This window comes from Somniosus microcephalus, chromosome 11 (assembly GCF_052327205.1).
Source record: "Somniosus microcephalus isolate GS21.2 chromosome 11, FLI_Smic_1.0, whole genome shotgun sequence".
NCBI classification, from domain to species: Eukaryota; Metazoa; Chordata; class Chondrichthyes; order Squaliformes; family Somniosidae; genus Somniosus; species Somniosus microcephalus.
This window is the reverse complement of record NC_140997.1, coordinates 185866377-185938465: the sequence shown is the minus strand read 5'-3', so window position 1 is coordinate 185938465 and position 72089 is coordinate 185866377. Positions and strand designations below refer to the sequence as shown.

The 72089-nt window shown below is 42.0% G+C and overlaps 2 protein-coding genes across 3 annotated transcripts in view; one reads left to right on the top strand and one right to left on the bottom strand.

The window, feature by feature from the left end:
• Positions 1–27725, top strand: part of atxn7 (ataxin 7) — a 135733-nt gene extending 108008 nt beyond the window's left edge. For both annotated transcript variants that reach the window (XM_086001497.1, XM_086001500.1), the window contains 8 exons: positions 12429–12672; positions 14910–15181; positions 16614–16696; positions 17360–17625; positions 19973–20168; positions 21106–21227; positions 22291–23278; positions 24381–27725. In XM_086001497.1, coding sequence (XP_085857623.1) covers positions 12429–12672; positions 14910–15181; positions 16614–16696; positions 17360–17625; positions 19973–20168; positions 21106–21227; positions 22291–23278; positions 24381–24398 — 2189 coding nt within the window. In that variant the 3' untranslated portion in view covers positions 24399–27725. The remainder of the gene's footprint in view (positions 1–12428; positions 12673–14909; positions 15182–16613; positions 16697–17359; positions 17626–19972; positions 20169–21105; positions 21228–22290; positions 23279–24380) is intronic.
• A 5562-nt stretch (positions 27726–33287) lies between these two features.
• psmd6 (proteasome 26S subunit, non-ATPase 6) lies at positions 33288–60615 on the bottom strand. Its single transcript, XM_086001501.1, has 8 exons — positions 60338–60615; positions 58264–58469; positions 52761–52906; positions 50306–50525; positions 40600–40708; positions 40109–40277; positions 36611–36688; positions 33288–33728 (listed from the first exon to the last, which is right to left on the bottom strand). The coding sequence occupies exons 1-8, from the start codon at positions 60480–60482 to the stop codon at positions 33632–33634; spliced, it is 1170 nt and encodes a 389-aa protein (XP_085857627.1). The 5' UTR covers positions 60483–60615; the 3' UTR covers positions 33288–33631.
• Between the last annotated feature and the right edge of the window lie 11474 nt (positions 60616–72089).

Here is a 72089-nt window from a genome sequence, read left to right as displayed (position 1 = left end):
CACGCCAGTTCAGTATCAAAGTAGAAGCAAATAGAAATTAATAAAGCGGCTCCTCTGATCGGCCTCTGCTCTTTTACGCTGGGCCGTAGGCTGCAGTTGCAGTTTCTTGTGTAGCTTTCAATGAAAGGAGTTTGGCAGAACGCCCAGATCTGCATGGAGTTTGCAGAAGGTTAGTGTAGGCTACGTTACTGTCACTGCACGAAGCTAAAGTAGCCGTGTTCTATTATCTGTTACCGAGACTAATCTGCAGCTGAATGTTGTTGAAGTTCCTCTTAACAACCTAAGTGGAGTAAGTGAATCAAAGTAGATCATCTCAAAATGAGGGATTAACTGCTGTGACCAACCTTGCATATAAGCCACTCTGAAATGTTATTTGAGTACTTTTGGCAAAAGTGAATGGAGCAAAGCTGAGAGTGAACTGTGCCGGAGTGCTGAGGTTTGCACTGGATAAACCTCTCGCTCTCCGTGCTGCAAACTCTCTACCAGTGTAGAATCGAGCAAATTACGCAATTATTTATATCGGTGATATTCTACCGAGTGGGATTTTAGATATTTGATCTCTTTTTAAGAGCCCTTTTAAGGTGGTGGAAACTGTCTTCATGACACAGGAAATACTATGAACACACAGGAAGGTTTGTTTACAAGCTGTTCACTTCCCTTCTAATGTGAGCTGTCCAGTTATTGTGCACTTTGTTTTTATTCGTTTCTTTGTTCTTTGGAAATTGCTTTAGCAATGCGAATGTGTAAATTTAAACAAAGATTACATACTGTGAGGGCCAACAATTGTGTTCTTATAATCTTCATCAAATATTGTACTGTATCCATGTGTGCATTGCTGAAACAATCAAGGTCTTTACAAAAGCAAGGATGTTTAAGGCAAGTCTTTGTGACCATATTTGTTTTTTCCTGCCCCCAGCTCCTGACTGCAGTTCTGTAGTTGAGCTGTTAGTGTTATTAGTGCTGTCTTGTTAATTACAAAGTAATGCATTGAAATAAATCCTTGTGAGGAACTTGAAAGAACCTACGATTTTAACTTCGCAAAACTTGCTCTGGATACTTGTTTCTTTCAGAACGGCCCAGTATTACGCGGGATGTTGTTAAAAAGCAAGTGTCATCTTGGCTCAGTTGATAGTGCTCTTGCCTCTGAGCAACAAGATTATGCATTCAAGTCCTACTCCAGGAAGTCCGCACATTATCTAGGCAGACGCTCCAGTATAATACTGAGGGAGTGCTGTATTGTCAGAGATGCTGTCTTTCAGGTGAGACATGTTAACACCTTATCCATCTATTCTGGTGGTGCAGGTAGATGTTACGGGTTCCATGGAACTTGTCAGAGGAGTAGAGAGCTCTACCAGTGTCCTGGACAACATCACCATATCTAGTCATTTCATCTTGTTGCGGTTTGTTAGTTTTGCTGTGTGGAATCTTGCTGTGTGTAACATGGTTGGAGGTGTTGTGTATGCACGTCACTACAGTACTAATAGAGTTGTAAAACAGGGGATTTTAACAATGCAAGGTAGATAAATGTAAGACGAAATGTTCGTGGTCAAACTGGGGAATGGAGTTCTTTAATCAGTTCTTGATGTGATCAATCTGTTTTAGTCAGAGGTGAGCGCATTCCTCATCAAGATGCATCCTGCTGTACATTTTAGGTTTTGTCTATATGGAATTTTGTTAGCTTATAATGCCTCGTAATATTAAAGCCAACATTTTGCTTTAACATTAAAACTAGCAAACTTGGAATCCAGACCGTTTCTATAGTAATTGGGAACATTCATTAGTAAACAATGAAGACCATTGGATATAATTTTAAGTATTTCTGGACACTGGCCGAGTTTTTTTTGCAACACATAAAACGGCTAGGGGTCTGTTCATTCAATGTGCCCAGCAGGAGGCTAACTGAAAGGGCATTTGGACCTCTCTGGTTTCTACACTGAAGGACAGACATTTCCATCGGGCTGGTAACTTTGAAGAATCAGTGGGTCAAAACCTCCCACTACCTCGGGAGTCAGGACCTCTGGGCTTGCTCATGCGCACGCTCTTATTTTCTCGTGCTTGTTCCCTCGTGAGCATGGGTGCACTAGTGCTGCTTTCGTGTTTGTTTTATTTCATTCTCGGGATGTGGGTGTGGCTGGACAGACTGGCATTTATTGCCAATCCCTAGTCGTCCTGAGTTTGATACAACTGAGTGAGGTGCTCTGCTCTTTTTTTCCTTCCTCCCTCTTTTTTTCGCTCGCACACGTGCTCGCTCTCGATCTAATTGAGGTGTTTAACATGATTAGAGGATTTGATAGGGTAGATAGAGAAAAAACTATTTATTTCCTCTGGTAGGGAGTCCAGAAAAGGGGGCATAACCTTAAAATTAGAGCTAGACTGTTCAGGGGTGCGGTCAGGAAGCACTTCTTGACACATGGCAGTTGGAATCTGGAACCCCCCCCCCCTCCCCCCCCCCCCCCCCCCCCAAAAAAAAGACTGTAGAGGCTCGGTCAATTGAAAATGTCAAGACTGAGATTGATGGAGCTCTCGCGCCCCTTGCCCACATATATTATCAGGTGATCAACTTATTTTGTGCACTGGAAAACACTGGGCCTCAGGATGGTGGTCCTTCGAGCACTACACACATCTCTGTCTCATTACCAGCTCCATTTTGAGTGAGTCGGTAGATGAAAAGAACAAACTTGTATTTAACTTAATTTACCACCAATCTTCGCTTCAGGACAATCCAAGCATTTCACAACCGCTGAATTGCTCTTGTATTGTCGATCAATCTGGCTGCCAATTTGCACACCACAAGGTCTCGCAAACAAGCATGAGCTAAATTCCCAGTTAATCTGTATTGATGATGTTGGATGAGGGGATGAACGTTGGTTAGCATACCAGAAGAACACTCCTTCAGTTAGTGTTGTGAATCTTTCATGTCCACCTCAATAGGCAGTCAGAGTCTCAGCTTAACTTCTCCACGAAAAGACAACCCTTTTTATAAAAAAAAAAATGCAGAATTTCTCGGGGCTGGAACTGAAATCCCAAAGTGGAGCCTCTCCCACAATCTTATGACTCAGATGTGTGATTGCAAGCACTGACCCAAGCTGAACTCAGAATTCACGACCAATGGGCATTGTATTGCACTTTCGAAATGAAGGGACTTGCAATTCATTTTGCCTTGACCTGTAAAAAGGGGAGAAAGGATTCAAAGAATGTGTCTGTATGCTCTTGTATTGACTCCTAGATTGGTTCTTGGGTTCATTTAATGTTTCATAACTCCTAATGTCAAAGATGCAATTCTCCTGCTGTTTGCATGGATTTGTAAATCCCAAAAATCTGACCTATGTTCCAACCGCAGTGGAGACTCATTTGTTGTGGGATTTGTAAGCTGCTGCTAGATTTACTGGTTCTACTCCTGATTTACTGAACATCCAGAGATGGTTATGATTTTTGACCGTAGTATCAAATGTCCAATTAAAACGCGGCGAAATCAAAGACCCATAATAATGCCATTGCACTGCACAACACAGAAAATGGGTGTCTGTATTCCCTGTTGTCCTCTTACAGTCCTTCAAAGACTGGTGCCTGGTGAATAATACAGCGGGGAGCATATTGCAAGGAGGTTGGTATAATGTTGCTGTCCCAAAACCAAATTGAAAACTCGGCAAGATAAAAGTGCTTAAAATCTGTCTAGTAAGGCTCCATTGGGTTGTGTTTTAAAGCTACAGAACCAGTAATTTCCATGCGTCTGCCCCCCCTCCCCCCCAATCTGTTAGCAAAGAAAAAGGTGGTAGACTCTCTCACTGCCAGTAATGCAAGAATGACACTGATTTGCTGCTGTTTCCGGCATGTACTGTGAACATTTTTAAAGGATATAATCAAAACTCTCTTATTCCCCCCCAAAAATGACTTGCGTATTTCCACTTGCAGGGGGAGGGGGGAAGGGGAGCGGAATCTAAACAAGCGGAGGCTTTCTGAGAATGCAAGTCTGTGCTCTGGCAGCATTCCTTGGTGAGGAAATGAATTGCCACACCAATCACTGTTGTGAAATCTGCAATTAGTTTAAGGTTACAGCTGTAACATTTTATACTTGCTCATCCAAGGTACTATTTTCACTGAGTCGTAGTCAGGAAAGTTTCAATATTGCAGGGCAACACCTTTTCAGGAATGGTAGCAATGGTTTTATGGAGTGATGCCATGAATAATGGCGGAAAATTGAACAGGTTTGAATCACTTTCTACTATGTTAAGGTGACTCGGAATTTCTGAAATTGTGGCTTACTGATTATACTGCTGCCAAAACCTGTTCCATTTGTGGTGGAGAGAGTTTTTGTTTGGTTCCTGGTTTTGGAAATGTTTTGCTGTGAACGGGTTCTATTTTGTGTTTTGGTGAATGGCCAGTTCTCTTACAACCAGAGCTCTAATTTTCTGAACCTTCATGCAATCAATGGAGCCTTGCTGGGGCAAGAGGGGTCATTAAATAAGGCATGTTTTATGGCAAAGGAACATAGTGGGCAAAGGGAGGTTAAACTTGTAGGCAGTACCAGTCTCCATGTAATTTGCTAATTTTATTCCATCAGGTCCCATGCTGATTTGTATGTTTTTCAAGCTGTCATCACACTCCTGACTCGCCTTGTCCGCTTAAAACCGATACATGACTAACTCACTACCCTGGCCTACTGAAGTTGGATTTTTTTAAAGCTCTGTTTCTGTAGCTAAAGTTGTGTTTTTTCCAGCAAGTATTGATATTTAGCAGCATTTCTCTTCTTGCAAAATGAGTCTCTGTTGCTGTGGGGGGAGCTATTTGTAGATAAAGCTGTGTTACTTTGACCCAAAAATTGCTTTAATTTTAAATTGGTGCTTTTTGTTTTTGCAAGGCTTTGCATCCGTATTGTTTGCTGCTGTATTTGAAGTGGGAGCAAATGAAGTTTTGCGGAGGGGAATGAGGGTTCCCCTTGCATTTGGTGTCCTCATGAACTACTGCGCTTCCTCATCTAAACTTACAGCCAGGTGCACTTTGTTGGATATGATAGTGTAGTAGTTCTGGTACTGGATAGCCACCCAGAGGTCATGCATTCAGATCACACCATGGCAAGTTGTGAAACTGCATTCAATAAATCTGGTAATTAGTAGGCTAGCAGCAGGAAAAATTACCATGGATGCTGCCGCTCAAAAATAGGCAATAAATGTGCTTAGCCAGCTTGCCTGCATTTTGAGAACAAATGTATATCTTTTTAAACAAATGAATGAATACCCATCAAGTTGAATGTGTTTTCAAAAGGGCTAGTCATTTGTGTAAACCTAGGTTTTTCAGCCTCTTGAGCTATAACCAGAAGTAAAGCATAAAATCGATAACCTAATATGGACAAAAATACACACTTGTCAACTGTTGATTGAAGAAGTTCATGTAGAGAGCCTCATCAAGGTGCCCCTCCATGATATTTGTGATCAGGCCCCTGATCTTTGACCCAATTGCATCCGTATCACCATGCAGGAGAAAACATTAGATGCTTATTAGAAGTGGGTATGCTGCAATTGGTTGAGTATGCAGCAGTTACTTTGACCCAAAAATTGCTTTAATTTTAAATTGGTGCTTTTTGTTTTGCTCGGCCCATTCTGCTGTACACTGTACTCTCACGTTGGTGTAAAGCGTATCGCTCGTTCATTGCAAGCTTCTGTTAAATATCTTGCTTTAATTGTTGTGGTTTCTTTGGGAAGATCCACTTTGTTTCTTTTAAACACTTTGTATTGAAACAGTATGTTGAAAAGGTAACGGGGATATTTTTGTGAATTTTTCACTAACTTGTGTTACAGAAGGTCTGTATTTTCCTTTTGTATTTTCACAAAGTGGATGTAAGTAAACAGTGTAGCAAGTCAGGTACAACAAGTGTGTGGTGTTGTGTTGCACCCTCCTATTTGGGGAACCACCTATCTTTTGTATGCAAAGTACTTTCTGTCATTGGAAAATAAGTTTTAATACAGATGAAGACCAGAAGGATTAAGGCAAAGCAAGATCAGATAAAGATTAGAATAAAGCCATGGGGTGATAAACACAAGAAAGAAGTGATAAACTGAGTGCAAGGCAATAAAAGATGAAGTGACATTAAGTGAACCGAGATTGGCGTGCAAGGGGAAGACAGTAAGGGACCAAGTGAAGGCTATCCATATTGTGGTAAATCGGTGTTCTGAAGATATTTAAAATTAAATAGAATGAAAGTGCATTCATCAGGGGACTAGACATTTTGTGATCATGAAAATGAACTTCATAAAAATCTTAATGTACGATCCTGACGTAGTTTTAATGTGTTTCTTTAGAACTAGATGTCCTCATCTCTCCATTCTGCTGTCTGCAATGCTATATAGCTTTGGAAATGCTTTAACATTTTGGATTGCAGGGTCACTGATCAGTTTACTTCTAAAGCTCTTCCTGGTTTTAATGTTTGAAAAATAGGCAAAATTGATCATGTCAATCATGCAAGTCTGGATAGCCACAATTTAAACCCAATTTCCAGCAAATGAAAACCAAAGGTTTTTTGAACTTTGAAGCAAGAGAACAGCTAAACAACACCTATTTTGGGGGGTGCTTATAAAATAATTTAGATTATGCAGTAGTTACAATTTAAAGTAAAATAGAACAGATTGGTGGAAGAGAGGATAAGGTGAAATGCTGAGCAGTATTGGTGTTTTTTTTTAATTGTTAGTGTTTTAATGGGTCGCATTAATATAGTAATGAGCCTACTACTAATACTTGCGCAGTGATTTAATTGCAACTTTAGCATGCATAATGCATATGCCAAGAACACAACTAGTCAGCTCGGAGTCTGAAATTTCCCTGAATATAGTCTGCTTTCTTGAGCATTAATTTTATTTTTATGGTTAATGCACACTTAATCAAAAGATTGACTTCTCCCTTCTCATTTTTGTAAATGGTGGCCATTCATTCACATAAGCAGATCAGTTTAATGTGACATTAATCATTAACTGCTAAAGTCTAGCCAGATCTATAAATATATGTTCTTTTAAGCTGCGATTGTAAATCTAAGTAGAGCTGGAACAAAGTTTGAAAGCTCAGTTCTTTGCACATTCAATTCTAGTTTGAAGCTGCAGCCCTTGGTGCTCTTCTGTTTCTCTTGGCCTGTGTTTGTTGCCCCTAGCTATGATTTGATTGCTCATAGACTGATATTTGGATCTTCCACCAGCCAAAATGGCGGTTTAAATTTTTTTTTTCAGGAAAATGCTTTTTCATGCACTTAAGACTTAAATTTGTTGGGAGTTAAATACTTGGAAGGGAAGTTAATACAGCAAAATTGCCACTTAACCCTAAATAGTCTGAAAAAGATTGATCTGTTTGCCCCTTTATTTGCCGGTTTGTTGCCTTGTTCCTGGGTTTATGCTGAGACTTGCCATTTATTATGTAACAGTCCCCACCATTTAAAGTGTCAATGTTTAAAACGGGCAGTCACTTATATCGTCCAAAAAACACTAACCATTATCCATTTGCATTATCAATTTCAAAGTTGCTGGTTCTAGCGTCTTAAGTGCTCTGTTTATTTCAGGCAGAAACTGCTTTATTAAGGGTCTCTGACAATTTAATTAATTGTTATCTTCCTTTCTCACACTGATCATTGTGGAACTTTATTTCAATTAAACTCCAATTTTTATATCTAATTAAACTAGGTGGATTCTGTGAATTACAGGATTTAAATTTATCGGGTCTCCTGGTTTCCATGTTAGTCAGTTTAGAGTCAATTTCTCCAGGCGGAGTGCTGTTGGCTCAGGTTAACAACCTGACCTGATCTGACTATATTTTAAGTGTTAGTCCATGCAGTCGTTGGCCAAAGAGCGGACATGGTGAAAGCAGATGGGATTATGGAACAGGGAGCAATCCTGGTCTAAACCACTCACCTGTGTTCTTTGAAGATGGGAAATCGGATTGGTTGTCTGGATAGCCACAATTTAAAGCCAATTCAAAGCTCTTCCTGTGCCACAATATCAATGTTTCTATGAAATTGATTTTGTACAGACTTTTTGTCAGAATATCAATCGCCAATAGAAAACTAATGTCTTTTCTTTATCTCCCCTGCGATGAAAAAGATTTTCATTAAGATTGGTCACTCAGCAAAAAAGTAAGGAGCAGAGGCATTTTACACCCATATTACAGCGCTACCCAGTTATACTGGTCTTTGAGTATAGTGGGCAAATCGTGTTCATAGTGAAGATGCCCTCCATCATATAGTGTGGAACTATCACAGTACTAAAGGACAGATCTCACAAACAGGGCTTCTATGAGGCTTTGTGGGCTATAAGCAGTAGCTGCGACCTCGTGGCCTGGCACACCCTCAGCCAGCTTCAGTGGGGACTGTAGAAGGGCTACTTGCAGTTCCGTTCACAATTCCTCTGATAATGAAATAGCTCATTGCCAGCCTAGAGCTGGGCCTGAACAGCAGCATGGCTCACGCTGAGCAGCGACAGATAACATTTGCACCACAAGAAGTATCAAGTAATGGTCATTTCCCCGACTTTCAGTGGCACTGCTATCTCCGAGTCCCTCGACCATCAACATCCGGGGAGAGGGTCACTATTGACCAGAAGCTTTATCAGACCAGCCTTATCAACAACGTGGCCACAAGAGCAGGTCAGAGGCTGTGTACTTTGTGGCGAGTGATCAAAGCCTTGCCACCATCTACAAGGCTCTAGACTGGAGTGTAATGGAATACTCGCCTGGGTGGAAGAAGCTCAACACTACCCAGGACAAAGCAATCTGGTTGACCTACACTCCTGCCACTGAACTCTATGTCCACCCCCTCCACCATTGGTGCACTGCGACTGCAGCTACTCACCAAGGCTACTTTTGACAGCTCCTCCTAGCTAATAGACCTTTCCCACTAAGAAATCACCTGCTCTTTCCCTACCATGTCATAAACTATCCTGACTTGGATATTTACATCTGTTCCTTTTTTGTTGCCGGGTCAAAGTCCTGGAATTGCCCACCTAACAGGTGGTGAGGACTTTTCTCCTTGTGCCATTGCAGCCCTTGGATTATCCTACAATAAATGGGCCTTACCAACATTGCTCAACATTGCTAATAAATTTAAAAACAAATCCAGCAGGGATAAAGCTCAAACCACTGTGAAGCTATGGGGCTACTTTGCAGAAAAGTAAAACATTGTCACGTACCGTTCTGTACCAATTTCAGACTCCCTGAGCTGTTTTGAATGGATAGCTAGCCAATTAGATGAGCATTTTGACGTGTGTAAATTAGGATTATATGTGTGTGCCAGTGGCTGTACATATGATAGTGCATTATATTTAGCTCTTTTTAATCTCACTTCCCATATTGTGTTCTAGATTGCAATTACCCGTCTTCTATTTCCTCACCATAACACAGTTTTAAATTAATTTATGGTTTTCTTGTAAAGTTTTAAAATCAGATGCTATAGTTAAAATGTCTTTAATGTGGACCTGCTTAATATGTGGCATTTTATTGATTTAAATTATAATCTAGGTCATTACTTGTATATAAAAAAAACTATGAAAAGCTTGTAGAATCACAGAAATAAATGTGGAGGGACAGAAGAACCTAGTGACTTGCAGAATGTAATTGGGACAAATCATAGAACATAGTAACATGACATTATTTCTCTTACATTCTTGTAACTGCAAATTAAAGATTCTGATGTATTTCTGGCATGATGTTTTGCATGTTCCAAAATGCTAATGTAATTGTAATCCTTGGCCTACTAGCAGTTCCAGAAAATTCTGTACTCTTGGCTAGCTGATTTCAGCAATGATATTTAAAATAAAATTAATATCACAATAAAAGCTCCCCTGATGGTTCAGCAAGTTTCTGCACCGGTATCAGAGCCATACAGGCCAGGAAATCCCCCTGGCTTCGGTCTTCAATCTGTACAGAGTCAGTAGATTGACGGTAGTGAGTCCGATTTGGCCTCTGCACCCTTGTTGGGAAGGGGAAATCGGTTGAGGCTCCTACTCGTATATATTCGACAGTCCCTAATGGAAGTCTACAGATTGATATCAGCTGAGGAGAAGATGGAGCTTGGCTATGATGCCGCTGGTAGTTAAATAGCCTGCTGACACTTATCAAAGGTCACTGATGAATAATGACCTAGTACTGATCAACACACTGGAACCAAATCTTATTCAGATTTGATGCTTTGAGGAGGGGACAAACTTTGGTACAGAAAGTAATACGGTAACTATGTTTAACTCCGAACTCAGGCATTTTATTACTGTAATAATACAATAGTAAAATATACAATTTATGCCTTTCAAATTTTTTTCTGGTGTGATCTCTATATTCATTTTATTTTTTAACATATAGATTTAAAATCTCACCTGTTCTCCTATGCCTCCACCAATCTATGCTCCATTCTGGAACAGGAACCCACATCTGAAATTCTGTCTGGCTGAAAAGCCAGCTGGAAACAGATTCCAAAAGACCAATCAAGAGAGCGAACATTGAAATTTGACCTGCTTGCATTGGAACAGCTAAGTGAAAGGCTGCCCTTTCAAAATAAATTGTCAGCCATCCAGGGGAGCAGTCATGCCATAATGAGTTATCGTGGCGGTGATGGCCCGAGGGTTAACGGGCTTTAAGTACAATTTTGTACTACCAGTATGAAATGGAGAAAAAAAATTGGGTGTTCCCATGGATATTTGATTACGTTTTGAAGGCTGCACCATCAAAAGTACACGTAAAGATTACAGTTCTTAATGTACTACCTAAAGTAATTGCACGTCAGAGCAATTCATGACGTGGTGCTTTGAGACACTTGAGATCTGATAATGGACTGTGTAAATGTAAGTTTTTTAACTCCAAGTGCTATAAATTTAAGAATCTGTAGTTCCAGGTGGCATAGCATGTTGCAGTAACGCAGTGTCAAGAGTTGTAGGGAATGTTTTGATTTGTGCTTGTGATTCTGCAAACATAGTTCCTGAATTTGGCCATGCTTTCGGGGGCCCTGAGCAGAGGCAAGGTACTTCCCCTGCAAAGAGGGGAGCTAGCGGTTTAGCCACTTCTCGCTTAATTGATTGATGGAGAGCAACATTAACAGAAGTGTGTGAGCAATCATTTTTCTGCCTTCAGTGTAGGAAAGATGTGATGTTGGAATGAAAAGGAGAAATAAATTACATGCTGTGTAGTTATGCTTCTCATTCTGCTTTCAAAAACGAAAGTCCAAGAACATTTAAACAGGTGCTTGAATACTGAGGTTTTCAAAGTGCAAACGGTTGAAATAATCACTGGCCATTTACATTTGGGACAAAAGTGGATATTTGCTACCTGTGCGTAGATAGGAGAGCACGGTCAGCATCCGACATGGTCTCTGGTACATTATACTATGAGGGCAATTATCAACATTCACAGGTATTTGAGCAGTTTTAACGATCACTCAATCTTCTGCTGGAGCAGAAATATCATTAGCTCCGATATATTATAATTTAAGTTCCTTGCTTAGAATTTGAACTGTAGGCCTCTTTTAACATAAACCTGTCAAGTCTTATGCTGGTATAACGAATTACTTCAAGAAGCAGTGGTTTTATAACACCATGCGCTCCTGATGAAGTGGAAACTTTACATTTTTTTGTTGTGGCACAGATTCCACAGCACCAAAGCAATAAGCTAGGCTTGAACATGTGTGATTGTTAATTTGCAATTCAAGACTTTCTGGCCGCTGAACCTTTTCTAAAGGCCGCTGAAAGTCCATACAGACATGTGATTTGAAAATTGCCTTGCTTGCTTGAAACTGAACCGTGGAAGTGCTGTGATCAGAGAGCACGGTGACCAGCACTTGCTAGCTCTGGGGTCTCCAATACAAGTCACTTTTAGGTGGATTTTAGTGCTGCCAGCACTGCTACAGACGTTTAGATTGTCTTCAACAGAAGCTTTATAAAGTAAAAGCACCACATCTTGGTCCCCCTTGGAATAGTCTGGCCAATTTCAAACTTTATGCAGTCAGTATTTGAGATATCTCACACTGACTTGGAGCAATGACTGCTTTCACAAATCTTACAGAATCAATTTAACTTCCATATTCGTTTGGGAGAGTGCAATTATATTTTATTTCAAAGCTATTAGACTTCTAGTTTTTTTAATTGGGCAAGTAGAAAGTAGAGAGTCTTGTAAGCAGAGAATACGCTATGCATAAAAATTAGGATTCCTAGAAAAAAAATATGCAATATTAGCTTGACTCAGATGCAACTTGCCATAACTGACTAATGGCGGTGTGCGCCTCTGATATCTTGCTGTTATGATATGGAAAGCATTAAAAACCTACCAGCTTTATTATTACAGATATTGAAACTTCCCAAGAGATGAGACTTATTTTGGGATTCATATTTTATAATGAAAATTTGGATATAAAAGAATCTAGTTGATGCTGTTCCATTGTTGGCTAGAAGTTGAATTGTTTTATTTTCTGTACACAGAAAGAAGACACAGTACATCAAGCAAACCACCTGTGACCCCTCCATCATCTTCTGCATACTCTTATCCTTCCACGCTCTCAAAAAACAGAAGCAGTAGTGATTGTGGGAACAGTCGCTCTTCTGGTGGAAACTGTGCTTCATCCAGCTCTAAGATACAAAAATCCCCCAAAGATAAGCTTCACATCAGTGCTATGAGCAGACCAGTTTACCTGGTTCACCCTAGCAAGATGCACCATGATAAAAAGTTAGTGCATGCTTTTCTTTTTGGTTGTTGTATTTTGGTTTCACAAAACATTTCTGCTGCAGTGTTTTCCCCACAACAGACGGATTTTTTTTTTTTAGCACCACGGTTTTCAGCTTATCTGCATCCTCGATAGCCAAGGTTCACAAAACAGTTAGGATGAACATTTCCAAATTAACCTGGAACTATCTCCTGTCCAGTAAGGTGACTGTGACCCTTTCCTGCACATTCAGTAGCTTGGGTTCTTTGACTATCAGACTGGTTTGTCTTGGTTCACATCTTGTTGATGGTTAAGCAGTGCAGAAATGTCTTGTTTAAATGTAGTACGTCACTGTCCAGAATGTTTGTACTTGGTCCATTTCTTCATCTATTCCCTCACCCCCAGAAACAAAACCCAAAAGTGTGTGCAAGCATTTAGACATCTAAGTGTACTCTGGTCCCAGTCAGTTGTGGTGTTGATCAAATTTGGCTAAGTGGTATACGAATGTTAGTTTTTTGCTTTAAAAGATTGTTTAAATCAGTTTATTCAGATATCTGAAACACTGTTGAAAGAATCTTTCTAAAACCATGTTACTACAACTCAAAACATTTATAGAAAGCTTGGCAAATTGCTAGTTTATATACTCATGATACAATTTGGGATTTTATTTAAGTTTAGCCAATGGAAATTAAATTCTTCAATATTTATCAAACACTAGGAAATTAATGTCTTAATTTGAGAAATCTTTGTATCTGAAAGCTTGGCTGAATGAAGTTTTAGGAAATTTAAAAAAAATAAATGGTTAAAGAAAAAAATGGAAATCTGAAAACATAAAATGCTGGAAACATGAAGGGTTACACCCCAATAGTAATGTCTTTTCTGTTTACCGATGCTGACTGATCTGTTGGTATTTCAAGCATTTCCTCTTTCTGTAACCGTTTATTCTGCTGATCTATCTGATCAATTTAGTAGGCTCACTTTATTGCAGGTATTTAGGAATGTTGTTGGAAGTACTCCTTGCCATGCTCTCTAATTGTTTCCTCATATTATATAGATTATATGATTTTATATATGTTGTGTTCCTTATAAAATAGATCTCCATATTTTTCATGCCTTGTGGGGTGTTGCCTGAGCTGGGATTCAGCACCATCCTCATTATGCTTTCCAGGAATAAAAAGCCAGGGAATGCTACTGGGATGGAGCTATCCCAGCACTTGTCTACAGGACTTGCAGTTTTAAAAGAATCATTTTGAGGCTGGGATGTCCCCACTTAATGTTACTATGAGTGACCCAGAGATAGAAAGAAAATTGGGTTGGTGGGGGGGGGGGGGTTGAGGTGGGGAAGGTGGAAGAGAACATGGAAATAGAACAAGGGGGTAAAAAGAAACAGAGAAAAAAAAGACTCTGAAGCAGAGCAACAGCAAGTAAATGCTTCATCTTTCCAGCCTTTTCTTTCCCTCCCCCTTCAGCCTTACTTTTTTTTAAAATTTCCTCTATTTTACCACATACCGCCTTTTCCCAAGAAGCTGAACTGGAGACTTGGCCCAGGCCTCCAGTAATGCCACTCTATACTCAACAGCTAGGAGCTGCATTCTAGTGACTGGGGTGCGTATCTTGTCCTCGCCTCCATGTCATAGAGAACTGTCTACCCTTCACACTGCAACACTCAATAGCGGTATAAAGTAATCAAGCACACAGTCTCATGCCTATTACTCTATGGTACAATGTTGGAACATTCCTATGTGTGGCCCTCAAGCAAGACATCAATTGGGATTGTGGTTCTTGATCAAAATATTGAGTACCAAGTGGATGTTCCTATCACCTGGCCCACCTGGGGAATCTTCAGGTTAGACAAGGGCAGTGTTGGTTAAAAAGGGAAGTGGACTTGTACACTCCCATCCAAAAATACAAAGGTGCAATTGGTAAAGCACAAGTGTCTAAATATTTGCTTTAGGTACAGATAAAAATCTTTAAAAGTTGTCAGGCTAAGCTGTTTCCTAGCTGAGACAGCAGACCTCTTGGCCTCTGAACATTTATGGAGTGATGGCTCTGGTTAAGAGGTTAGCAAACAGTAAGAACATACTTTTAAAATAAGCGTATATTTTTATAAGGAGTGTTCTAGTTCAGGATCTATATATTTTTAATCCTGACTGGAAATAGTCAGTAGAGGAGCTGGTTATCTTAAACTTCAATTTAAGACCAAAGGTACAAAATGTGCAGTGTGTTTCATTTTTTTAAAAAAAATCATCATATTCTGCAGCATGACTTCAGTGGTTAAACCAGAGAAGATGCATCCTAATGTGAAGATTGATGGCACATCATTGAAAATGATGCCAGTTCCTATTAATTCCACCACTGTGAGTGCTTCAATAAAAGCTGGCCTTAATTGTCCTACAATACCAAAGGCACCCCTGCCCTCCACTGGACAGATACCCAATGGTAAAAATCTTCTGTCAACTCCTTCATCCTCAGAAAAGAAACTTGAAGATGGTAAAAATATCAAGAAGTCCTCTTCTCATAAGCGATTGTCAGGTGAGTCCTAATAGACATTTATAGTACAGTGGAGCCGCTGTAATTTTTTTGGGATATCAAATAACTATGCTTTAAAAATTCATTTGTTGAAAACGAACCTAGAAGTTGCGGAGGACAGTTAGGACTTAAACATCTCAACTGTATCATCTTTTACAATGTATTTGGTTTATTTGTCAGTGTATTGTTTTTAGAAGGGAAAGATCACACCTGGAAAATCCTCCTTAACTTCTTTGAAGATATTATGGATAAAGTAGATGGTAGGATTCTCTACTACAGGGATGGTCGGCTGAATCAGCTCTCCTTTTAACTCAAACGTAGTTCTTTGCACTTATTCGGACTGATTGTTCAGAGCAGATGTGTGTGAAACATATGTTAGCCATGGTAAAACAGGCAGACTTCCTCGCTTTCTGATTTGGGTAAATACATTTTGAATCATCAGTTACTTAATTTTAACTTGAATGTGCCATCGTATTGATTGGCAGAGGCTTTTGAACAGTAAACAAACATGGAGCAAAGTGGAAGCAGCACTGCTACTATACCACCACAAACCTGTAGAAAAGAAACCAGTGTACAGGGGCCGAGTTATGAGGGAAGATTACCAAACGTCAGTCACCACAGTCTGGAGAGAGTATAATTGTCAAGTAAGAGACCAAGTGAACATATAGAGAGTTCTGATAGCTCGGCTGAGAAGTACACTACCCAGTGGGGAGTTAAGCTATTCAGACCAGGAAAGTTTGATCCCCAGTATGTGCTGAGTTAACTGATCCCGATGGGGCAGACATAAGGTTGTTACAATCAGCCTCTCTCAAAATTGGGTTTTGCGCTAGATATTCTCTCTGGTTCATGATCGCCAGTCACTCTTGTAAGCTGACCTCACATCCTGTAAGATCTGAAGTGCATCGTGTTCTGCCCAATATCTAGTTTAAATAACAGTAAAACACTTGCTTCATATACTGGCTACTGAAATATTGCATATGCCACATGTGCATTCTCCAGTCTTTATGAAAGGTGACTGTAAAGCACTTCATCGACATGAGGCACAACTGCAGTAGTTTTGAAGGACAGCAGCGTGGGGGTGGGAAGTGAAGTGGAGAGAGATAATGGCAGTTTTCAAAGGAGGGTAATAACCAATTGGCCGTGCACCTTGAGAACATTGGTAATAATGGCAATTTGGAAAGGGAGGGGGCAGTGCCTGAGGAGAGGGAACCATTTGCAATATTAGCTAGCATGGGAGGCAGGGAGAGGTTTTTTTTTGAGTCAAAGGTTCGCCTTATCAGCAAAATATTTGTCGGGAAATTAATCTTAAAATGTCAGGCCAGCAGCAGAATTTTTCCTGACAGTTTAAAATTTTTTTGTAAATAATGGTTCTCCATGAACCAGGCAAAAACAGAAAATCAACAGTACTACACACTTAACATCTTTTTTTTGATAGAACGGGAGTTTGACCCAAACAGACACTGTGGTGTTGTCGATCTTGAAACCAAGAAACCATGTACAAGATCTTTGACATGCAAGGTAGGTTACTGTTGACTTTTGTGTTGTTTTCTTTGCTAAGGATTCATGATAGTTTGACTTGTGTGGTCACTGTTGAGAGAACAGAATTACTTTGCCACTAGTTAAACATAATTTCTGAAGCTATAATTGGGCCTATTTTGTTAGTAAATTTTCATGCGAGCTGTCATTTGATTTACAAAGTAGTAGCTGAGATCTGGTTGGGAGTACAGGAAGACTGGAGGAGGGCTAAATGACAGGATTTCAGAACATAAAACTCAAACTTCCTTTTCTCTCATTGGGTTATCCTAAAGTTTGTGGCAGATGAATTGTATTGAAACACTGAGGGGAAAAAGAATTCCAAAAATAGATAAGTGAAAAGATGATTGTTTGGCCTTGTTTGTACACAGCAAAGTGTTTGCTCATTCAGTTTGATTTTGCACATTTAACAGTGTATTGGGTATTTGTCAGCTCATTTCTAATATAACAATGCTTTATGTATCCTTCATTACAAAAATAATTTGAGTAAAAAATGTATTTCTGTAAACTTCATTAAGTGTTCAATATTTGCAGATAGGCATTGATAAATACACTTAATGGCTATGTAATGTTATTATATTTAAAGGAAATGTTACAGCAAATATTTAATGCCTGCATTCATGTGAATTTATTCTCTGAAATATTCAGACACATTCCTTGAGCCAACGGAGAGCAGTACCAGGTCGTAGGAAACATTTTGACCTTTTGTTGGCTGAGCACAAAAACAAACCCAGGGAAAAAGAATCGCATCGAATCTCTGAGCATCATCACCAGGCACCCCTTCTCAGGGAATCACATCCCTCGCCATCTAAAGCTTCCCAGGAATTGCATCAGAATTCCCATGGAAATGTTGCATCGGATGTAAAACAGACGGTGTCTGGCAAAACCAAACTTCACAATTCAAGTCTTCCAAGGTATGATGACTTTTAAATTTGAATGTGCTGTGGTCAAACTCTTCTTTTTAAAAATTTAAATGAAGCATAGTGGGGACAAAGCTAATCGAAACTTCAGCTTTTTGTGTAAAACGCAAGATGTTATTGGGATATCGATTTCCTTTTAAATAGGGCAAACAAAAAAAAAGTGGAAATTCTGGGGCAGTGGGAATAATGCATACTGAGAACCAGCCATTTGATCCCAGCGTTGCAGGCCACTCAAACTTATGGCTGTGTGAATACAGCTGGGTGTTTGGAGTCGGGTCGCCAACCCTCCAGCATTGTCCTGGAGTCTCCAGGAATGAAAGATTAATCTCCTGGTCACTGCCGCGAGCAACCAGAGAGAAAAATCATGAGCATTAAAGGGGAAAAAAGTGGCTTTTTTAAATGTTCTTTGAACACTTTCATTTATTAGTTAATAAATACATTGGAGATGGGGGGTGGGGGGAAGAAAGGGTTATTTGGGTGAGGTGGTTGGAGGCAGGAGCTCGTGATAACCTCCAGGAATACGTCCAACCAGAGTTGGCACCCGCAATTTGGATGGTGCACAGCATAGAAGCATAGCATGCAAGCAGGGCGGTGAAGGTAGAAACTTGAAATTTAGGACTTGCACTGTTTAAGCTGTATTTTCTGCCTGCCAGCCAGCCACAGTGCAGTGCTTTGTGGAAAGTCATACGAAAGCTCTAGATACTTGACTTTTCATACTATTACGATGTGTAAATATATCAGTCATATGATTGTTCCAGAACAGGCCTTTTTATTTCTGAATCTTGTTTCCAATCTATAATAAGTTTATAATGCACTGAATCTGTGCTATGAATGTACTGAGCTTAAATATTTTTCTTTAATGCATAATAGGAAAATATGGGCATTATTAACTTGTTTCTGAACTTTGGAATAGACTATCTTCAGAATTGCTTGAATCTTCCTACTCTGGTTGATGACGTTCCTTTCTGCCATCTTGATTCTTCAGAGCATTGTTCCACTTCCCATTCAAAATCATTATCAATTCAAGGATTGCAACACATTCAGATTTGTTTACAGAATACAGTACGAGCTGCTCAATGAATCATTAAGTTACCTCTAATTTCACTTAACATGAATGCATCACAACTTAGTGAAAATGGTTGTATAAATGAAATGACTGGAAGCTTTAATGCCTATTTTCAAAGAAAGAACATTTTGTCCTGAGACGGTTAGAGGTGGTTATGATGGTGACCCCTGGCACTTTGTGATAAACATGTAGTTGGACAGTTTTATTAAGTTATTAAAATCAGCTATATAAAATACCAATTAAAAATAGGCAATATATTAAATGGAAACTCTGAATGTACGAGTGTGCCCTGGCACTTAAATCCCCAAATGATTTGCTTTGGAAGTTATCTGCCTTGTTTTCCCAGTTGAAGGCAGCTACTTAATAGGAATGGGGGAGGGAAGGGGAGAGAAAATCATAATACTGCACACCATGGATTTATGTACTAATGAACCAACAGACTGGATTTGAAGTTCATTAGAAAAGTTTTCACATACACAAGAATTGCATTTAAGAATCTTATACTTGACACTAGAATGGGGTGAAAATTCTCCCAATGTGAAACATCTCATGTTGCTAAATTGAATTGACATTAAATGTTTCATTGTTCCAACATTTTGTTACACCACTTTCCTTAATGTGCCCCATTTTGATTGTACCTGTGCTGTACAGGTATTCAATAGCATGGCATTGTAACCTTGAAATTTAAGAACAAATTTTCACCTTGTTCTCAATCTAGGAATCTTGCTGATTGCTGCAAGTCATGCTCTTCAAATACTAGGTTATTTTGATGTTTTAGTTTTGCTAAATATGACCAAGTAGTCGAGCTTAGTGGCAGTTTCTTTTTCACTGAATATTTGAACACAACCAGCACTCCAGCTACTATATATTAGTTGGCACAAGTACATTTCTGAGGAGCTTAATACCTATGTGATGGAAAGGCATTGAATGCAATAAATATTCAGAGTGTAACCGTGTCGAACTGATGATCCCATGTTTCTGTGCCACTTATTCTACTTATTACAAAAGTGCTTGTGGCATGGGGTGCTTGTTTGAACAGTGATCGAGCACTGCACACAGTTCATTCATGATCTGGCAAAATAAGCACCATTTGATATGGAGTACTGCTGCTAGGCGCAAAATAGTTGAGGACTGTATTATTGAATTGGCTCCATTTGCGAGTATTTTTTGTGCTATCAAAAATGTTCACATTACTCCAGATATAACTGTTGTAAAAATGCAATGATATGTAGCTCAACCACGCCTCTAACCACTATTAATTGACTTTTTTTGAAGGCCTGCCAGTTGTACATTACAGCACAGTGGCAATACCATTACTGATGCTGCATCGGTACACGAATTTCACCCCTCACTAGTAGGACCAGACTCCGCATCCAGGTTGTCTAGTGATGAGGGAGAATGTGATGAGAAAGAGGAATCTGCAGAAAAACTAGACTGCCATTATTCTGGACATCACCCTAGACCAGCAGCTGTAAGTTTATCAAATTGTTGATGAAATTCAAAATGGAAAAAGTTTTTGACTTGTTAACTGTCCTGATTTTTCCAGTTTTTTGTACAAACCTTGTGCAGCCTACTTACTTGGCATCAGGGGCAGAGTTTCTGCTTGGTTGCGCTAGTTTTTTCGGCATAATTTACCTGAAACCAACAGAAAAGATCGCGGAATTTTAAGTGCCAATTATGTTCAGTGCAACTAGAGTTTCAGCATTCTTTTACACGAGTTTAAAAAAATAGTGCTAGAAACAGGCCCCATCCACAAAAAGGACCACACCAGGGTGAATTAATCACCATTGGGAGTTTCTGCTAATTGCGCCCCTTTGCAGGTCTTCGAGGAGGCTCCAAATGTTATTTTGAGCACAAGGACACTAATAGGAACATTGCAAAAGCTTTTGAATTTAATTTTTTTGTAAATTTACGAAGACACTGACTACTGTACCCCAATATAACTAGCAAATGGTTCTGTTTTTTTGTCATTTTCAGTATGGGTTACTCACAGGTGGAAAATTGAGACTATGATTAAAGATGCTTTTTTTGTGATGAACCCATTTTCAGCTTTATTAATCAAACACCAAGTTACCACTCTTGAATATATTCAAAAAACTGTTTTAAAACGCTGCCCAAGTGTGCTATTTCATGGCAAGTGATATGCAAATGGGTTTGAGTGGAAAATCGGGAGGGGAAAAACACTTCTCAAAACTAGCGCAATTTGCACTGGAATCGCCGATTGCGCCCAAAGCAGAAACTCTTGGCCCAGATACAGCACGTTTCAAGCAGAACTTTTTTTTTGTCTGTGACTATTGAAATTACAATTGTATTATACATTATCTACAATATAAATGGTGTCTCCAATTCCTTCAGATGTTTTCGTTTTAATTGTCAGAATTTTTCTCAACATCCTTGTTTTGAATTAGCTTTGCACCTTTGGAAGCCGGCAGGTTGGCCGAGGCTGCTTTGTCTTTGACAGGCGATGGGACCACTTTCGGTGTGCACTTACCTCTATGGTTGAAAAGCATCTTAATTCACAGATGTGGAAGTAAGTATAAAACAAATGGTTGAGACCTTTTCTTTTTAAGAAAGACTTGCATTTATATAGTACCTTTCATAAGCTCAGGACATCGCAAAGCACTTTACAGCTAATTAAATATTTTTGTAGTATAGTCACAAATGTAATGTTGGGAAACGGGGCAGTCAATTTGCACACAGCAAGGTCCCGCATACAACAATGAGATAATGACAAGATATTTTGTTTTTGTGGTGTTGGTTTAGGGATAAATGTTGCTCAGGGCACCAGGAGGAACTTGCCTGCTTCTCTTCAAAATAGTGCCATGGATCTTTTACATCTACCTGAGAGAGTAGACAGGGCCTTGATTTAACATCTCGGCTAAAGGACAGCAGCTCCTGCAGTCCAGCACACTGTCAGTAATGCACTGATGTATCAGACTAGATAATGTGCTCAAGTCTCTGGAGTGGGACTTGAACCCACAACCTTCTGACCTTAAAGGGTAGAATACTACTACTGAGCCAAGGCTGATACTTCAAATATTGCAATATTTAATTATTATTTAACACTGCTGATGATTTTCCTGCCACAAATGATCCTAAACTGAAAATCTACCCAAAAAATGAGGAATTAACCTCTTCCTGACTAAATCCATCTTCTGGTGGACCAGCTGAGAAATGGCATTGGTAATGGCTGAAGATCTTCCAATGGAGAGGCTAGTACAAATGTAGGGAGTGTGAGAAACTGCAACACAGTGAAATTACATTCATTTTTAAAATCAAAGACAACGAACTCTGAAAATGTGATGTTAAAACTATAGCTTGTTTAATTGAAGGATTTATTAGTGATGAGTAATTTTATTAAGATATAAACTTCAATCAATAAAAGTGTGAACCTTAAATTTCAATTATAGCTGTTAACTGGATAGATATTTGTAGGTGAATTAAATCATCATGGTTTTTCAAAGTCTACTTTTTGTCCTGGATGAGTATTGTGTGTGAAATCAGTTTGAGTATTTTTTTAATAGATATTTTTATGGTAAAAAGTTGCATTCTCTTACACCTGAGCAAAATAATTTGCTTTCTTTTTCTTTCAGAAAAATTCCTCCTGCAGTGGATAGCCCGACATCAGCACAGTCAAACCCACACAGCACTGGCATGAACTCCTCACCGCTATCGCATTACAGTGTTAATGCTGCAGGTTTTATCTCCTCTACGTCATTGTCCTCATCATTGATGACATCTCCAGTGTTAGTTTCTTCGCCATTTATGTCATCCATTGAAAGTAAATCTGTGCTATCATATGCAACTACTCTAAATGCTCACCCTGCTGCCTTGGGCGTCATGGACCCTGCTTATTGTATGCAATCTAGACACGTGTCTTCACCTTCTGTGATGCCTTCTGGGCTTTCTTCAGTTCCTTCACCTGTATTTAATAAACCTCAAAAAGTGAAACCCAGCAAGTCTTTTAAACCTAAAGATCCTTCATCTACCAGCAGTAATAGTAATAGCAACATCAGTAGCAACAGTAACAGCAGCAGTTCTGGAAAGAAAAGAAAAAATATTTCTGCACTGCCACTGCATTCTTCTTCCACTCATTCCACAGAATCTCTGAAGAAAAATTGTGTGAATTCTGGGAGCTTGGGGACCTCTTACTACTCATCTGTCTCCTCATCTTATAGTAGTACACACAATGTTGGCCTCAATTGTACGAACAAGATGAACTCTTTAGGACTCAAACATGACCAATCAGGAAAGGGGCTTCAAATGGGGATCCCTGCAGAATCAATTAAACGGATGAGTGTGGTTATGAACAGTAGTGATTCCACTCTTTCACTAGGGCCATTTGTCCATCAGTCAAATGAGCAGACTGTAAATTTACATGGTGGCTTTTCACATCCACATACCCCACTGGACAAGCTGGAAGGAAAAAAGCGGAAGAGCTCACCAGGTTCCAGCACCATAAACAGTGGTAATAAATCGAACAAGATCGCCAAATCGCCTGTGGTAAACAATGTTCATTCAAAACATCCCAGCGTGATCCCAGGAACACCAGGGCTTTCCAACAACTCTCTCCTTCATCAGGTATGAAATACTGAGAAATTGATAATGAGTGTATAAGCAAGCTGCAGTGCTATAAGAGTAGCTTGCCCCCCCCCCCCCCCCCCCCACAACCACCCAATGGGTGTTAGTTAGGTTTTAGGGTTTGGCAAATATTAAATTTCATTATAATTATGTTGCTATTTGAATTTCATGAATTTCTGTTCTGGACTGACGATGCTTACCTATTTGTTGCTGGAACAACCTACTCATTCTTGGATTCCTACAAGGATGGACTTCCTGGGTCTTTGCGCCAAAATTATAATTCAAAAATTTTACAAGTCCATCTGCCCATATTTATTCATGTGTAATTGTAAACTTGTCATTTACTGTTTATGCTGTATAGCAAACTGATGTACACAAATATCAGTGAGGGACGTTTTGTTTTAAGAATTTATAAGCTACAAAATTGTACCTTTTTATTATCTCAAAATCTTTATTTGGAAAGTCAGAATTAAGAGTCATTGCTTTAATGTAAACTGGAATATCCCAGTGGTAGCATCTACTTGTCTTCCCCACACCCCCTCACCATCAACAAAATTAGTACGGTGCTGCCATTGATGCTCAGGGCAGGTTGGGGAGAAGGACCCTTTATGCACCCTTTTCCATAAGAGGAAAATTCAGTAATACCTGCGGTTATGTGGAAACTTCACAAATTGAATTATTATTGAAGTGCAGCGATTGTTTTTGTAGGCAAAATGGTGTTTGGCCAATGGTGGTTATTACTGCCCATTATTGTTGAATAATTCTTATATTGTCCTTTTATTTATAATCTTGTACAGCAAGGCATCCATTTACAAAAATTATCTATTGAGACCAGCATTCTTGCCAGATAACAGGGTACCTGGGCCTGGTCAACCCAGCTCAGAGTAGTATGTTTGTAGTTGGGCTCTACCAGAAAAAGGAATGGGTGTTCCTACTTCTGCTGAGAATTGTAATTGTTGCAAGCAATATTTCTAATAAACTAGGAAACATAGGAAGTTGTTTTCCTTTTAAAATAATTCGTGTGAAAAATTAAGTGAGGTAGCGATCATCTACTGTTACAATGTGTATTTGATGGTTAATTAAACTGTTCTATATATTGCAGCCAAAGGCTCGACCCTGATAACCAATGCTCTTCTGGAAAAAAACTGGACATCCTTTTGATTTTTTTTTAATAACGGGCACTCTGAACTGCAAGAGGCCTTGGAGTTATCTCGACTTCCCTTGTCCCTCAGGTCTAGAGGTACTGTGGATAGTGGAATCAAAACTGTATACAGGTTCTGAAGCCAAGTTTTTGGAAATGCCACCTTCTATAGTGGCACATTTTAAATTGAGTTGGTTTGGCCACTGCAACTGTTAAAATCAGTATTAAATATTGGGTACGTTGATAGAAGAATGACTACTGATCGATGAGATTTATGCAAAGGTGCAGTTTTTAAACTATTTACCGCTGACAGGTGCATTTGCTGAACAGTTTTGGATTCAGAACTGCCAAGAGTTTAAGAATAAGCATAATGACAAATTAGTTAATGGGGTGTTTCTTTGTTCCAAAGCCCCTTGGCATCTACTGGAAATTTGTATCACAAAGCAGATATGTTGTATTTATTTTTTCATTAGATTTGTGTGTACTGTGTCTACGTTTGAACTAAACAGTTGCCAAGTATGAGGACTTGTGTCAGGTAGTTATTTTGAAATTACTGTTTTATTTTTGTTAAATCTTGGCTTTTTTGAGCAGAAAAAAATTGTGGAACTAAAATGACAAAAATGGGAAGTTACAGTCCAGCAAATGCTATCGAGTTCTGTTTATAGTGATTTATTTTAAGAATTTTGTGTGTAAATTCTAACTGCTCCCTGGTTAGAAATACAGCAGACTGGTGAGCTGAAAGAAATTGCATCATGTTTGGATTATAGATGCAACAATTTTATCTTTATGAATAAAACATTCATGTTTGCTTAAATGAATACATTTTGTACCATGAATATGGTACAAACTGCTGGGGTTCAGTGGCATTTGCAGCTTGGTCTTGCCTGTAGAAAATGGTAAGAAAAAATGATTTTAGTGTACGCTGCTTCCTCCCCTTTTGGCCTATCTGTAGTCCACATAATTTTTGCACTAATAGATTATATCCATACTCCCAACTATTCTGGAATAGATTTTAATAAAAAGGGATACAGTTGTAAATTTTCATGTCAGATAAACACAATATGTGTAAAATCAGGGATTTCAGAATGAAAATTCCACACATTTTTTTAAAATGACCACTTTATTGAAAATTTGGGCACTTTTCAACATTTTCCCTATTGGTCTACACGTTGGAGAGTATATCAGGTGAAAGCAAATGTTTGCAACATCAACTCAGTGTTGCAGCTTTCACTTTCTCCCCAATCTAGATGTAAGGAACAATGTGTGCACAGTATGGAGAATGTGAGCATACACTAACACAATCTGTTGCATTAATCTTAACACAGATTTTTGAGGACAGTGTAGTAAATTCTATATAGACAGATTAAAAAAAATATAAAACTCGTGTATAGTCGAATATACTCTTGGAATCATTGTTGGACAAATGGCAGGAAAACAATAAAAGGAGCCATCTGTTGCAAATGCAATTTCTTGTGGAACAGTTTAAGTTGGTGACCAAGTAATAATGCCATTTCCTTTTGGATTGTAAAGGCTTCTACGGAAATTACTAAAAAAGAAAACTGCTCCTTTCTGCTGTAATAAAATGGCACACCTTCTGCATCCAAGTAGATATTTTTAAGACTGGCTTTTACTGAAGCTTACTTGTTCCTTTGGGACATCTATCAATTGTAACTCACAGTTTTCTTACCCCAGTTTTCAACAAACTAAGAGATAGAGTATGTCACAATTTTTGTACCTTTTTATTTTGAATTTTCTTGTTTAATGGATTATACAAAAGTATGGAAATATCCCTATTTCAGAATGCATATTTTGTTAAAATTGTACATATTAAATATGTATTTTTGCACAGGTCATTTTCTTATATCCAGTTTTGGTACAATTTTGAAATCATCTGGTATTTATTTATTTAGGAATTAATAAATAACAGGTAAAAAGTACCTTATTGTTTAGAGATTCACTGCCCAGCCAATAATGCAAAATACCTACAGTATAAGATTTATGGGGCACTTTTTATAAAACTTTTGTCCATTTTGGAATTTGGGAGTGAAATGATTTATTTTTTGGAAGTGGGGGGAGGGGAAGAGAAGAAAGCCTCAACTATTTCACTAATAAAATATTCATTTGTTGCCTAACTCCCAGTGTAACAATTGCATTCAAAAGAAAATCATCCCAGACACAACATCTGAAAAGAAACTGCTTTTTAACGACATCATTTTTGCAGCTTTTAGTCAAAATTTAAAGTGCCTGATAGTTGCTTCAAAACGACTGTTTAAATTGAGCATTTAAAAAAATATTGAATGTTCAGTTTTAGATTAGGAGCTTGCTTTTTCCACCTGTGGGTTCCTAATGTTTCTCATTATGCTTAAACCTTATCAACAAATTAATTTGGAATGATTGAATCTTTCTCAATTGTGAAATGAATATATACCAATTTCTTTCAAATTCTGATTGTATTGTGTGTGTGTGTGTGTGTGTGTGTGTGTGTGGTTGTACCACCAGCCAAGAGCAAAACAAAAGGCCTTTACATTTCTGTACCTTTGTTGAAGCACCATGTTTTAAATAATTGACAGTGAAAAAGGTCTAAAGCACTATTGCTGTATAACTTGGCTCATTAAAATAATTGTACTTTTGAGTTTGACCCATAGTATCTAATACTACTGGAATGTAAATATTCGCACCCTGACTATATTTTGAAGGTGATGGTGCCTTTTGGAAAGGAAATATCTTGGATTTCACTGAGTATCTCCTAAAATTCTTTGTGGATTAATAGGGTCACAAAATGCAATGTTTCAGGAGTAAGTCTTCCTATAAAAAAAATATTTCCTCGATAGGATCCTATACTAATACTGCAAATTCAAATGAAATTTATTTTAAGTTAAAAAGGTGAGATGAACATTCTGAACATAGGAGAAGTATTCTTGTCTTAAAATAGGCACTCAGACCCTGTTAATAATTCAGGTTTAACTAATGTAAGGAATAAAACAATTGCAAAGGCAAAAGCAATAGAGACATAAGTGAAGAGTTTAACACTACACATCTCGTGAATGTAAGCCTGATAGCAAATCATCTTGCTCCTGCTCATTATTTGAGCCTGGTTCTAAAAGCAACCTCCTGTGTAAAGTGTGAATAGTTTCAGAAGTACGCATAATCAAGCGCACCTGGTCGCTATGGTATCAGCTGGACTTTGTGTTGCCTGCTGTATAATTCATGAACAAATGTCATGGGTCAGAATCTTTCGATATTTGAAAATGTATAGTCTATTTGTTTTGTAACAAGTTCTGTAAATAAAAATAATTTATACTGTTATTTATAACAAATGTAGTCTTTGATTCTTTGTGTACCATTTATGAGAATTAAAATATCTAAGCTCTGTTCAAAATATGAATCCTGGGGTACAAAATGCACTAAAGACTTGTTCAGATTAAGCCTTTGAAGTCAGCTGGGAATGTCATGGATTGGTTTAGCTGGGAAGCTTGAAATGGATGGCTCATTGCCTGCACTACAGATTTTACTGTGTTTTTGGAATAGATACGCATTAAAATTTATGCAGTTTTCTTTCTTTGAATTTTTACTGGATGAGGGACTCTAGGGAATGACTTAAGTATTTTAAAGTTGTATAGAAGTATGAAAAATGATTCCTATTTTTGCATCAGCCCTTTCCTTACACAGATTTAAAAAAATAATTGATGGTTGTACAGGGAAGTCAAGTGCTTCCAGGAACTCCAGCTCATTTCATCAGTGAGGAGTCTAACTGACCAGCAATGGCATCCTACTTTTTTCGGGTGTCGGAGATGGTTATAGCATCTATGCAATAACATTTCTGTAATCTGTCCTCTGTGCCTTGATTTAGCTAAAGAAAAATCCCAGAACTTGGCCTCCTGCCTATTTATTCCCTGTCCTAGTGTCAGGTGTTATTACATAAGATCAATCTGAAGCTGTCTTAATGCAGGCAATTCAGTTGTGTAGTGATGATTTGATGTCAACTAGAAAGATGAATGTGATTCCCTGGGTGCCCATGTACTATACACAATCCACAGTGCTGATGGATCAATCTCCTTTCCCCTCTCCCATTCCATAAAATGGGGAGTCTGAAATAAGCCAAATCTGAATAAGATATCACATTTCTGACGTATTGCAACAGTATTATAGTGGTAACCACCCTGCACCTTCTGCATGAGGGAGTAGTACTATTTTAGGTATAGTGGGAGCTAGGAAAAAGGAGAAATTCTGATGTGCACTGATCTTTGGTCAACATCTGGAAGAATGGAAAATGGGTAATGTCTAAATCTACCTAGGATAGACCCCTGGCATTTGATACTTTTAATGCCCTATAATGAACTTAGTAATCCAAAAGTGTGATACTTGTAGGTTGTACAGGTTTTAACTAAGCCATGGTATAAAATGGGCAGAGATCAACCTTTAGTTAGCTTAAACCTTAACACTACCAACGTGGACTTGAACTGTTAACTTTCCTTTTAAGTAGTGCACCTTCTTTCAGACCTCCCACAGTTGCTTGCTCTGTTCACTCAGATCCCAGATGCCCTGTAGAGGGTGCAGCGCTGTTTCCATCTCACATTTGCAGCGAAAAATATCAACATTAAACGGGCAAGTCTAACAACGGGAGCTGTTTGTTGCTGTGCCACAGCAAATTTTCAACCAATATCTGTACTTCTACTTTACAGTAATACTCATCCCTTCACTTTTTATGTTTTTAAGTCGTGCACCTTCTTTACACCTCCCATCTGGTCTTCCAAGTGACAGACTGAGTTAGAAATTCAGCTGGGCCCACATACAGTGTGTACCCCAACCAGGAGACTCGATGCCCAACGGAAATTGGGCCTCTGGCCTCATTTCAATAATTTAGGCAAGCTGCTGGCACGTGCCGTACCTCCACAGGCAGCTTGCCTGTTTCGGAAGAATTTTGGGTCACTTGCCTCACCTGGCAGTAACCCTCAACTAAGTGCTGGGGGTTGAGGGAGGACAGCAGGGAGGCCATATACCACCTGACTCCATGATTTAAAAAAAAAAAAAAAAAATCAAATGAGAACTTTCCTTTTTTGGTAGTGCCCGGTTCCTAGGCTGCATCCACGCCAGGAAATCGTGAGCTGAGCAGGCCCGGCTCCCTTTTTTATTCATTCATAGGATGCGGGTGTCGCTGGCAAGGCCAACATTTATTACCCATCCCTAATTGCCCTTCAAAAGTTGGTGAACCGCCCTGTTGAACTTCTACAGTCTGTGTGGTGTTCCAAGATTTTGACCCAGCCATGATGAAGCAATGGCGATATATTTCCTAGTCAGAAAATGCTGGAACGGTCAGGCAGCATTGTGGAGAGAGAGAAACAGGGTCAACATTTCAGATCGATGACCCTTCTTCAGAACTGGAAAAAGTTGGAGAAGTACCAGATATTTAAGCAAGTGTGGGGCAGGGAAAGGGCAGAGGGGCGGAAAGAACAAAGGAAAGGTCGGTGATAGGATGGAAGGCAGGAGAGATTGAAAGACAAAAGGAATGATGGTGCAAGGCAAAAGGAGATGGTAATGGGACAAGTAAAGACACAAATGATGAGTCTAGAAGAGATGGAAATGGCAGAATCATCAACAGCTGCCATGTGAAAAAAATAGGGGCAGAGGTTATGGTCTGAAAGTTCAATGTTGAGTCCAGAAAGCTGTGAAGTGCCTAATCGAAAGATGAGGTGCCGTTCCTCGAGCTTACGTTGCGCTTTGTTGGAAGAGTGTAAGAGGCCGAGGTGGGAGTGGAGCGGAGAATTAAAGTGACAGGCGGCCGGAGGCTCGGGTCACAGCAGCATCTGTGGAGAAACAGTTAACGGTTCAGGTCAATGGTCTGACGAAGGGTCATCGACCTGAAACGTTAACTCTGTGGCTAGTCTCTCTTGTTAGAGATGGTCATTGCCTGGCACTTGTGTGGTGTGAATGTTACTTGCTACTTATCAGCCCAAGCCTGAATGTTGCATGTTGCTAGATTCCATCTCATCCCAGCCAAAACACTACCATCCAGTCCATCACCAAACCCACAAAAGCCCCCTTCATCCACATTTTCATAACCTGCAGCCCAAACTTTGCCCAATTACTGCTGCCTGTATCCTAGCTTGTAATATATGCTTCACTGTCTTTCTTCACTGCATTAATTACAAAATAGTCACTCCAGCCATATCTGCATCACTTGATATCTCCCCCCATTTTACACAGAGGGGAAGTGAAAAAGGAAATAAGGGGCAAAGAGTAGGAGAATAGATTGGCAGCTAACATAAGAGAATTCAAAAGTCTTCTATAGGTGTATATATATATATAAATAGTAAACTGATAGTAAGAGGAGGGGTGGGGCCAATTAGGGACCAAAAAGGAGACCTAAGCGTGGAGGGCACAGCTGAGGTAGTAAATGAGTACTTAGCATCTTCTTCCTTGGTAAAGACAGATGCAACCAAAGTCATAGTGAAAGAGGTAATTGAGATACTGGCTGTAATAAAAATTGATTGGAGGTACCAGTTGATGTGGTGTACATGGACTTCCAAAAGGTGTTTGATAAAGTGCCACATAATAGGCTTGCCAGCAAAGTTGAAGCTCATGTAATAAAAGGGACAATGGCAGCATAGATACGAAATTGGCTAAGTGACATGAAACAGTACTGGTGAACGGTTGTTTTTCAGACTGGAGGAGGTTATACAGTGGTGTTCCCCAGGGGCTGGTACTAGGACCACTGCTTTTCTTGATCTATATTAATGACTTGGGTGTACAGGGCACAATTTCAAGATTTGCAGATGACACAAAACTTGGAAGTATAGTGAACAGTGAAGGATGAGTGATAGACTTCAAGTAGACATACGACAGGCTGGTGGAATAGGCAGACACGTGGCAGATTAAATTTAATGCAGAAAAGTGTGAAGTGATACATTTTTGGTAGGAAGAACAAGGAGGCACTACATAAACTAAAGGGTACAACTCAAAGGGGTGCATGAACAGAGACCTGGGGGATATGTGCACAAATTGTTGAAGGTGGTAGGGCAGGTTGAGAAAGCAGTTAAAAAAAAATACATAGAAGCATAGAGTACAAAAGCGAGGAAGGTATGAACCTTTATAAAACACTGGTTTGGCCTCAACTGGAATATTGTCCAATTCTGGGCACTGCACTTTAGGAAGGATGTGAAGGCTTTAGAGGGTGCAAAAAAGATTTACAAGAATGGTTCCAGGGATGAGACTTCAGTTACATGGATAGATTGGAGAAGCTGGGGTTGTTCTCCTTAGAGCAGAGAAGGTTGAGAGGAGATTTGATAGAGGTGTTCAAAATCATGAGGGGTCTAGATAGAGAGAAAGTGTTCCCAATGGTGGAACGGTCGAGAACCAGAGGTCACAGATTTAAGGTGATTGGCAGAAGAACCAAAGGCGACATGAGGAAAAACCTCTAACGCAGTGCGTGGTTAGGATCTGGAATGCACTGCCTGAGAAGGGTGGTGGAGACAGATTCAATCGTGGCTTTCAAAAGGGAATTGGATAAGTACCTAAAGGAAAAAAATTTGCGGGGCTACGGCGGGGGAGTGGGACTAGCTGAAGTGCTCTTACAGAAAGCCGCACGGGCTTGACAGGCCGAATGGCCTCCTTCTGTGCTGTAACCATTCTATGATTCAGTTCTGGTTTCGTCCATGTAGCTTTTCCAGTGCCTCACTTTAAAAAAAAAAAAAAAAAAAGTATGGAGACCAGAACTATCCATAGTACTCCAAGTGTTATCTAACCAAGGTTCTATTCAAGTTTAACATAACTTCTCTGCTTTTCAATTCTATTCCTCTCAAACTAAATCTCAGTGCTTTATGGCCTTGGTAACCTGCATTGCTACATTTAATGATTTTTGAATCTGTACCCTTGGGTCTCTCTGCTCCTCTACCCCATTAGGATGGTAGGAGTATGTGGCCTCTATTTCTCCTACCAACATGTACCACCTCATACTTACCCATATTGAAATTAATTTGCTATTTACACACCATTCTGCTCTTGTATTTTGTCATAATCTTCCTCAGTTACTAAACCCTCAATTTGGTGTCATCTGTAAATTTTGAACTTGTACTAATGACTCCCCAGTCCAAAATGTTAACACTTCATGGCTTTTTTTTGTTGCAAGAATTGCAGAATAGATTTCCCCTTTAACCATACTATTGGAGTTTATAGTACACCATTATCCAGCTTATGCTTTAGAAATCCAGTTACAGGAAACTTTGTGATATCCGGCACCGACAGGACCGAGCTGTTGCCGTCCCATCAAAACTGCCAGACAAACCAGCGCTTTTGAGCTCCGTATCTAGCAACAAACCACAGCTTCTAAACAGTCAGCCATAGCTTGCAAGCGTCTCTGTAGCTAAGCAACAGCTTTAGCTAGACCTTGCAGAGCCTGACTGGTTGAAAAAAAAGCAACAAAAAGAAAAAAAACTTACTGAACCGACTCCTGAATTTTACCGGTGGATCGAGCATTCCGGACAGTTAACCTCCGGATAAACCAAAGTTTCCTGTATTTGCATCTTTACCCAAAACTTACTGTTCCTCATGAAGAACTCTCCAGTTTCTCATTTTAGAATTTGGCACTCTGAATATGTGGCTATCTAAGTCATTTGGCAATCTGTTCCTCATAGGTTGCGGTTTGCACAGTCAGCCTTTTCTCTAACTAAGGTTTTTATTCTTTCATCCAGCCTTTAGCGGTCCTGTAATTCTCTGACTCCTTACTCCTTTCCATTTAACCTTCTAACACCCCTCCCAAATTCTCAACAGACCCAACCAATTCTGTATTTTAACTATTACTTAGTGATAGCAACTTTAAACATGCTGTAAATAACAGATTTCTCCATAAATTATAAAGTGAAAAAATGCAAAGGCAGTAGAAAACATTTAATAATTTCCCAGTGTATCAAAGTTCAGAAACAATACATCCTTTGATATCATTATTGGAATTCCAGCCTAATCTTTAAATATACCAATTCTCTTTGAAATACATGAGCCACGATTTTGAAAACATGCTCTGGGTGTTTATTATATACAGTTGCTCAAAATGTTTACACTGTAGTAAACTATAAAGTTTGGACTACATGTACATAAAGGTTTAACAATGGCACAAACTAAACCCATGATTTGTAAATATTAAAAGGTCAAGTTTGGAGAAATAACTAGAACAATTCAAAACCTAAATGGCCATTGCATACACTGGGAGCCATCATCCTTTACATATTTATTACTCGCGACAGTTTTTGGACTCTGTTCAATAGCAGGTCTCCTTTCTTTATGGTCTCCTGGTACTGCCAGTTCTTACTGTCAGGCCTGCAATAATAATGGTCAAAATTAAGTTAAAATGCTTTAAGTAAAATTAAGTCATCTGAAAATAAAGTTGGTCCATGCTTCCTTAGGAACATATGAACAGGAGTAAGCCATTTAACTCCGAGCCTGTGATATCATGGCTAATTTCCAACCCAACTCCATATACCTGCCTTTGGCCCATATCCCTTAATACTTTTGGTTAACCAAAATCTATTAATCTCAGATTTAAAATTAACAATTGATCTAGCATCATTTGCAGTTTGCAGAAGAGTTCCAAACTTCTACCACCCTTTGTGTGTAGAAGTGTTTCCTAATTTCACTCCTGAAAGGTCTGGCCCTAATTTTTAGATTATGTCCCCTAGTCCCAGACTCCACCAGTGGAAATAGTTTCTCTCCATCTACCCGATCTGTTCTCTAACGTCTAAAACTTCGATCAAATCACCCTTTAAGCTATATTGAAATCCATTTGCCACTGTTTTTCCCATTCACAATCTATCAATATTCCTTTGTAATTTTATGCTTTCATCCACACTGTTTACAATGCCGCCTATCTTTGTGTCATCAGCAAATTTGAATATGTGGCTATCTAAGTCATTAATAACTACTAAATAGTTGAGGCCCCAACACACATCCCTGCAGGACACCACTAGTCACATCCTGCCAATTAAGAGTACCTGCCCATTATCCCTACTCTGTCTCCTGCCGCTCAGCCAAGTTCCTAACCAGGTCAATAATTTGCCTTCAATTCCATGTGCTTCAGCCTTAGTTAACAGTCTCATATGAGGGACTTCAATCAAATGCATTCTGGAAGTCCATATAAATAACATCCATAGACATTCCCCTGTCCACTACTTTAGTTACCTCCTCAAAAAATTCAATCAGGTTTGTCAAGCATGACCTACCTTTCACAAATCCATGCTGGCTCTCTCTGATCAACTGAATTTCTAGGTGTGCAGTCACCCTATCCTTAATTATAGACTCTAGCAATTTCCCGACAACAGATGTTAGGCTAATGGTCTATAATTCCCTGGTTTCCCTCTCTCGCCATTCTTAAAGAGTGGAGTGACATGTGCAATTTTCCAATCTAAAAAAGGAACAGTTCCTGAATCTAGAGAACTTTGGAAGATTATAGTTAGGGCATCTGCAATGTGCTCACCTACTTCCTTTAAAACCCTAGGATGGAAACCTTCTGGTCCTGGAGATTTGGCACTCGAGTGCCATTATTTTCTTCATTACTGCTATTTTGCTTATGTTAATTTGAGTCTCTGTCCCTGCTTCAATATTGGTTTCCTTGGGATTTATGGCATGCTCGTCCTCTACTGTAAATACTGATGCAGTCATTATTTAATGTGTCCGCCATTTCCTTATGATTGACAATATTACCAATATCAGTTTAAGGGGCCAACATTGCTCCTGACCATCCTCTTTTTCCGAATATAATTGTAAAAATTCTGTCTTGATATCCTTGCAAGTTTCTTTTCATACTCCCTTTTTGTAGCTCTTACTATCTGTTTTGTCACCCTTTGCTGTTCTTTCCCATTCACCAGGATCTGTGCTATTTTTTGTATACTTTTTCTTTTAGTTTTATGCTGTCTCTTACCTCTACTTGTCCATGGCTGTTTCTTTTGGCAAGTAGAGCTCTTGCCCCTCAGGGGTATAAACTGGTTCGGTATCACATTAAATTATTTTTTGAATACCTCCCACAAAACAGATTTGCCCAGTTTACTATGGAGAGTCTGTCTCATCCTGTTGAAGTCGGCCTTACCTAAATCTAGAATCTTTGTAGCTGTTTTGCGTTTCTCCCTTTCAAACACTACATTGAACTCAATCATGTTATGATCGCTATTGGATAAATGTTCACAAGCTGTTAACTAAATCTGGCTCATTATTCATTACTAAATCTAATATGGCCTGCCACCTTGTTGGTTCTAGGACGTATTGTTGTAGAAAACTATCCCAGACACACTCAAGAAATTAATTACATTTCTGACAGGTGCTAGTCTACATATCCCAATCTACAGGTATATGAAAGCTAAAATCCCCCATTAAAAACACACTGCCTTTGCTACATGCTTGTCTAATCTCTGCATTTATACAATCTAACACTTCACAGCTGCTACCAGGGGGCCTATACACAACTCCCACTACAGTCTTAAATCCTTTCCTATTTCTTAATTCTACCCACAAAGTCTCCACTGCATGCTTACCTCTCGTTATAACATCTCATCATTGAAGTGATTTCATCCTTAATCACTAAGGCTACTCCTCCGCCTCTACCATTTTCCCCATCTTTCCTGTAGACCTTATAATCTGGTATATTTAGTTCCCAGTCCTGACCAGCTTGCAGCCATGTCTCAGTAATGGCCACCATGTCATAACCGCCAAGTTGAATTTGCCCATGCAGTTAATTCAATTTATTCCTTATACTCCGTGCGTTTGTATAAAGAACACTTAATTGGGCCACACACCCTAGCCTGTCCTTCAGCTCTAATGTTTTACTCATATTTCTGCCTCCTGGTTTAATTACTTTACATCTTTAGTTTTCCATTTACCTGTAGTGCCTAAAGCACAATTTCTGACTCTTGCTCTACTCTATTCCCTTTAGTTTGTTTTTGAACTATTTGTACTATAATTTCCACTTGAGCCCTCCTCTTCTACCCCCCATTTACTAGTTTAAAGTCCTAGTGACCGCCCTATTTATCCTTTCCGCTAGGACCCTGGTCCCAGACCGGTTCAGGTGGCGCCCGTCCCAATACTGGTGGCCAGTGTCCCATGAAATGGAACCCCTCTTTCCCACACCGCTCCTTATAGATCACATTACTGGAATAGTGCATCAACCTTAAACTAAGTTACATCAGTTTTGCAGTCAATACTCTCTTACATACCTGTTGGTTTCTACTATTTCATTCACTTTATCTATTTTACAATGTAGTCTACCAGCAGCAATGAATCGAGACAGTTCCCTGCAAATCAAATGAAAATATTTTATTAAAACATTTGACTGATCTATGAATACAAGGTTCCTTAATTTGAACAGAGTACAGAAATTAAGACCACCAATACACAATTAACCTCAGCATAGTAGATTTACTAAAACTGTTTTAAGTTATATTTTTTTAAAAGCCAATATCTAGTTGGAATGGGATTACTGATTTAAAAAAAAAAAAAAATATACAATTGTGAAATTAGCATGGTCAGAGAAAACAAAGAAGTTAACAGAATATTCTGTAGTTTTGCTAGAATCTGGTGTCAGGAGATTAAATTGTAGGGCCAAATGGTCTTGGTTTGTTCCATACATTCTTTTATGTTGGACAGGGGAGAGAGAAGATAGTTCCCATGAATGGCTGCAAACAAAGCTCTTTAAAGGGACACCAACACTGCAACTTTCCCAATTTTATAACGGGCCTATCCAACTCTACTTGCAAAGAGAATGCGAGGAGCATTCGTAAAAAGGTGGATGAATTAGATGCGCAAATAGAGGTAAACGAATATGATTTGATTGGGATTACGGAAACATGGCTCCAGGGTGGCGAAGGCTGGGAACTCAACATCCAGGGGTATTCAATATTCAGGAAAGATAGGCAAAAAGGAAAGGGAGGTGAGGTAGCATTGCTGGTTAAAGGGATTAACACAATTGTAAGGAAGGATATTAGCTCTGATGATGTGGAATCTGTATGGTAGAACTGAGAAATACCATGGGGCAGAAAACGTTAGTGGGAGTGGTATATAGACCTCCAAACAGAAATGCGGAGTTTGGGGGTGGCATTAAAAGGGAAATTAGAGAAGCGTGCAAAAAGGGCACAGCAGTCATCATGGGTGACTTTAATCTACATATAGATTGGGCTAACCAAATTAGTAACAATACTGTGGAGGAGGAATTCCTGGAGTGTTTACGGGATGGTTTCCTGGACCAATATGTCGAGGAACCAACCAGAGATCAGGCCATCTTAGACTGGGTATTATGTAACGAGAAAGGATTAATTAGCAATCTTGTTGTACGAGGCCCCTTGGGTCGGAGCGATCATAATATGATCGAATTCTTCATTAAGATGGAGAATGAAGTAGTTGACTCAGAGATTGGGGCCTGAATTTAAATAAAGGAAACTACGATGGTCTGAGGCGCGAATTGGGTAGGATTGATTGGGGGAATGTCACTCAAAGGGTTAACGGTGGATAGGCAATGGCAAACATTCAAAGACCACATGGATGAACTACAGAATTTGTTCATCCCAGTTTGGCATAAAAATAAAACAAAAAAGGTGACTCAGCCGTGGCTAACGAGGGAAATTAGGGATAAACCGTGGCTAACGAGGGAAATTAGGGATAGCATAAGATACAAAGGAGAGGACACATAAATTGGCCAAAAAAAGCAGTAATCCAGAGGATTGGGAGCAGTTTAGGATTCAACAAAGGAGGACACAAATAACCTCCCGGAAATGTCGGGGAACGTAGGGTCTGATGAAAGGGAGGAACTGAAAGAAATCAGTATTTGTAGGGAAATGGCATTAGGGAAATTGATGGGATTGAAGGCCGATAAATCCCCAGGGCCTGATAATCTACATCCTAGGGTACTTAAGGAAGTGGCCCTAGAAATAGTAGATGTATTGCTGATCATCATCCAACATTCGATGGAAACTGGAACAGTACCCATGGATTGGCGGGTAGCTAAAGTTACCCCACTATTCAAAAAAGGTGGTAGAGAGAAAACGGGAAATTACAGACCGGTAAGCCTGACATCGGTAGTGGGGAAAATGCTAGAGTCCATTATAAAAGATGTAATAGCAGAGCACTTGGAAAACAGTGACAGGATAAGACAAAGTCAACATGGATTTACAAAAGGTAAATCATGCTTGACTAATCTACTGGAATTTTTTGAGGATGTAACTAGTAAAATAGATAAGGGAGACCCAGTGGATGTGGTGTATTTGGACTTTCAATAAGGTCCCACATAAGAGATTAGCGTGTAAAGTTAAGGCACATGGGATTGGGGGCAAGGTATTGACTTGGATAGAGAACTGGTTGGCAGACAGAAAGCAAAGAGTTGGAATAAACGGGTCTTTTTCCGAGTGGCAGGCAGTGACTAGTGGGGTACCGCAGGGATCGGTCCTTGGACCCCAGCTATTCACAATATATATTAATGATCTAGACAAGGGAACTAGATATAATATCTCCAAATTGCAGACGACACAAAGCTGGGTGGGCGTGTGTGCTGTGAGGAGGATGCCAAGAAACTATAGGATGATTTGGACAGGTTGGATGATTGGGCAGAAGCATGGCAGATGCAATATAACGTGGATAAATGTGAGGTTATCCACTTTGGTGTCAAAAACAGGAAGGCAGATTATTATCTGAATGGCAATAGATTGGGAGAAGGGGAAGTGCAATGAGACCTGGGTGTCCTTGTGCACCAGTCGCTGAAGGTAAGCATGCAGGTGCAGCAGGCGGTTAAGAAGGCAAATGGTATGTTGGCCTTCGTAGCGAGAGGGTTTGAGTACAGGAACAAGGATGCCTTGCTGCAGTTGTACAGGGCCTTAGTGAGACCACATCTTGAGTATTGTGTGCAGTTTTGGTCGCCTTATCTGAGGAAGGATATTCTTGCCATGGAAGGAGTTCAGCGAAGATTCACCAGGCTGATACCTGGGATGGCAGGAATGACGTATGAGGAGAGATTGGGACGATTGGGCTTGTACTCGCTGGAGTTTAGAAGAATCAGAGAGGATCTCATTGAAACTTATAAAATTCTGTCAGGACTGGACAGACTAGATGCAGGGAGGATGTTCCCGATGGTCGGGGAATCCAGAACCAGGGGTCACAGTCTAAGGATAAGGGGTAGGCCTTTTAGGACAGAAATTAGGAGGAATTTCTTTACCCAGAGAGTGGTGAACCTGTGGAATTCTCTACCACAGAAGGCAGTAGAGGCCAATTCATTAAATATATTCAAGAAGGAGTTGGATATATTTCTCAAGGCTAAAAGGATCAAGGGGTATGGGGAGAAAGCAGGGACCGGGTACTGAACTTGGATGATCAGCCATGATCGCATTGAATGGCGGAGCAGGCTCGAGGGGCCGAATGGCCTGCTCCTATCTTCTATGTTTCTAGGTTTAGAAGACTCCTTTTCACATGCTTACGAATGTTACCATTTGTTGGTCACCAACAAATCCAGAAGATCGTAAGTCATATGTTAAAAAGGAAGCATAACTATCTCTACAGCACGAGTAGAAGAACGCAAAGCAAAACTAAGTTAAACAGGCTTTAGACTAATGCACTTTAGCAAGCACAAAACATTTAAAATCACTCAAGCATTTAAGACGAGCCTAAATGTTGAAGTATAACAATTTCTCAAAATTCAATTATATGTACATGAGAGATAGAAACCAACTTACTGATCAATGAACTCAACACCAACACCAAAGGCCTCTGCCATGTAAGTAAGCGTTAATGAACGGTAAGATTCCAAGAGCTGACTATACGCTAAGATTCTCATTTCACGTACATAGTAGCGATAGTGAGCAGCAAAGAGCCAGTCCTTTTTTAATTCCTGTTCTACGGTGGCTAAAGATGAGGGAAAAGTAAATTATATTGACAGGAACGTGGAAAAATAACATTATGCTTTTTCATTACAAAACAATTAATCCTGCTAATTTCCCCAAATCAGGCTCTCTATGCAGTGCACAACCTATGCAAAATGACTATATCCCTCAATACAGAAATGTGTGTGGATTCCTTGCAATGATGAAACCCTTTGCTTTGTGAAATTACTTTGACCATAGTGAATGCTTTTCTTTCGCCATGCCCAGCCCCCAATTTGTAACTTTCCAATTATGACTTGGGCCTTAAGTAGAGAATCTAGAATATTAAATAAAGGGACACTCACCAAGAGACTGGAAGAAAACCCCGTACCGGCACTCGTACAGTGAAAACAGGTACTGCCGGACTGGCGGGAGACTATGCAGTACTTCAAGAATCTCTGCACCTTTGATGACCTGGATTTAAATGTTAAAAAAAACTTTAATTCTCAAATTAATCAGATTCATTCACACTTTGTATTGTGATGGTCTGCATGTACGTACCACAAAGTTCTTATAAAATCAGCTCATTACACAAATGAGCAACTAGATTTTTTAAATGTTGGATGTGTGTTAGAGCTCAGTCACTGACTACAGGCCTGAGTTCAGTGGGAGTGCTACAAGATAAATGGGGTAGCAGCATACTGTCTTCCACAAACTGCTAGTGACAGGTTGGCTCAGTTGGTCGTACTTTCACCAGAGTCAGAACGTTGCAGGTTCAAGCCCCACTACAGGCTTGAGTACATCATCTCGGCTGACACTTCAGTGCAGTAGAGAGGGTACTGCATTGTCTTTCAGATGAGACGTTAAACAAAGTCTGCCTGCTCGGAAAGGTCCCTCAACACCACATTCCTCAGTCAACTGCAAAAAAAAACAGATGTGTCTGGTCATCCATCTGCTGGTTATGAGGACATGTGGTGAGCGAATTGGCTGCAGTGTTTGCTTACATAACAATGACTGCATTTCAAAAGTAATCCATTAGTTGTAAAGTTCTGAGGATATGAAAAGGCACTATATAAATGCAAGTTCATTCTTAGTGCCATCTAAACGTGGTTTTGTCAACACTTCCAGCTGTAGTGGCGCTCTCCAAATGAACATTACTACCAGTAGCAGAAGCCAACATCTGTTCTCGTTGATGGTAGGCTAAGTGGCTTAGCCTGACTATACAGGCCTGCGATGCAATACAATGATTTTACGCTCACTGGTTTGCGCCCAGCTTTTCCACCCTCTGGGACGTTGCTGCCGTACCATCCCCAAACAACTTTGAAACAATTGCCAATCTTTTCTATTGTTTCGGTGTTGTGGAATCTGCCACATATAATACACAGGTTACGAACATACGGACAGGAGAAGGCCATTCAGCCCCTCGAGCCTGTTCCGCCACTCGATCAGATCATGGTTGGTCTGTACCGGAACTCCATTAACCCGCCTTTAATCGATATCCCTTGATACACTTACTATCAAATCTATCAAGCTTAGTCTTGAAAATATCAATTGACCCAGAATCCAGTCTTGAGGCGAGCGTTCCAGATATCGACGACCCTTTGTGTGACAAAGTGCTTCCATTCCTAAATGGCCAAGCTCTAATTTTAAGATTGTGCGTCCTTGTTCTGGATTCCCCCACCAGAGGAAATAGTTTCTCTGTATCTATCCTATCAAATACTTTTGTCATTTTAAACACCTCAATTAGATCACCCTCAACTGTCTAAACTCAAGGGAATACAAGCCATTTATGCAACCTGTCCTCATAAATTAACCCTTTAATCATTCTGGTGAATCTACGTTGTACTCGAGATGGGAGTCTGACCAAGGCTCTGTACAACTGAAGCATAACTTCCTGCCCTTTGTATTCCAGCCCTAGTCAGCTAAAAGCCAAAATTCCATTAGCCTTTTTGATTACTTTTAGTACCCGTCAACAAGCTTTTAGTGATTTGTGTACATGGAAATCTACATAGATAACATCCATAGACACTTAGTGACCTCAAAAAAATCAACTAGATTAGTCAGACACATCCTATCCTTCACAAATCCATGCTAACTCTCTGATCATCTCAGATTCCATAGCAACAGATATCTCAGGCAATATTGTAGGAATGCTTCTTAAAAGCAGTTCTAGCATACCATTCAATTATAATGGTGACTGTTAAATTGGGATACAATTGCTTATATTTAAAAATACTCACTTGCTTCTGCCACATTTGAAATCAGAGCTGTTGACCAGGGTGAGATTATCTTCATGTATTTAAGTTAGAGATGCAAGCAGCATTCACTAAATTTCACCCTCCGAGATACCTGCGCTCCTCTAATTCTGGCCTCTTGAGCATCTCAGATTTTAATCACTCAACCATTCATGGCACTGCCTTCAGCTGCCAAGGCCCTAAGTTCTGGAATTCCCTCCCTAAATCTCTCCTCCTTTAAGACGCTCTTTAAAACATACCTCTTTGACCAAGCTTTTGGTCACCTGCCCTAATTTCTCCTTATGGCTCGGTGTCAAATTTTGTTTTATAATGAAGCGCCTTGGGACGGTTTACTACATTAAAGGCGCGATATAGATACAAGTTGTTGACGTTCATCAGTGAAAAGTAGTCAAAATGTCTGAGTAACCAGCGCCTACAAACAGGAATGCAAGTAATAAAATTTCTACAAACTTGTGTTGGGTTATTGCACATTTTGGTACAGCACAAGTTTACTAACACTACTCAAGGCATTATAGATAAACCAGGTTCTTAATAGGAAATGGCCACTCAGAAGAAATTTCTACAGCATTGATAGTTCCAGTATGCCTATTTACAAAAGAATGATGGGAAAAATACTTGAATTTGATGAAAATCACAAAACGGATACATCAAGCAAATTGGATGTCTGATTTTCATTTTAGGAAAGGCACTCTAAATTCAGATAAATCTGTTGAAACTTTTTTGTTAAAAATTACAAATTAATATTCAGTGACAGTATCTTTAAGTTAATCAAACCCAAAGACATTTCTGATATTCAGATAAAATGTGCATATATTCAATGTTCATTAAAGATAAAAATTGTGCTTTTATTCGTCCCTTACCTGGCCCCTCCCAGAAAATTGGCTGCGTATGGGCTATTAAAACAGACCAGCATAACTTCAGATGTTACTGTTCTGTTAAAGAACCAGCAGCTTTGCAACTGTTCCACACCTGAACACTGCAAAATCCTTTAAAAGGTTATTACAAAGCTTTTGATGGTTTGGAATAGCACAAGTTTTCACAATATCATGCAGGTTTATTGTTGGTTAATAAAGAATTGTTCTTGTACAATGGGAACATAATTTACCATAAAATAGTCCTATTGCAAGCTTCTGAACCCACTGCTTTTCCAGCACCGTTCCTCCATTTCACAGAACATAATGTTACCTTAAGGCAATATCAAATGAAAACAGATTACCTTCCTCACAACATCGTCTTCATTCTTCAAATGGAGTGTACTCTTCACACACCATAGGAAGTGAGCCATGCTCTACCGGTTCTAGGGAACCACATGCCAAGCAATTTTTTTTTTAAATCACGCTGGGTGGCAGTGTACATGATCCAGTGATCAAGCCTCAATGCCTGTCCAACAGCAATGGTCCTTTTGACCTGAAGCTGACCCATACGTAACATGGCAAAATTACCAAACCAAATCAAGCATGTCTCGACAAGACCCCTCTGGGAGATTGTGGTGTGTGTATGGTATATATCTCTACCAAAGAATTAAGCTCCTAAACAGCAAGTAAATTAATTATTTTTCAGTGAAGCCATGTTAATGTATAAAATGTGAGGAGGAAGGCCTGCCAACAAGAGAAATGTCAAAAGCACGGTCGTAAGTATTTGCCAGATTTCAACAATCTTTGGTAAACATGTGAAGATTGCTCTATGACGCTACTTTGGAATGAGCCTTTTTCAGCAAGATGGTAGCAGCTACTACATCTTCCCCTCCCCTTTCAGCATTCCGAAGGGACCGTTCCCTCCGAGACACCCTGGTCCACTCCTCAATCACCCCCTCCTCTTCCCACGGCACCTTCTCGTGCAGGCGCAGGAGATGCAACACCTGCCCTTTTACCTCCTCCCTTCCCACTGTCCAGGGCCCCAAACACTCCTTCCAGGTGAAACAGCGATTTACTTGTACTTCTTGCAACTTACTGTACTGTATTCACTGCTCCTCTACATTGGGGAGACTAAACACAGATTGGGTGTGTGGAACTTTTGTTTGTGGAACACCTCCGTTCAGTCCGTAAGCGTGACCCCGAGCTTCCGGTCACCTGTCGCTTTAATTCTCTGCTCCACTCCCATTCTGACCTCAGCCTCTTACACTGTTCCAACGAAGCTCAACGTAAGCTCGAGGAACAGCACCTCATCTTTCAATTCGGCACTTTACAGCCATCTGGACTCAACATCGAGTTCAACCATTTCAGACCATAACCTTTCCCCTTATTTTTTCACATAGCAGCTGTTGATGTTTCTGCCATTCCCATTTACACGTCTTCTAGACTCATCTTTTATTTCTTTTCTTGTCCCATTACCATCTCCTTTTGCTTTGTACTATCAACCCTTTTGTCATTTAATCTTTCCTGCTTTCCACCCTAGCACAGGCCTTCCCTTTTGTTCTTTCCTCCCCTCTTTCCCTGCCTCTGCACCTGCTTAAAATCTGTTACGTCTCTAACTTTTTCCAGTTCTGACAAAAGGTCATCGACCTGAAACATTAACTCTGTTTCTCTCTCCACAGATGCTGCCTGACCTGCTGAGTATTTGCAGCATTTTCTATTTCTATTTCAGATTTCCAGCATCCGCAGTATTTTGCTTTTGTGTTGTGGTAGTAATTACTGTTTAGTTACCAATTTGCTGATATAATCATAGCATGATATAGCACAGGAGGCCATTGGGCCCATCGTGCTTGTGCTGGCTCTTTGGTAGCGCTATCCAATTAATCCCACTCCCCTGCTCTTTCCCCATAGCGCCATAACTTTTTTTCCCTTCAAGTATTTATCCAATTCTCATTTGGACATTACTATTTAATCTGCTTCCACCACCCTTGCAGGCAGTGCATTCTAGATCACAACTCTGTGCAAAAAAATGTTTCCTCACGTCGCCTCTGGTTCTTTTGCCAATCACCTTGCATCGGTGTCCTCCGGTTACTGACCCTTCAGCCACTGCAAACAGTTTCTCCTTATTTACTCGTCAAAATTATTCATGATTTGGAACACCTCTATCAAATCTCCTCTTAACCTTCTCTGCTCTAAGGAGAACCGCCCCAGCTTCACCAGTCTCGCCACAATCCCTCATCCCTGGTACAGGAAACTCTCTGGTATTCGGCACCGACGGGACCAGGATGGTGCCGGTTGATTAAAAATTCCGGATGACGGAGAGGGCTATCTACCGAGGCTATTTTTAACAAAGAGTCAGATTCCTGTTACTGAGGTGTTCGGACTTCCAACAGCGCCAAGAAGCCGAGTAGTGGCAGTTTGGAGAACTACCCCCACTGACTAACTCGGCCACCGCGGGAGACTCGGACTCGGCAACATTTCCGGTTATTGAGGTGTTTTCGGAGTATGAATCTTGCCGGTTAATAGAGAATTCTGGATATTTAGGTGCCGTTTAAACGAGAGTTTCCTGTACCATTCTAGTAAATCTTTTCTGCACCCTCTCTAAGGCTTTGATATTCTTCCTAAAGTGTGGTGCCCAGAATTGAACACAATACTCCAGCTGAGGCCTAACTAGCATTTTATAAAGGTTTAGTATAACTTCCTTGTTTTTGTACTCTATGCCTCTAATAAAGCCAAGGATCCCATATGCTTTTTTAAAAACAGCCGTCTCAACTTGTCCTGCCACCTTCAAAGACTGGTGTACATACACCCCCGGTGTCTCTGTTCCTGCACCCCCTACATGATTTCATGCAAGGCACATTCTCACACGCCTAAATTTGATATGTGAACCGTCTATTCATGCAGATGAACTGTGAAGCAGCTGCAGACATCCACCATTCTGTTGTCTGCATCAGCTGCAAGTGGTCCTGAGCCCATTTCCCCCGCCCCCCCCCAACTTGCAAATAAATTTGTGCCATAATACATTATCCCTTTTGTAGGGTAATTACAAGATTCCTGAGCACAGCAAAATGGCTCACAGCAGAAAGGCAAGATAGATTAAAGGCTATTCTGTCAACAACTTCCATTTATACAGCTTCTTTAATGTAAAAAAAAATCCCAAGATGCTTCACAATAGAAAGAGATAGGGAAATGGATATCAAGTCATGCAGGGAGAGATCAGGAACAGGAACCAAAAACTTAGTCAAAAAGATGTATTTTGAGCAGGTTTTGTAAAGGTAGGGACAGAAGGGGAAGTTGGAGGGGTTTAGGGAAGGAGTTCCAGAAAGTAGCAATGGTGGGGCAAAGGGGGAAGTGGTACACAAAAAGCCAAAGTCAAAGGACTCGAGGGTGTTGGACAGGACATAAAGGTGGAGGATGGTGCAGAGATGTGTTGGGGTATGGTCATGGAAGAAGCTGAAGAGGATGAGGCATTGGGGGCAGTAAGTTAGTGAGTACAGGGATACGTGGCAAGTAGGGCTTAGTGAAGAATCGGATATAGGCTGCTGCATGGTGAACATTTTGATAAATGAGACGTTACAGGTTGGCAACAGAAAAATAAACTAGTGCCAACATAAGTGTGAATAAGGTTTTAGCGGCAGATGCTTAAGTTAGTCTTGGCTAAACAGGTTCTTATTAGCTGCTGTAGCACTGAACACTCCCCAATAGTCAGAAAAATATTTAATTTTTAACAGGTTCCTTAGGATATAAAGCTGCTTTGAGCACAGTAGCTCCCCAAGTGCTAGGGAGATGGCCGAAGCTTCCTTTTAAGGCCGACAATGTATTGCCCTGCCTGTCCCTTTAAAGGTTGCTGGGGTCAGCAGTGCCAGCTGATGATCTAGTGGTTGATACTCACAGAAAAGGCTTTTTGCTGTTGAGTAGAAGTAGTATTTTTGCTTCAGGGTAAATGTCTGCAATAATGGGGTTTTCAAAGTAGGGTCCCCGAGACCTTGGCAGTCAGCAAAAGGATCAGATTCCTGCATTTTTTTCTCTTTCTCATCAAGGTAAGGGATGAATGCTAGAAAATGGAACATTTTCCCAGTTTTGCATAAGGCACACCCAGGTTAGGTGTATTACAACCAGATACATCACAAAGCTCTTTCCACTGTGTCCCAACAATGTGCCTCAGCCCCAACCTCAGAAGTGCACCCCCTACTGTAGTAATGTGGTATCTCCTATTTTCCACACCAATCCAAATTCGGGGCATAGCCATATACCCACTAGAAATTGGATTAAGACTGCCGAACCTCAGTTCACATGCGACCCTTACAGTCAGTAAGGATACATCCCATCAGTCTGGGCTGGATTTAAATCCATGGCGCCACCCATTTTTCTGTATTTGTTCACTTACTAGCTATAATTTCCATTGATGTATACTAATAAAACCACCTACAATTACCAATGTTTTCCTTATAGTTAACAGTCTTTCTGAAATTAGGACAGAAGTGCATCAATATTTGTTGGGGGGAATCACTCATAAAATTTTAAAACCACTGTTGTAATGTCAAAGAAAGGAGGAAATTATTTACATTTATAAAACCCTCATCACATGCTTAGGATATCCCATAATACTTCATAACCAATGGATTACTTTTTGAAGTGCAGTCACTTATGTTGGCAAATGTGGCAGCTAATTTGAATTCAGCACAATTCCACAAGCAGCAAATGAATGAATAACCAGATGGTTTTTTTTTTGATCGTGATGGTTGAGGGAGGGATGTTGACTAAGATACCAGGTGAACCCCCTGCTCTTCTTTAAAGGGAGCCATGGGATTATTTACATCCACAGGCATCAGTTAAACATCACATCTAAAGGATGGTAGCACCAACTGTGCAGCACTCCCTCAGTGCTACATTGAAGGGTCAGTCTAGCTTATGTATTTAAGTTTGTAGTAGTTCTTGAACCACAACTGTCTGACTAAGATTAGGAGAGCGCTCCCAACTAAGCTAACTGACAAAGGCTGGTAACTTGGCCCTGCCCTCAATGTCCAGGGGAGTTTACCCTACGACACCTGTCGTGCTCTAGATCGATGGCTACTCATGAGTTCTCAGCTCTTCGCCTTGGGAATGGAGTAGGTGTATCAGTCAGCAGAACGCTGATGATGTTGATGCTATCTGGGCAGCAGATGGGGGTAGCCAGTCTCTCCGCCTTTCTTAATAGTAGGTATATAAATACATCTGTGTTATCTTTGTTCTGGGATCTGAACAGATATAATGGAGCTCAAACCCAGGCCATGGAAGCATCCAAACAGGACAGCTGTGCCTCTAGTTGTCTTTTTCTTACGATATACACTGTATATTTTTCTCCTTGCAAGTTAGCAGAGACTGCAGTTGGGTACCTGGAGCAACTGCTAGAGTGAATGGTTTCACAACTCATTTATAGCGCACTTGGATTTTGGTTTTTCTTTTCTGTTAGTCAAGGGTCTACTGGGCTATTGCCAAGATGTTGAGCTTTACTTTAAAGAGACATCCTATGACTGTGGTATCTGGGTGTTTTGAGAGAAACTTTTCTCCCCCCAGCCATAACAGCCACTTGTACTTCTGCATTTATTATGCTTCAGCTTTTAATATACTTTGAAATGGCTAATGTTCACATAATGTCTGTTGAGAATCTGAGCAGAGCTTATAAAAACAGTGGCAAAATAATTCTGGGTGATTTCTGCTCTAAAGTTTTTCCCTTGATAAAGGGGTTTCCACATGAGGACCCAGTTCAGTCTGTGAAAATACAGAACACAGCAAAACAATATAAAACTAATCAAATATTAATCTTATTTACCCCACAACATTAGAAACTGCGGATACTGGTTCTGGGAGTTAGGAGACGAAATGGCAGGAAGAGAGAAGCTCTACTGAAGCCAAAAGATATGAAATAACATTACTGCGCAAGTCCTAGAACTCATCAGGATACAAAAAAAACACTTTGGCAGGCATGCTTAGCATTTGGCAGCCATGCAGGCATGGTATCCCAAGAAACCCAATTAAACTGAGCTAACTTGCTAGTGTGTGAAAGATGCTCAAATGAATATAAACTGCACAAACTAATAACCAGTTTTTGCTTTGTTTTTGGTCTGAATAGGGCTGTTTATACATGTGATGAATGTATCACTTGCTTCGCCACCTTTGTTTAGGACTGCAGTTTCAATGAAGTAAGCCTGAAGAGAATTAATTTATCTTAGCCATCACCAACAATGAGTCAGTTTTACTTGCTAAATTTTCATCCAGACCCAGTAAAAGGAGTCCAAATTTTTTTTTAATGTCCTCTCCACTGTATTCTTTTTATGTCTAAGAGTAGCTGTACCATGCATTAACCTATAGCACACAATGCTCCATTCATAAATTGCAGGGCCAAAATAGGCTTCGCAACTTTATTCAATAAAACCATGCATGAACAGAACTTTATACTGGTTCCCCTTTTGCTCATCCATCTGAATGTGAATTTTAAACCCAACACCGTCTAACTCAAGCAAAAGGAAATAAAAGTCTGTAATGAGAAATAATGTAGATGGAAAGACAGTGTTACAATGCAAAGACTTTGCTCCAGTCTGTGTCCATTTCAAAGAACCAAACAAAAAAAGAACAAGTGGACTGTTTCTACTGGCACCAACAATAAATAATCTGCACTTTTGGTTGTATTCCCTGGATTTGAGTGCGTCCAGCACAACAGTGCAGTACACGTTTCCATTATAATATAGGTGTTAAAACAGAGCACAAATTCAGATGGGCAATGCCTTGACATTATGAAGAACAGAAGTTCTGCACAGGGGTAAAACATTAATGGCAGGAGTTAACATGCTCATTATAGACCATATGTTGAAAACTTTACAGTACAAGCACAAATGCAAGCTTTACAATTTCCCATGTCTATGTCCATGGAACTCCAGTAGACAAATGCACTTGTCCCTGAATAATGTTACCATTACGTCGCTTACCTTTTCACGAAGGTCGGGCCGTTCTAGTGCAATCATGCTGACGTAAACAGTATAAGTTACAAAGGTTTTATAATCCATGAGTTCATAGGAAGTGAATGTAGAGACAGTATCTAAGAATAGCTCTGCAGCCTGCTTGAAGTCTCGAATTGCCACACAATACATCCCTTGATAAACTTTGAGACGATTCCGTCTATCCCAGTCACCACCTTCTTCAATTAAACTGCAAGAGAACCCACATAGATTATAACACTGAAAAATTATTTTAAAATTTCACGTTGATATTCTAAAACTTTTTGTCACCTCTGCAAGTAATTTAATATGCTTGCTGCCAATGTCACTTCTGTAGCCAGCAGCTGCGAACTGTGCCAGAGATACATCAGAACTACCACAGGTCAATGTGGTCAGAAACCTACGTGTCACTGCACAACCTATACAATACTAGTTAAGTTTGAATGATGTCTCAAAACCTTGAAGCTTTGTTAATTCCATTGGCATTCAAAACCAGTAGCTTTGTTTTAAATTTTAAGCCACCACATATTTATGTGAATAGCACACTTTATAAAACATTTTACACGATTAGATTTACATAGTACACTATAGGCTGCTACTGATATGGACTGACTTCAAAACTGCATGAACTACAACACGTTGGCCCGGAATTTGCAAGAGCTCACGATCTCTGTGGCAAGAAGTTTGCCTTTTTTGACGTGCAATTGTGATCAGTGTAGTGTAGTGGGAATCTGCTGCGATGTCAATAAGCTGTCTAAACAGCCAATCACAATGCAGAATTCTTACAGACAGGGAAGCAGGAAATGAAGTTGCTTTTATTCTGACTTTTTAAAAATGTTAGAGAGCAAAACAAAGATTGGGATTTTCACACGGGGAAAAGATAAACCTGAAATAAATATGAACAAACCTAAAAAAAATGAAGAAATTCGACACTCCACAATATTAAAATTAGTTTTTCAGGACCATAATGTTTGTTTAGCAGTCAATACACTGTTAAAACCCCAGTTACACCTAATCCAACAAGGCCTAACTTTTAATGAGGTATTTAACAGCGATATTACCGTGGATTATCCAGTTTGATTTGGACAGGTTGGGTGATTGGGCAGATGCAGTATAATGTGGATAAATGCGAGGTTATCCACTTTGGTGGCAAAAACAGGAAGGCAGATTATCTGATCGGCAATAGATTGGGAGAAGGGGAAGTGCAACAAGACCTGGGTGTCCTTGTGCACCAGTCGCTCAAGGTAAGCATGCAGGTTCAGCGGGCGGTTAAGGCGGCAAATGGTATGTTGGCCTTCATAGCGAGAGGATTCGAGTACAGGAACAAGGATGTCTTGCTACAGTTGTACAGGGCCTTGGTAAGACCGCACCTTGAGTATTGTGTGCAGTTTTGGTCGCCTTATCAGAGGAAGGATGTTCTTGCCATGGATGGATTCACCAGACTGATACCTGGGATGGCAGGAATGACGTATGAGGAGAGATTGGGTCGATTGGGCTTATACTCGCTGGAGTTTAGAAGAATGAGAGGGGATCTCATTGAAATTTATAAAATTCTAACAGTACTAGACAGACTAGATGCAGGAAGGATGTTCCCGATGGCGGGGGAGTCCAGAACCAGGGGTCACGGTCTAAAGATAAGGGGTAAGCCATTTAGGAGAGATGAGGAGGAATTTCTTCACCCAGAGAGTGGTGAATCTGTGGAATTCGCTACCACAGAATGCAGTTGAGGCCAATTCATTAAATATATTCAAGAAGGAGTTAGATATATTTCTTAAGGCTAAAGGGATCAAGGGATATGGGGAGAAGGCAGGGACAGGGTACGGAGTTTGGATGATCAGCCATGATCTCATTGAATGGCCTGCTCCTATCTTCTATGTTTCTACGAAAAACCCAAGTTTTTGTCAGTTTCACTGATTGCCGGCTATGGTGGGGGCACAGCGCTGCCTGTGTCGGAGCAGTGAGTCACTGACCGCAACTTCAGGATTTCCACGTTATGATGTGCATGCATTACATCCTGAAGTTGCGGTCAGTTTCAAAGGGGTAATAAGAGCGAACGCTGTTCATTTGCTGTTATTACCCACCGCAAATTCCGGGGCTATACCTTTACAGCAAAGAACTGATTATTTTCCTTATATAGGTTAAATTTCAATATGCTACAGGCAAATGTGTTGTGTTGTGTTGTGAACCCAGTTACTCAAACTCAATTTCATTATCCGAAGACCAATCACAAAGAAACACTCATGAATAATAGATATGCATGAACACTTGCGAATACTGTACCTGCTGAAAGTGTTTTTGAGAGGGAGTATGACACGTATCAAATGTACGGCTCAGTGCCAAAATCGGTTTTGGGGGCGGGGGGGAGAACGGACATGCTAGTGAATGCATGTGTGCCAAAACAAAATGAATAGATGCACACAAATCCAAAAATCTAATGTTGCAGTACCTTTTAGCCTTCTCAATGTTACGTGTGATCAGATCATTATCCATGTAAAACAAGCCAATTCTCAGCAGGTAAAACACAATATCTAGGCGATGTCCCAGAGCCACAGTTTTGTCGTATGTTTTCCGAAAGGCTGTCAAAGCACCGTCCTTAAAAACAAAATGTTTTTAATTACACTGAGCAAACTGTCACATGTCACACATTGAGCATGTTGAACATTCAACAAGATTATAAACTCAGTTTACTTATTAATAATGGTCCAATCAGCTCATTGAATATTACCAAGTGGATTGGATCCAAATGAAGTTCATCCCGGAGTAGGCAACCAAATTATTACCAGTTATTACATGGTAAATATTTTAATCTTTGAAAACAATTGCAATTGTTGCTATAAATATCTATAATATATCAAATCTTACTATTGCATGCACTTCCAGTCTACAAAACCTTACTTCCTGTTGTCACATTTTTCTCACAATCAAGTTAACTTTCCCCCCCATTATAAATTCCAGTCCACATTTATAATGGAAACTGTAAATTGGTCACATTGTAATTACACCCTTCGGCCAGTGGTGACACTGTAGTGCCAAACGTTTTACTTCTCAGCCTGCACTGCAGAAAAGTTCCATGTTCCAACCAACTCTGCCTTCCAAATTGCCATAGAATGTGTAATTTAACCATAAATAATAAAAAATCAAAGTATAACTAGTCAATCTCGTGGCATTGCACAGGGAGAGTGACGATCGACTGTAATCTTCAGGTGATTAGAGGGCATGGGATAATCACACCAGGGCACAAAAATGTATAATTCAGTACTCACTTTCCAGCCTGCTCTTATTGAATATAATACTTGGATTTTATATGATAATTTATAGTTAAATAGCAAAACTTGTGGCAATTTAGGAAGCAGAGAGAGCCGATTGAAGTGTCCAGGTTTCTCTGCAGACAGATTGAGAACCTGGGAGGCACAAAATTGAGGTGCTACGTCTGTCACAATGTTGGAGTCAGGCCTTTTACAACATTTATTATGAAAAAAAACAATCAACATTTTAAAAAAAAACCTTTGTACAAAATCCACTATGAGAGAAACCATTTATAGTCACACGGATAGCAAATCACAATTTCTAAATCCATGGGAGATCTGTTAGTAATATATTAAATAACTAAAAGATTAATTAAGAAAGGGAAGATAGATTATGAAAGTAAACTAGCAAAAAATATAAAAACAGATAGCAAGAGTTTCTACAGTTATATAAAAAGAAAAAGGGTGGCTAAAGTGAATGTTGGTCCCTTAGAGGACGAGACCGGGAAATGAGTGGTGGGGAACATGGAGATGGCAAAAACGCTGAACAAATATTTTGTATCAGTCTTTACAGTAGAGGACACTAAAAATATCTGAACACTGGACAAACAGGGGGCTATAGGGAGGGGAGGAGCTAAACACGATACACGATTAAAATCACTAAGGAGGTGGTACTCGGTAAGATAATGGGAATAAAGGCAGATAAATCCTCTGGACCTGATGGCTTACATCCTAGGGTCTTGAGAGAAGTAGCGGTAGGGATTGTGGATGCATTAGTGGTAATTTTCCAAAACTCCCTGGATTCAGGAAAGGTCCCAGCAGATTGGAAAACTGCTAATGTAACATCCTTATTTAAAAAGGGAAGTAGACAAAGGGCTGGAAACTATAGACCAGTTAGCCTAACATCCGTGGTTGGTAAAATGTTAGAGTCCATTATTAAAGAAGCAGTAACAGGACATTTGGATAAGCATAATTTAATTGGACAGAGTCAGCATGGTTTTATGAAGGGGGAAGTCATGTTTGACAAATTTGCTCGAATTCTTTGAGGGCGTAACAAACAGGGTGGATAAAGGGGAACCAGTGGATGTGGTGTACAGGAAACTTTATGTTATCCGGAGGCTATGTCCGGCAAGCTCGAGCCACCAGCAAAAATCAGGAGTCGTTTTGTTAGGTTTTCTTCTCGTGGCTTTTTTTTTTCCCCAACAGTCAGGCTCTGGAAAGTCTCTTTGAAGCTGTTGCTAAGCTACGGAGATGCTTCCAAGGTACGGGCCGACTGTTTAGAAGCTGTTGCTAAGCAACAGTGTTTGTTGTCCGATACGGAGATGAAAAGCTCCGTATGCTTCAACATTAACGCTGGTGTGTCCGGCAGTTTTGAGGGAACAGCAACAGCTCGGTCCCATCGGTGCCGGATAGCACAAAGTTTCCTGTATTTGGACTTCCAAAAGGCATTTGACAAGGTGCCACACAAAAGATTACTGCACAAGATAAAAAATCATGGGATTGGGGGTAATATACTGGCGTGGGTGGAAGATTGGCTATCTAACAGAAAACAGAGAGTTGGGATAAATGGTTCATTCTCGGGTTGGCAATCAGTGACTAGTTCCGCAGGGGTCAGTGCCGGGACCCCAACTCTTTACAATCTATATTAACGATTTGGAGGAAGGGACCGAGTGCAACATATCCAAGTTTGCCGACGATACAAAGATGGGAGGGAAAGCAGTGAGTGAGGACGACATAAAAAACCTGCAAAAGGACATAGACAGGCTAAGTGAGTGGGCAGAAATTTGGCAGATGGAATGTAATGGTGGAAAGTGTGAGGTTATGCACTTTGGCAGAAAAAAATCAAAGAGCAAGTTATTATCTAAATGGAGAGAAACTGCAAAGTGCTACAGTACAAAGGGATCTGGGGGTCCTGGTGCATGAAACACAGAAGGTTAGTATGCAGGTACAGCAGGTGATCAGGAAGGCCAATGGAATCTTGGCTTTTATTGCAAGGGGGATGGAGTATAAAAGCAGGGAAGTCTTGCTTCAGTTATACAGGGTACTGGTGAGGCCACACCTGGAATACTGCGTAGAGTTTTGGTTTCCATATTTAAGAAAAGATATACTTGCTCTCGAGGCAGTTCAGAGAAGGTTCACTCGGTTGATTCCGGAGATGAGGGGGTTGACTTATGAGGAAAGGTTGAGTAGGTTGAGCCTCTACTCATTGGAATTCAGAAGAATGAGAGGCGATCTTATCGAAACATATTAAGATTGTGAGGGGGCTTGATCGGGTGGATGCGGTGAGGATGTTTCCACTGATGGATGAGACTAGAACTAGGGGGCATAATCTTACAATAAGGGGCTGCCCTTTCAAAACTGAGATGAGGAGAAACTTCTTCACTCAGAGGGTAGTAAATTTATGGAATTTGCTACCTCAGAGAGCTGTGGAAGCTGCGACATTAAATAAATTTAAAACGGAGATAGACAGTTTCCTAGCTGATAAGGGAATTAGGGGTTACGGGGAGCGGGCAGGGAAGTGGACGTGAGTCTAGGTTCGGATCAGCCATGATCCTATTGAATGGCGGAGCAGGCCCGAGGGGCCGTATGTCCTGCTCCTACTTCTTATGTTCTTATGTAAATATCTACTACATATTAATTTTGGCACTTTGGGTGTGCATTTCATTGAAAACTTTCATGGAATCCTTGCTCTTATGGGCAATCCCATTATAGTACCTGTAATATCAGTTACGTCTCTGTAGGTGGCATGTGATTGAAAAATCCTATGTTAAGGTGTCAAACCTTGCCTGTCTTAGATTCACCCACATTTGTGTCACACACAGTAGGTGCTGGTTGTATGGGTAATGGGCCTGTTTTTTCTGAACGTTTTTGCTTTAAAATAGTCATTTATATACTTAACGTTTTGGATCTACTCTCCTTTAAGATTTTTGAAAAAAGAGCAACAACACATGGGAGAAACTGCTGATGGAGACGGCTTAACAGGATACCTTAACACTGCTGTTATAGTAACATATTGCTGTTGACTACTACCACCCGAGTATCACGCAGTCATAGGCACTCTCCAATGTAAATCTCCCCATCTATCTTGCTCCAGCAGCAGTATGGACCCACTTATTCATGGGTTCCAGATATGCCACTGGAATTACTTCTTCTTTGAATCCAATTGGCCAATAGAAGACCAGTGGAGAGTCCAAATATAAAAATGGGAGAGTGATGCTAGATTTGGTGTCACTCTCCAGAATACACCAAGCTAAACTGCAAATGTATCTTAATGGGTTTCAAAAAAATACACAAATTACTTACATCTGAAAGGAATTGTGATTATTAAATTTTATAAATTATGATACAGGAAAGAAAGGGGATAATTGAATGGGCAGGCTAGATGGACTGATGAACTTGCTACCGTGTAAAGTAATACCAGTTCTTATATTGTTAAATATTACTCCACGTGAAAACATATTCCTTGATACGATCCAGTACCAAAAGGCTACTAATGTTAATCTCCGAACATTTCATTTCACCCTTCAAAAACCCCCAATCCTGTAATTCAAATGTACCTAGAACAAATCTAAGATTAACGCCTCCACCACCTTACCCAGATCACTCCAAGTGTTGATCACTTTGCATGAATTTCTTTACGCACTGAACAAGTGCACTATTTATTACATTTAACTTGTTTAGATATTGGTGCTTTCCTTTTAAAATGACTGTAACCCAAGTTAATTTCACGTGGGTATTTATGGGTTTTGTGCCTGCCCTTGTGTGAAAATGGAAGTATTGCAATTATTTATGTTTATGACAAAAGCTGGCTACGCATGTGCCAAATTAAAGCCACACAAACTTTTTGTATCGCACAAACATTCCCTGCTTTATAGTATAGGAAACCCTCTTTTAACCAGCACCTAAATATCCGGAAATCTCTCAACGGGCAAAATTCAGGAGTAGGTTCAGGTAAGTTTTACTATATATTAGTGGCCGTGTAACCGGGGTTCCTGCACCTGTGGCCGTGCAACAGGGACTCCTGGATCTGTGGCCGTGTAACCAGGACTCCTCCACAAGTGCCGTGTAACCAGGGCTCCTGCACCTGTGGCAGTGTACGGGGCTCTCATACCTTGGTAAGTATACCTCTCTGTAATCCGGACTTTTTGATCAACCGGCACCACGCTGGTCCCGGATAAAAAGTTTCCTGTATTAGTAAATAAACACTATATACACCGCCATCCCAAAACGTGTCAGATTTTACTGGACAATTATTAGCTTGCAAAGCTATTTTATGTAGTTGGAAAAACATTATTATGCAACATGCAATTACAAATGGACACAAAATGTTACAATAGGAGAGTTAGGGTGCCAGAAGGATGAGCTTCAATGAGTCCATTTGCATTCCAGATTTCATCTTTCAACGTCAACAAAAACCACAGCATTTGCAAAAAAAAAAGAAATTCTTCATTAATGGAATCCTTGATATAATACTTGTGATACTACTTTTCATTTTAACCTAGGCATTACCAGATTTAATGTACCCTCCAACTCAATACTTTACCTCACCTCTATTCTATACATCCAAGTGAGGTGATGGGGGCTAAATGATTAGCTTCTATGGTTGATTAATCCATTCAGACCTTATTTGCTTTCAAATTGTATGCAAGCCCAAAATATTGAAATAACCAACAGTGTGAAGTATATGGCACAGATTATTCTTACTTTGTTACCAATTCTGCACAGGTACTCAGCCTTAGCCATCATAGCATCTCTGATTTCACTTTCCCCAAGGTTCTTTTCTGCATCTTCCAGTATATCATCCAGACGTTTTAGTTCTTCCTCATTTGCCTTTTTCATTTTGCTCAACAGGTCTGTGTCAATTGGCCACCCAACATCTTTACAAAGCTGTTCATAGTATGGTGCCATATCTGTAAAACAAAAACAAAGTATTGGAATTCAGGGCTTTTACACTGCTCGTCTTCACTGCTCTGTGGCGTACAGAACAGAAACACATAACATTGCACCACCCGAATATACAAAATGCACCCATGACACCACACCGTCTATCTCACTTGATTCTCATGCTCATGGATCTGAATATTTCAAATCTTCATTTATTTTTTTACAACAATGGCATTTCCACAAAACATTTTTCATATGTACTGAAGATTACATGACAAAGAATAGGCAACGTGGTAGCAGAAAATTGAGTATCACCACCAGAACAGGCCCACAATCTGTCCTTCAAAAGACGTAAATTTTAAACAAAACTATTTATCAAGTTATTTACTTATCGTATGTTTTAAACAGAACACACAATATATCCTACGCATGGTGCTACGTCTCATAAGTGATTTTGTAGAGAAAATAGGAATGAACGACAAGCCAATAGTGAGGGGCCAGGTAACACCATAAACTTGATAGAAAGGTTCCAGCAGTTTGTAATTGACATCTAAAGAAAAGAAAGACAGACAACAAGAGAAAGCAAGAGATAGTGTTAATGAGGAAGTTTTAATTTAAAATTGCCTCCCACCCCACAGAAGTGGATGTCATGACAGATACCAAGATACAGTTCAAGCAATGACATCCACACGGGGTTAACAAATGTGACAAAATCACTGCAAGTTAGTCAAATGATAATAGTCTACAGCTGACCAAAAATAAACAGTCTAGAAATCACTGTTCTCCTTTATGCCTTTACACCTTAAGTGAGTGGCTCTTATGGTTCCGTGGTTGTTGGTAACCCTCCCAACACCTCATCCAACTAAGCAATTAGGTAGGCTTAGATAATGAAACATAGAAGATAGGTGCAGGAGTCAGCCATTCAGCCCCTCTAGCCTGTTCCGCCATTCAATGAGATCATGGCTGATCATCCAAATTCAGTACCCTGTTCCTGCCTTCTCTCCATATCCCTTGATCCCTTTAGCCTTAAGAAATATATCTGCAAGTTATTTCAATGAGTGGTAGCATCACAACGAAGTTCAAATCTGCCTCACACACTAACTAACATTTCCAGGAAGGGTCACTGGATCGTGTTCTTCCTATCCAGTTACACCAACTGATACAAACTGTAACACACCCTGCCCTGGGTGAGATCAACTGACTCAACAGCCCAGAGAAATTGCACCCCAAAACATCCGGCTCTCTGCGACTCACTCCTGATTACTTAGTTCTGTATTTAAAAAAACAGTAGCAGGAACTAACGTGGTCCCATTCCAAGTTGTCTAACAACATTCACAATGAAGGATTCATGGCTTCGATGCGACTACTGCCAGTTTATGAACTGGGGAACTGAATACAAAGCTCTCTCAAGAGGTATTAAAATAAGCGACAGCTCTAACATCAAAGGAAGTTTAGATTAACTGCCAATGAGTTACACTGGGCAGACGGTTCACTGGACTCAGGAGCAGGAACAATGACGGGCCGACCCTGCACAAGCTGCCGGGAAACCGTCCCTGGGCCGGGGGCAGGCGGGCGATGCTGACCCCGCCGCCGCTCGTTGGGGAAATGGGTTTGCGGCGAGCCCGAGCCGATGTTTAATCGACGAGAGCCCGACTTCAGCCCCATTTAAAATGCACCCCTCCTTCTCCTCCTCCTCCTCCGGGCCGACATTTCCAACACGGATTTATCTACAGAGCCACTGAGCCCCGCAACTCGGTCACTCCGCCGGGTCTGGTAGTAATGGTCCCAACCGCCGCCTGGGCGCTAGGCCTCGGCTGCAGGCCGGGGCGAGAGGCGGCGCCTGGCTCGGGCCCCTCGCCCCCGCCCCGTGACTGTGCAGATCGCCGCCACTCACTGTTTTCCTTCACCGACTCCATCAGCTCGCTCCGCACTTTCGGGTCATTCTTGTGGCTGTCTAGAGTGAGGAGGAACTTGGCCTGCGCGATGCCCAGGCTCGGGTTCTTGGGCAGGCCCTCTTCCTCCAGGTTCTCCAGCGGCATTTTCTCCCTCTCCGGCTCTTCGCTCAAACTGAACTCGCCGACAACCAGCCTTCCCCCGTCTGCGGCCGCACCGAGGGGCCTCCAGCCGGCGGCTCGGCTCCGCTCCCGCGGTAGCGCCACCTAGCTCAGCGAGTGGCTTTGCAGTACAGGCCCGTACAATCGCTTTCCAACTCTTATGATAGAATGGTTACAGCACAGAGGGAGGTTATTCGGCCCGTCGAGCCCGTGCTTGCTCTCTGCAAGGGCACTTAAGCTAGTCCCACTCCCCTGCTCTTTCCCGTAGCCCTGCAATTTTTTTTCTTCAAGTACTTATCCAATATCCTTTTGAAAGCCACGATTGAATCTGCCTCCAGCACCCTTTCAGGCAGTGCATTCCAGATTATAACCACTCGCTGCGTAAAAAGTTTTTCCCCATGTTGCCTTTGGTTCTTCTGCCAATCACCTTAAATGTGTGTCCTCTGGCTCTTGACCCTAGTGTCTTAAAAGAAGTGGCTGCAGAGATAGTGGATGCATTGGTTGCAATCTACCAAATTTCCGTGGGTTCTGGCGAGGTCCCAGCAGATTGGAAAACCACAAATCTAATGCCCCTATTTAAGAAGGGAGGGAGACAGAAAACAGGAAACTATAGACCAGTTAGCATAACATCTGTCATTGGGAAAAGGCTGGAGTCCATTATAAAGGAAGCAGTAGCAGGACATTTAGAAAATCATAATACAGTCAAGCAGAATCAGCATGGTTTTATGAAAGGGAAATCATGTTTGACAAATTTGCTGGAGTTCTTTGAGGATGTAACGAGCAGTGTGGATAAAGGGGAACCAGTGGATGTGGTGTATTTGGATTTCCAGAAGGCATTCGATAAGGTGCCACATAAAAGGTTACTGCACAAGATAAGAGCTCACAGAGTTGGGGGTAATATATTAGCATGGATAGAGGATTGGCTAACTAACAGAAAACAGAGATTCGGGATAAATGGGTCATTTTCCGGTTGGCAAACAGTAACTATTGGAGTGCCACAGGGATCAGTGCTGGGGCCTCAACTATTTACAATCTATATTAATGACTTGGATGAAGGGACTGAGTGTAATGTGGCCAAATTTGCTGATGATACAAAGATAGGTGGGAAAGCAAGTTGTGAAGAGGACACAAAGAATCTTCAAAGGGATATAGACAGGCTAAGTGAGTGGGCAAACATTTGGCAGATGGAGTATAATGTGGGAAAGTGTGAGATTATCCACTTTGGTAAGAAAAATAAAAAAGCAAATTATTATTTAAATGGAGAGAGATTACAGAATGCTGCAGTACAGAGGGACCTGGGGGTCTTTGTGCATGAAACACAAAAAGTTAGCATGCAGGTACAGCAAGTAATCAGGAAGCCAAATGGAATGTTGGCCTTTATTGCAAGGGGGTTGGAGTATAAAAGCAGGGAAGTCCTGCTACAACTGTACAGGGCATTGGTGAGACCACCTGGAGTACTATGTAGAGTTTTGGTCTCCTTATTTAAGGCGGGATAGGCTTGCATTGGAGGCAGTTCAGAGAAGGTTCACGAGGTTGATTCCTGAGATGAAGGGGTTGACTTATGAAGAAAGGTTGGGCCTATATTCATTGGAGTTTAGAAGAATGAAAGGTGATCTTATTGAAACATATAAGATACTGAGGGACCTCGATGATGCGCTATCAATTACTGAGAAAGACTGGAAGTTAAGAGAGTAACAAACAGGCTTTTATTAGCTAAAGAACGAAGGCATGCCTCTAGTGGTCGACCGGTCCTGAATGCCTGGGGAACTGCAGAGCAGCCGCCTTTATACCAGGGCATATGGGTGGAGCCAGGGGCGGAGCCAGCTGAGGCATGCACAGACAGGTACAACAATGGGCAAGAGTGAACAACAGTGAAGTGAACAACAGTGGAGTGAACAACAGTGGTTTACCACATTCACCCCTTGCTTAAAAAATGAGTCCGACGGGGTGAAGTGTATTAAAAGTTCGTATAATTAAGTCTTTCTGGGGGTCTTGTATGCCGTTGTGATCATCGTGGCGACGGCTGAGGTGGTGCAGCTTCCGACGCCGAGTCCCGCGTGGGCCGGAGCACTGGCGTGTCGTCCTCATGGGTGTTGAGTTGGTTGGTGATCAATGACGGGTCACGGGGCCACGGCGTGCCGTCTACAGGGGTTAGGTATGGGTCCGTTGCCGCCGGTGCATTGTGGGTAGCGGTGAAGGGCAATGGTAGTGGGTAGTGGGTGATGTTGGTTTCAGGGGCCCCCGAGGGTGCGAGGTCTCGTATGGAGACTGTGCCCTCCCGCCCGTCCGGGTATGTAACGTAGGCATACTGAGGGTTGGCGTGGAGGAGGTTGACCCTCTCAACCAGGGGGGCCATTTTATGGGTCCTCACGTGCTTCCGAAGTAGGACGGGCCCTGGAGACATCAGCCATGGTGGTAGCGAGGTCCCCGATGTGGACTTCCTAGGGAAGACAAACATTTTTTCGTGAGGGGTGGCGTTAGTGGCAGTACAGAGCAGTGACCGAATGGAGTGGAGCGCATCGGGGAGGACATCCTGCCAGCGGGAGGTTGGAAGGCCCTTAGATTTTAAGGCTAGCAGGGCGGCCTTCCAAACTGTCACGTTCTCTCTTTCTACCTGTCCATTCCCCCGGGGGTTGTAGCTGGTGGTCCTGCTCGTGGCAATACCTCTCACGAGCAGGTACTGGCGGAGTTCGTCGCTCAGAAACGATGAGCCCCGGTCGCTATGGATATAGCTGGGGAAACCGAACAAGGCGAAGAGGTCGTTCAGGCATTTAATGACCGTAGCACTGGTCATGTCTGGGCAGGGGATGGCAAACGGAAAATGGGAGTACTCGTCGATGATAGTGAGGAAGTACGCGTTGCGGTCAGAGGAGGGGAGGGGCCCTTTAAAATCGACGCTCAGGCGCTCAAAGGGGCGAGTGGCTTTTATCAGGTGTGCTCTGTCTGGCCTATAAAAGTGCGGTTTGCACTCGGCACAGACTTGGCAGTTCCTGGTCATGGTCCTGACCTCCTCGATGGAGTAAGGCAGGTTGCGGGCCTTGATGAAATGGAAGAACCTGGTGACCCCCGGGTGGCAGAGGTCATTGTGGAGGGCCTGCAGTCTATCAACCTGTGCGTTGGCACATGTACCTCGCGATAGAGCATCCGGGGGCTCATTGAGTTTCCCGGGCCGGTACAAGATATCGTAATTGTAGGTGGAAAGTTCAATTCTCCACCTCAAAATCTTGTCGTTTTTGATTTTGCCCCTCTGCTTGTTATTAAACATAAAAGCAACTGAACGCTGGTCAGTGAGTAGGGTGAATCGTTTTCCGGCCAGGTAATGCCTCCAATGTCGCACAGCTTCCACAATGGCCTGGGCCTCCTTTTCGACAGAGGAGTGTCTGATTTCGGAGCCTTGGAGGGTTCGTGAAAAGAAGGCCACGGGCCTTCCCGCCTGGTTAAGGGTAGCGGCCAGGGCAAAGTCGGACGCATCGCTCTCCACCTGGAAAGGGATGGACTCGTCCACCGCGTGCATGGTGGCTTTAGCAATGTCCTCTTTGATACGGTGGAAGGCTAAGCGGCCTTCTGCCGCCAGGGGAAAAGAGGTGGACTTGAAAAGTGGACGGGCTTTGTCCGCATAATTAGGGACCCACTGGGCGTAGTAGGAGAAAAACCCCAGGCATCTCTTCAGGGCCTTGAGGCAGTGGGGCAGGGGAAGGTCCATAAGGGGCCGCATCCGGTCGGGGTCGGGGCCGATGACTCCGTGTTCCACAACACAGCCAAGGATAGCGAGGCGGGTTGTGCGGAATATGCACTTCTCCTTGTTATACATAAGGTTTAGGAGTTGGGCAGTGCGGAGGAATTTGTCGAGGTTGGCGTCATGGTCCTGCAGGTCATGGCCGCAGATGGTCACATTGTCCAGGTAGGGAAAAGTGGCCTGCAACGCATTCTGGTCGACCATCCGGTCCATCTCCCTTTGGAAAACGGAGACCCCATTGGTGACGCCGAAGGGAACCCGAAGGAAGTGGTAGAGGCGGCCGTTTGCCTCGAAGGCAGTATACTGGCGGTCCTCATAGCGTATAGGGAGTTGGTGATATGCTGACTTAAGGTCAATGGTGGAGAATATGGGGTATTGTGCGATCTGATTGACCATATCAGCTATGCGGGGGAGGGGGTATGCGTCCAGTTGGGTATATCGATTAATTGTTTGGCTGTAGTCAATGACCAGGCGCTGCTTCTCGCCGGTCTTGACGACCACAACCTGGGCTCGCCAGGGGCTGGTGCTAGCTTCAATAATCCCCTCCTTCAGGAGCCGCTCCACCTCAGATTTAATAAAAACTCTGTCACCAGCGCTGTATCGCCTGCTTTTGGTGGCGATGGGCTTACAGTCGTGGGCGAGGTTAGCGAACAACGGGGGGGGGAGTGACTTTAAGCGTGGAGAGGTTGCAAAAGGTGCGCGGCGGGCAATTTGAAAACTGCTGGTTGCAGACTGTGAGTGGGGGAAGGGGTCCACCGTACGCCATCGTGACACTCTTAAGGTGGCACTGAAAATCCAACCCCAGTAGAACGGCAGCGCAGAGATGGGGCAGGACAAGCAGTTTAAAGTTTCTGTACTCTGTGCCCCTCACCGAAAGGGTCACCACGCAGTAGCCGCCGACGTCCGCTGAATGGGACTTGGAGGCCATAGAGACCCGGTGGCGCGCTGGCAGGACTGGGAGAGAGTAACGCCGCACCGTGTCGGGGTGGATAAAGCTCTCCGTGCTCCCGCAGTCGAAAAGGCAGGTCGTGGCGCGCCGTTTACCTTAATGTCCATCATGGACCTGGCTAGTTGGTGAGGTCTAGATTGGTCCAGTGTAACGGAGGCCAGCGTAGGGTCAGGCGTGTCGCTGCAGTCATCAGGTGAGGCGGTGGGTGAGTCGGGGGCCCGTTGCAAAAATGGCGGCCGGAACGGATCACCCATGGTCGAAGGCGTCCAAGATGGCGTCCAAGATGGCGGCGCCCATGATCCACACGCGGCTGGAGGCGTACAAGATGGCGTCCAAGATGGCGGCGTCCAAGATGGCGGCCTGCTCGGCCCACACGCGGCACTGCTGGAGTTTGGGGTAGGTTTAGCCTTGCCAACGCTGGCGTAGTGCCCTTTCTTCCCACAACCAGAGCAAGTAGCGTTTTTCGCCGGGCAGCGCGCTCTGGGGTGTTTGGCTTGGCCACAGAAGTAACACTTCGGGCCCTGGGACATCGCTGCAGAAGTTGGGCCGTTGGCGGGATGTGACGGGGGTGGCGCGGCGCAGGGTGGCGGTTCTACCGTGTCCCAGGATGGCGGCGCCCGCGCCATCCACGATGCGGCCGCGCGGTCAGGGGAGTAGGCGTCCATATTCCGGTGGGCCACGTCTAGCGAGAGTGCGAGGGCCGTGGCCTTCTTCAGGTCGAGTTCGCCCTGCTCCAACAGTCTCTGCCGGGTGTAGTTGGACCTGAGGCCCGCGACGAAGGCGTCCCGGACAAGTTCCTCCGTGTACACCGTGGCCGACACCTCTTTACATTTGCAGGCCCGGCCGAGCACTTTCAGCGCCCGTAGGTATACCTCCATCGATTCCCCGGGTTGCTGTTTGCGGGACCCCAGGAGGTGTCTGGCGTAAACCTCATTTACCGGGCGTGCATACTGTTCTTTAAGGAGGTCGAGAGCACCCTTGTAGGTAGTCACATCTTGGATGAGCGAATAAGCTTGGTGGTTCACCTTGGAGGTCAGAATTTTTAGTTTGTCGCCATCGTTTTGAACAGTTTCGACGGAGGCTTCTAGGAAAATTTCAAAGCATCGCAGCCAGTGTGCGAACTTGGTAGATGAATCCGCCTCTTGAGGGTCTAGTTCCAGGCGTGCTGGTTTGAGGATTTGCTCCATCGAAAAAAAGTTTAGCTAATAAAATTGATGCGCTATCAATTACTGAGAAAGACTGGAAGTTAAGAGAGTAACAAACAGGCTTTTATTAGCTAAAGAACGAAGGCATGCCTCTAGTGGTCGACCGGTCCTGAATGCCTGGGGAACTGCAGAGCAGCCGCCTTTATACCAGGGCATATGGGTGGAGCCAGGGGCGGAGCCAGCTGAGGCATGCACAGACAGGTACAACAATGGGCAAGAGTGAACAACAGTGAAGTGAACAACAGTGAACAACAGTGGAGTGAACAACAGTGGTTTACCACACTTGACAAGGTAGATGTAGAGAAGATGTTTCCCCTCATGGGGGAATCTAGAACCAGGGGGCATAGCTTCAGAATAAGGAGTCGCCCATTTAAAACTGAGTTGAGGAAGAATTTCTTCTCTCAGAGGGTCGTAAATCTGTGGAATTCTCTGCCCCAGAGAGTTGTGAAGGTTGGGTCATTGAATAGAAACATAGAAGATAGGAGCAGGAGTAGGCTATTCGGCCCCTCGAGCCTGCTCCGCCATTCAATGCGATCATGGCTGATCATCCAAATTCAGTACCCTGTCCCTGCTTTCTCCCCATACCCCTTGATCCCTTTAGCCTTAAGAAATATATCCAACTCCTTCTTGAATATATTTAATGAACTGGCCTCCACCGCCTTCTGTGGTAGAGAGTTCCACAGGTTCACCACTCTCTGGGTGAAGAAATTCCTCCTCATTTCTGTCCTAAATGGCCTACCCTTTATCCTTAGACTGTGTCCCCTGGTTCTGGACTCCCCGAACATCGGAACATCCTTCCTGCGTCTACTCTGTCCAGTCCTGTCAGAATTTTATAAGTTTCAATGAAATCACCTCTCATTCTTCTAAACTCCAGCGAGTAGAAGCCCAATCGACCCAATCTCTCCTCATACGTCATTCCTGCCATCCCAGGTATCAGCCTGGTGAATCTTCGCTGAACTCCTTCCATGGCAAGAACATCCTTCCTCAGATAAGGCAACCAAAACTGCACACAATACTCAAGATGTGTGTAGTGTATGTGCCTTTAAGTCGGAACTACTTTTTACAGCTCCTGTATACTGTAGTACCGGCAGTGACCACACCGGTATATAAGCTTTGCGCATGCCTCTGTACCCCAGTCTAGAGATTACCCTCCTCCAGTAAAGACCTGTTATTTGTTAATGTACGGCATCCGTGTGATTATTTATCCACTGAACCACGGATCTAACAGTGGCGATGAGTGTCGATGCGAATCTACCTGCAACATAAAAAAATTTTTTTTTTTTAAATAGTCGAGTCCAGGAACACGGGCATCGACCACGAGCAACTGCCCAGCAGTCAGGCAGAGATCCAACTTCGCTGGGGAGGCTGTGGAGAGCCGGGCTTGGTTCCCCAGCCACAACGAGCAGTAAGAGACCGACGACAGGTCCAGAGCAGACCCTTCCTGAGCAGCGGCGGCTGGAGCCGACCGACGGCAGAGAGAGAGCCGAGCAGCGTCGACGGGGTAAGAAAGAGGGTGAAGAGCGCAGGGCGCAGCCGGGGGTTGAACACCGAGCGGCGTCGAGGAAAAATACTGCAAACCGGAGAGAGAGAGAGTAAGAAACAGCCGGGTTCTAGACTGAGCGGCGTCGACAAATATCAAGAGAAGAACGCGCAGAGCACAGCCAGGGATCACGGGCTGATCAGGGTCCGCGGGGCGAAGCAAGGGGAGACGCCATTGAGCCGCGGAGAAGCAGGGAGAGCGCGGGAGGCGCCATTGAGCCGCGGAGAAGAAGGAAGAGCGCGGGAGACGCCATTTTGCGAAGCCGCAGCGGAGAAGAAGGGCGAGCGTGGGAAGGTAGGAAAGCGCGGGAGACGCCATTTTGTGCCAGCGGAGAAGAAGGGGAAGCGTGGGAGGCGCCATTGGTGATACTTAACGCACAACCAAGGATGCCGAAGAGTGGCAGTATCTCTACGTTTGACAATGAAGTCGAAGGTTGGGCGACATATGTGGAACGTATTGAGGTGTACTGCAGGGCGAATGAAGTGCCAGATGCTAATAAAGCACTGGTTCTGTTAAATTCCATGGGTGCAAAAACTTATGGGTTACTGCGAAATCTAATAACCCCAGAGAAACCGATAAACAAGAATTTTGAAAGCATAGTAGAAATCCTACAGGACCACTTAAACCCCACACCGCTGCTGATAGCAGAACGATTTAAGTTCCATAAAAGGAACCAACACAAAGACGAAAGCAATGCTGAGTACCTAACGGAACTGCGCAAGCTATTGAAATACTGCCAGTTTGGAGCGGGACTAGCAGACACATTAAGGGACAAGTTTGTGTGTGGGCTACAAAGTGAAGGAATCCAGAAACGGCTTCAATCAGAAAAGGACCTTACGCTGGACAAAGCTTTCAGTATGGCAGTATCACACGAAGCAGCTGCAAGGGGTGCTGCAGAGATACAACGGAGACCGCAAGAATATGGCACCAACTAAATGACCTATGGAACAGGGAAGTGCTATCGCTGCGGCAGAACAACACATGACCAGAAAGATTGTTGGTTAAAGGACCAAGTGTGCAGACAGTGTGGGAAAGCAGGACACATAGCAAGAGTCTGCAGGTCTGGGAAGAAAACCAACAGTAAGAAATCTCCACAGGAGAAGTACAAAAAGGTACACCAGGTGATGGACAGTGGTTCAGACGAACAGAAAAGTGACACAGACTCCGGAAGCAAGGAGCTGGGTTCTCTGAAACTACATAATGTAACCAAAATGGAGGATCACCAGACTATCTGGGTTACACTCAAGATAGACGGAGTCCAAGTGGAAATGGAATTGGACACAGGGTCAGCCCTAACAGTCATAAATCAAAGAGACTACAAGCGGCTATTTTCACACATACCCTTGAAAGCTACAGAGATTGTCTTGAAGACGTATACGGGGCAAAAAGTCTACCCCAAAGGAAAAATAAGGGTGAAAGTGACATATAAAGGCCAGGAAATACCTAAAATGGATATATATGTATTGCCAAATGGAGGACCACCACTGCTAGGATGTGAATGGATCCGGAAGATACAATTAGATTGGCATTCCATACAGGCACTGAAGGTTGAGGCCAAAAAGGATGACGACGTCACACCTGGACGACTGTCAAAAATGCTAACTGACGCAAAAGAAGTGTTCCAGGAGGGACTAGGAACACTAAAAGGAATAACAGCAACAATTAAAATAGAGGAAAATGCAAGCCCAAAGTTTCTGAAGGCCAGACCAGTGCCTTATGCGATCAGACCAGCGGTTGAAGCAGAGTTGGAAGGGTTGGAACGTTCAGGAGTACTGTCCAAAGTGGACTGGAGCGAGTGGGCTACACCCATCGTTCCTGTAATGAAGAGGTCGTTGAGTAATACGCCTGGGGAACCAAAGAAGGTCCGCATCTGTGGGGATTTTAAGGTGACAGTGAACCCAGTCCTTCACACAGTGTAATATCCGCTTCCACGAATTGAGGATATTTTCACCTCGCTATCTGGTGGTAAACACTTCACCAAAATTGATCTAGCCCAGGCGTACTTGCAAATGGAGGTAGAAGAAGCTTTGAAACATTACCTTACGATCAACACTCATAAAGGTCTCTATCAATACAACGGGCTGGTGTTTGGAGTAGCCTCGGCTCCGGCTATCTGGCAAAGGGCGATGGATCAGGTCCTGCAAGGGATTCCAGGGACCCAGTGTTATTTGGACGACATCTTGGTCACGGGCGAAAATGACGGTGATCACCTCGCTAACTTAGAGAAGGTGCTTGCCAGATTAAAGGAGTATGAGCTACGAGCTAATCGCCGCAAGTGCGAGTTTTTCCAGAAACAGATCTCGTATTGCGGCCACGTCATCGATGAAGAAGGGTTACATAAATCTCCTGACAAAATTGAGGCAGTAGTCAAGGCTCCAGCACCAGAAAATGTGTCACAACTGAGGTCGTTCCTCGGGCTGGTAAACTATTACCACAAGTTCTTACCAAATTTGTCTACGGTATTACACCCGCTGAACACCCTACTGCAAACAGGGGTACCATGGAAGTGGGATGACGAACGTAGACGAGCTTTCCAGAAGTGTAAAGAATTGATCACATCAAAAGAGGTGTTGGCCCATTTCAACCCAGCACTACCAATTCGTTTGGCATGTGATGCATCACCCTACGGCATTGGAGCGGTGCTGTCGCACAAATTCCCAGATGGGTTGGAGAGGCCAGTAGCCTTTGCGTCTCGGTCACTAACCTCAGCCGAGCGCAACTATGCCCAGATTGACAGGGAGGCCCTCAGCCTAGTATGGGGAGTAAAAAAATTCAACCACTATCTGCATGGGCAGAAGTTCACCTTGCTGACTGACCACCAACCACTTGTCTCCATCTTTAATCCTAAGAAGGGCGTTCCAGTGATGACTGCACAGCGGTTACAAAGATGATCCCTGTTTCTAGGGGCGAATCAATATGAAATAGAATATAAAGGCACGAAACAGCATGGGAACGCTGATGGGCTATCGCGCCTGCCACTGCCTACGGTGGAGGAAGCACCAGCAGTGGACCCTATCGAGATATTTTATTCGTCAATAATTGAACGATTGCCAGTAACAAACACGGATATAGAGAAGGAGACCCGCAATGATCCGACACTGTCACGGGTATATGAATTGACGGTGAGGGGATGGCCAACACATGGCGACTCACTGTTGCCAGCATTCTCATCCAGAAGAGAACAGCTGTCAGTATGCCAGGGGACAGTGATGTGTGGATCCAGAGTGGTGATTCCACCCAAGTTAAGGGAGAGAGTGCTAAAGGAGCTACATGAAGGTCATCTGGGGGGAGTGAAAATGAAAAGCCTTGCTAGGGCTTATGTGTGGTGGCCGGGAATCGATCAACAAATCGAAGACCTAACTAAGAGCTGCTTAGGATGCCAGAAGGTCCAAAATGTACCACCACATGCCCCTCTACACCCATGGGAGTGGCCCTCCTCTCCATGGCAACGGGTGCACATTGATTTCGCTGGTCCATTCATGGACTCAATGTTCTTAATAGCAGTGGATGCTCATTCAAAGTGGCCTGAGGTGATAAAGATGTCTTCAACCACTACAGAGAAAACGATTGCAGTCCTACGGACCATATTTGCCAGAAACGGTTTGCCAGAGCAGATCTGCTCTGATAATGGACCACAGTTTGTGTCCGACGAGTTCCAAAAATTCATGAAAAGGAATGGGGTAAGGCACTACACATCCGCCCCGTATCATCCAGCCACCAATGGATTGGCTGAGAGGTTCGTACAAACCTTTAAGAAGGCGATAAAGGCCATGTGCGACGAGGAAATTCCACTGCAGCATAAGATGGACAATTTCTTATTAGCCTACCGAAACGCGACACATGCAGTTACCAACCAGACCCCGGCCATGATGTTCTTTAACCGAAGGTTGAGATCTCGTCTGGACTTGCTCAGACCAAATGTGCGAAGAAATGTTGAGGACAAACAATTCCAGCACATCAACGAGAAGCCGACAAGGAACTTCAATGTAGGGCAACCAGTCTTGGCCCGTGACTATCGAACAGAGAAGTGGCAACCCGGAACGATATGTACAAGGCAGGGGCCATTAATGTACACAGTGGATGTTGGGGAGAACATTGTGAGACGCCACGTCGATCAGATCTTAGCGTCACAGGAAGGCGTCAACCCCATGTCTCGAGTACC

Excerpts from the sequence above, each read along its gene's own strand:
- psmd6 (XM_086001501.1), bottom strand. The coding sequence starts at position 60,482 with ATGCCGCTGGAGAACCTGGAGGAAGAGGGCCTGCCCAAGAACCCGAGC. Across the intron at positions 58,470-60,337 it reads GGAGTCGGTGAAGGAAAACA|ATATGGCACCATACTATGAA; the intron begins GTGAGTGGCGGC and ends TTTGTTTTACAG. Across the intron at positions 40,278-40,599 it reads GGTTTTCTTCCAGTCTCTTG|CCACCGTAGAACAGGAATTA; the intron begins GTGAGTGTCCCT and ends CCTCATCTTTAG.